We start from the raw sequence: 72,089 nt of genomic DNA, 5'->3' as shown, positions 1-72,089 counted from the left end.
CTGAATTTTCCCTCATGACCAAAGAATATTACTGCATTTCCAAACATCACATTATTACTGCATTTCCAAACATCACAAGTGAATTCAAAATTAAGAAAAAGAGCAGAGAGTTTACCCTTCTTTTGCTAAGCATGGTTAATTTTTCCCATGAGATTTTCCAGATTTTATTGGCTAGATATAGGTCACATGGCCACCACTAAACAAATCACTGGCAAAGGGGATGAAACAGTCATGATTGTCTCAAATTAATTATTAATCTCCTGCATCAAAGGAGGTAACTGTTTCCTTTAGGAACTTGGGGGCTATCAGAGAACAGAGAAAAATTAAGCTGAGCAAAACAGAAGAGCAGATTTTCAATCTTCATTATCTACAAAAGTAGGAAATCATTATGTCCCCTTAATCCCAAATCCCCTGGATCAGAGCCTTACTACATCTTTTTGACACTGACAACACCTCCCGATTCTAATCTTTGACTTTTTACAGCTCTGATTCTTTTAGATTCAATCCTTGCATTTATCATGGCCTCAGATCAAAGGAACTATCTCTAGTCTCCTCTTTGCCACCAATGACCTTGGGCATCACTAAGCTGCTCTGCCTCCATTTACTCATCACTAAATTGTAGCATTTTTTGTCATTATCATTGTGGTACATAGACAAGTTGCAGTATATAGAGGCATATTTTCACAATAAGACCAGAGATTTAGCTCAATAATTAATATTTTGGAAAATCATTATTAATGACAATGTGAAAATCTTTTCAAAATGAGTTAGAAAACCTTGTTCTAATCTTACTTCCTACTGACTTGCAGTGTGAACTTCATTCAGGAAGTTCCATGGCCACCTTTCTTGGCTGTTTCCCCATCTATTAGATGAGAATAATAGGTTAGAGTACCAACCTTAGGAGTCTATATCTCAGAATATCCATGAGCAGTTTATGATGTTTAGGGACATTCTAACATTTAATATCTATAAATCATAGTAGCTGACATTTGTTTAGTACTTTTCGGCTTACGAAATACTTTCAGAAAGATGAGGAGAGGCAGAATTGTCGACAATATCTGTTTACACCTTCCAAGATTGAACTCAACACATCTGCTTTGAGATTTTTCCCTTTTCTGCTTGGTGAATATTAATATACTAATATTGCATGCCCCAGTTTTATAATGCACAAGGTAACCTAGACAGATTAGGTTTACTTTCATATAATGAGCCAATCCCCTGACATCAGTGAGTTGCCAGCTTTGCAGGCAGACATCATGGTGCATACTGAAAGAGCAAGCGAGACTCCTGTCCTTAGAAAACCTTTCAGACATTGTTATTATTTCCCCACAACTACCCCCAAATCTGACAGTTTCATGGTCCTCAAATTTAAATCTTTAATTTAATGACAATGTCACCTTAACATTTTCATGTTGGAGGAAAGTAGCCTTAGAACAGTTTAAATAATTGACTTATATAGGTACATTTTGGATTTTAAAAGCTTACACAAGCTCAAAATGTTCCCAATTACTTGTTCCTAAGATTTCCTGAGTAAATACACTTCATTTGCAGACCATATAATACTTTTAAGTTCTTAAGTGACCAGGACCATGTAACGGTGCAAGAGAAATATTTCCTCTTTAGAACGGTCCTTCGGGTGATGAAAGAACACTCAATCCCCTTGCTGAAATGACAAGTCATCCCTTATTTTTGCCTGAAACATTCTAAGTTTAAAGAAGCAGATGTGTCTTTGCAGTATTTTCTCATCAAGAGTCTACATTATAAACAAAGATAAAGATAGCTTTAAACATTATTTGATATTTACTGTAGAGAGCTGAGGCTCTATCATTTTTCTCAATAAGCACAGCAATATATGTACTGCATCAGTGGAACATACGATGAATAGAATTTTACAAGGCCAGGGAATCTATTTATTACATATGTTCGGGAAACCTTAGAAATAAGTATTAAATAGTGTTGCCTATATAATCTTGAACTGATCAACTTTTAAAATACTAAAGTATGTTAATGTTTTTACCCTGAGTTTTGACATATTTAAAATCTCTGTATAGTCAAAATTTGCTTGATACTGGTATGATTAGGATTTGTGCTTCAGAAATATTCCTAAAACCTAGCCTTAACCAAATCTCCTCCCATCATTAGGGCTATTTAGAACATAGAATATTCATTTGCCATTATTTGGGTTCTATTTACTCACTGAGATTGTTCTTTTCAACTATTTTACAAAATTCGAAAGAAGGATGAGCCCCTTGTTTGGGGAGGGGACTAAGACATGCCTTGCCCAAGGAACATAGCCACATTTCCTGATAGATTATCTCACTGATCTCATTCCAAGGTCACCAGCACTGTTCTTGGAAGGTGTCATCAAATACAGTTAGAATTCCGTCTCCTGACTCTCGTTTCAGAACACCTTTCACATTATTACTAACAAAAAGTAAACTCTATCCCCACCTGGAATTGTGCACATTTTGATACCTCTTTCCTCTCCTTCTTTTTCTGCAATCATAACTGGCTCTATCAACTCAGGAAGGTCTACTATAGAAGAACCCTCCTATTATGTTTGTTTTTTTTAATTATTAAAATATCACACACAAACATACATAAACAATAAGTGTATAGTAATAGTTATGAACTTACAAAATAAACATACATAACATCATACAGGACTCTAATAACTCACCCTACCACCAACGCCTTATATTGTTGTTAAAACTTTTTTACTAATGATTAAAGAGCATTGTCAAAATATTGCTACTAACCAAAGTATTTTCCCCCAACCCTCCCTATTATTATTATCTTTATGTCATTTATATATGAGCATACATAAACAATGAAGTGTATAGTAAAACTTGTGAACTTACAAAGGAAACACGCATAACATCATATAGGAGTCCCATACATCAACCCACCACCAACAGCCTGCATTGTCTTGAGATGTTTGTTACGAAGAAAGAATATTGTCAAAATCTCATTACTAATGATAATCCTTATCTTACATTTGGTGTGTTTTTCCCCAACATACCTTATTATTATTTTTTAAATATATTTTTTATAACAGAAGTTGTAAACTTATAAAACAATCATGCACATAGCAGAATTCCCAAGCAACATCCCTCTATCAACACACTACTCTGTGGTAGAACATTTGTTACAGATAAGATAATGTCATCTGATTGTTACCATGTCCATAGTATACATTTGGCTCGCATTGTCCATACTGCCCCATTATCAAACCAGTACATCTTTGGCATAGATGCAAGAATATGAAGGTTCACTTTTCCTTTCATGATATTTCTGGCTATTCAGGAACACTTACCCTTCCAAATAAATAAATTTGGTGAGGGAAGTAATTTATACCTTATGGCCTGGTATCTGTAAGCTCTTACCCCATTTAAATACCTTTTATAAAAACCAACCAATTTCTGGTATTTTGCATCAGTATCCCTTTGGCTGAGTAATACACTATTCATGATTTTTTCTCTTAAAGAAAAGTGGCTCTTGGTCTAGCCCAGGAAATGCAAATCTCAGTGATTGTTCTTAAATTTCCCAGGCCAATTGCTAGGTCTTGGTGATTTACCTTTAGCAAGCACCTTCTGGAAATGTCTAAAAGAATGGGGTCTTTTCTCCTGAGTACTGGCTCATGCTGATGCAAGCCAAAGTGAGATAGTCCTTTTGCTCTTTGGCTGACTGGGGAGGGTACAAAGGAGGAAACAATGGAGGAATGACAAAAACTATAAATTTAGACTAGACAGTATTGTGCTCTTCCTAAAAATTCTTGAAGTTAAAATCATCCTTCCACTGAAAGGGTTGGTTGTTCTAAAGACCCCTACAATGCCAACATAAACAATTTTTACCCTTCAGCTATTCCAACTGATTTTATTTATTGCAAACTAGCGCACTCTTCTACTGATTCTAAAACATTCCTACTCCTTAACCTGATCAACATTACATCTTCCTCCTTCACCTCCTTCACTAAGCACCTTTGATTTTATCTAACAAATATCTCACAAATTCATCTAGATCTCCATTTTCTACAACACATCTTCCTCCAGGACTATTGCATTTCTTCTTAATTTGTTCATCTTCATCCATACATGACTCTTTCTAATTGATTCTATTCTTTATACCCTGCAGCCTTAGTGATGTTTCAACTTCCTACAATCCTTCATGATATCCTATTGCTCTTAGAAAAAAATATCCTACATAGTTTCACTCCTTCCTATTTCCCCACACTTATTTTGAACCATGGTCCTGCTTCACTTTTTCCACTACAATATTACTGTCCTCTAATTCCTTCACTGCAGAACCTTTGCAAGGACTGATTTCTCAGCACAGACTTCTCTAGCTTCATTTCTTTGCCAGTTAATAACTACTTAGTAATATCTTTCATTTCTTAGCACTTAGTCAAGGTTGTAGTCTTTTGATTATTTAATTAACTGTTGTCACCCCACAAGATCCTTAGCTGAATGAGGTAGAGATCTTGTTTACTTTTGCTGCTCATTATATTCCAACACTTAGCACAATTTCAAGTACATAATGAATGTGAATTAGTAAATGTTTACTATAACTGATGGTGAAGGGCATTATGCACAAATCAATATACCCCAATCCCTAAGAAGGTGGTTTTGTGAATAGACTCATTCTTCCATCACACCATCAGCACATAGTTGCAGAGGACTTAAGTGCAAAGCCCTGTGTAACTCTAATTCATGGTATACAAAATACTGCCAATGGGGGAAGATAGTTGGTGCCACTATGCTATGAAGCTAGAAGTAACAAATAAGGAAAAAAATAACCATTATGAATGTTTGATATCAATCTCTCACTATTTCATATAATAATGGCTACAAACAGAAATTTTATTTGAATACCTAGAAATGAAATAGCATTACTAACTTTTAACTCTATTTTGAGTTTGTTTTCTGTTTGAGACCACAGAGACAGTAAGGCACAAGTTGACGACAAAACTACCAACAAAATCCACATGAGATTTAGGTAATGAGTCATGCTGATCATAATGTTCTCTCATTATTTGTTTGCATACACCCTAGTGTGTCATCTCAGAACACACGTGCAGAAATAGAGAGACAAGTGCTCGGTTGTGCATTAGCTTTTTTCTTTCCAACACAGATGTTTGGCGACACTCAGGAGACAGAGCACTGCACTAATACTGTGTCACGTTTATGTTTGTGTTTATCTTCAAATATATCTAACTGGTCTGAAGCCATGAATTTCTCTCCATAATTATAATTACAGCTCTGGGTGATATTGTAGATGGCTTGCTATGTTTCTAAAAAGATAGGAAAGTTTGCTTTGGGGAATGAGTGCACAAACATAATGATTCTAGAAGCAACAATATGTATCATAAAGAATTCAAATCAATATTTGTATTGTATGGTGAAAGTTGATATGTTTGTCACTACTTTATTTTCTAAATTAAAAATACATGTATTAGAATTATTTATATGAAAGCTGGAAATTCTAAACGTACAAATACTCTGTAATATAAAAGAAAATACGGAATTTGAGAAATTATACAGTGAAATCATCTGATAGGAAATGACTTGGCTTTCCAGGCCTGCAAACACCCTGAAACACAACTTCTACTTGAACTCCCTGCTTTACCTTTCACAGTGACTTGAAGCCGAAGCCCCTCACAAGGAAGAAATAAAAAAATGAGGAGGGACCAAAAGAGTAAAATTTAGCTGTCCAAAACTTTGGGAGTAAACTGAGTTTAGGTAGGTGCATTTTCAGAATGGCTGAAGTTTATACCTTTACTTCTGAATAACAATCATTTGTATCCATGCTTATTTTGTACCATGCCCTGGAAAGATGCTTAAAAATATCATCCTATTTCCTTATTTTGTAGAGAAGTAAACTGAGTTTCAGCATTGTTGACTAACTTGTCCAAGGTGCTAAAGCTAGTAATAAGTGGAAATGTAAATTACCAGAAGGTCTGTTCTAGCCTCCATATGTCGCAATCTACCTGAATTATATGTATGGAAACTTCCGTGTATAACAGAATATTTTTAACTTCAGTGCCCAGCACTGTGCTTGTACAAACAATATTTATTCAATCAATAAAGAAATAAAAGGAAGAAATGGAAAGAAAATAAAATAGAAATGAAGAATAGATGGATGGATGGAAGGAAGGAAGGGAGGGAGGGAGGGAAAACATAAGCTTCTGCTGATGACTTAGGGTCCTCACTAAAACATCTCTAAGATCTGAATCCCATCTGCTCCTTCCCTTCTAATTTTCTATACCTAATTCATATGGGCTTGGAAATTTTTAAGGGAATTCATGGAAATATACATTAGGTTAAGGCAAGCAGTTCTGAATAAAAAGGAAGATAGTGAAGATGAATGTTTGCCTTTTGACTTGAACTTTTATGACATTACTTAGACAATTCACTGCCTTTTTGTTAATTTTATGACTTGGAATTATATTAGAGGAATTGAAATTTCTGGACATCTTAGATTTTTCAGTGATATTAATATTATATGTTATTGTTTAAGGACATTGTGTACCCTGTATTGCTCTTCTAAATAAAGAGGTCATCCAAAGGTGGAAAAAATGTATTTACAATTGCATGTTAATTAAATATTATTGTTTTTTACTTGTATTTTTCCTTTATGGTTATATGGTTATATTCAACTGTAAATATGGATCACTTTGTTTCTCTGCCTCTCTCGCTCTTCCTCCCTCCTTTTTTGTTTTTCCATATAGCAAAATTAAGGTGACCACAATTTCTTAACAGAAAAAAAACAAAATAAAACAAAACAGCATCCTCTGCACCAGAGCATCATGGCTTACTTTTCTCACCCTTTCTATATCTCACCCAGTAAAATTTCCTTGCCTTTGGCCCTATTTCAGGAGGAAATTCCCAGCTGACTCATAGGTCAAATAAATCTATATTAAGTTGTAAATTAAGGATACTATTTGTAATTTAAATTAGTTCATGGATGTCTTAACCTTTGCCATTTAATTTAGTTCCCTGATGTCTTAACCCAAAGAAGTGGCTAATGTGACATCCATAAGATTAAAGTCTAAAAGAAAAAGTCAGAGTATAGAATAACAAATCAGAAAGGAGAGATAGATGATCCCAATTTTAACCAAAAAATAAAATAAAATCTACCTTTCCACATTAAAAAAAAGTTTTCCAAGAGAATGACATTAGTCAAAAACTTCTGAGACTGAGCAATGTGTACTTAGTGGTAATCCTAGTCTCAGCTTTTGTAATTTTCCACTCAAGTTCATCTATTTTTCCGTTCCTGGAGCCTATAATGAATTATGTTATAGATGGAAGAAGAAAGAGGAAACTATGAGCAATTTGTCAAATATACTAGAAAGTATAGAAATTCTCAAGATATGCATCAGTCTAAAGAGTCTAGGAAATCACTTCTCAAAAGTAAGAACTTAAAAGTGAACATTTACCTTCCTAAATCACTAAGAATCACCCTTATCAAATCAGTTGAAGCAGCTCATCATTTTTTTCATGTTGATCAGAATTTCATTAAGTTATACTTTGAACGCTCCATGACTTTGTTTGCTCCAGATTTACATTACTCAACTATATCCCTTAAGCTTAATTAAGTTTGTTTGTTCATGCTTCGAGCACTTTTCTCTGTTCTGCAGTAAAAATAGGTAAAGATCAAGGGACATCCATTCATCCGTGAAGCTGTCAGTCTGTCATAAGTTGAATATTGATTTTGGGGGAGGTTGTGACATTCCCTAGGTGAGGATGTCAAGTTTATTGACAAAGAGTTCTCTACTTAATTGAATATGTTGTCTGTATGGGAAGTGATGAAGTACGTCAGTGATGTGTAAGTGTCTCTCCCACTGCGTGTGCAGCAGAGGGTAATGAAATTCCATTGCGTGCTGACCAAATTCCATGTGCCTTGTCTTATTACTTCAGTATTTTTCCTCTTAAAGACCTGGGAGCAATACAATTATTCATCCAAGAGATGATTATGCATTAAAAAAACTTGAAGCATGAAATATCAGATGGGGATAGTCATAAATGATTTGCCACATGAGTAATAATTTTAATTTGGTCGCTAAAGTTGCAGTGTAGTTTTACTCATCTGTAATATGGGAGTAATGATCATCCTGCTTGTCATTAAGTACTTCTCAGCAGTGTTGTAAAGATTAATTTATGTACTTAAATGGCTTTCCAAATGAAAAGTGCAGTGTAAATGTTAGTTTCTAAAGCACAGCCCATCCTGGCCAGAGCTGGCTTGTCTCTGATTAATATCTATAATGTTATATGAGGAATCAAGTTCACCTGGACAGTAGCAGAGTAATATTTGGGATTACTTTAACAAAAATAAAACAATAAGTTTAGTTATATCAGTTTAACAAATATATGATCTAAATCGTTACTTTGTCATTTATAGATTTCTGATGGGAAAAATAATGCACTGGCTTCTCAACCTAACAAATTGCCTTGTATTGCACCAATAAGTTACACAAATTGGTCTAAAATCAATTCTTCTGATAATGTATGCAAAATTATTCCAATATAATATTTTGTAGAGTCTGGATTTCTCAGGGTTTCATTTGGTTCAAATACACATTTAAGTGATGGGTCATAAGGCCTCTGGTTATTTCATATCTGGCAAAATTATGAAGTGCACATTCACACATAAATATGACTAAAACAGGGGAAGTAATTTCTCAGTGCATTGGACTCTCTGAATAAACATTAACATTGCTATGCAGCTAAGTCAGCAACCTGCCATTAAGACCCTGCAAAATCAAAAACGCCTGGTCTATAGATCCTTTTCTAAGTGAAGGAGTATCAATTAAGCTCTCGGCCCCCTCTAGATTTTGCTTCTGTGTAAAAGTGCTCTACTGATTTTCCTTCTACTCCTCTGTCTATCCATTCACTGTTTTTCTGTCTTTTCTTATCTATAGCCTAGTCTACCTTAATGTTGAGGTTCTACTGTATACCAAGCATTGGATTAGACACTGAGGAGAATATCAACAGTCCCTGATTTCAGGTAGTTCGTGGTGTAGTGAGGGAGATATTTAAATGAAATAAGCAGGATAGTGGTTAGTCCTGGAAAGGAAAGCAATGGGATTTTGTGACAGCATTTAAGGCTTTGTCTTCTGGAAAGGCTTTCCTAAGAAATTGATGACTGAGCTTAGAGAACAGAGTATAAGGAAGAGGGAAAAGGGTTGAATGGGGGAGCATTTTTGCAACATCTAATCAGACCCCAAATCATGGTCTTTATGGTTAGTTCTCTCTCCTAAATGTCTCACATCTTTCCATTCTTAATATCCACTGTCATTGTATCATACTCTAATATCTAGCCCACCAACAATTCTGTATTCTCAAAATTTCTTTCTTCCTCCTCCCAAATGTCTTAAAATTTTTTACCAAAATCCAGGTGAGTCCTCATAGACTATTAACTCCCTTACTCCCTCCACTTCTCTATAAATTTTGTAATCGTATGCCCTAAACTCTCCTCTCCATTCTAGTGGAAAACCTGGTAGCCTCTCAATCTTTCAGTCTTTTCCAGGTTTACTTTTTTGTTGTTCTCAGAGATGTGCAGAAGTTCCCATGAGGATGATAGAGAAAGAAAGAGGAGGAGAGATTTCAAAGACCTCTCATTTATTTTTTTCCTCCTCAAAGTAGAAAGGATATGGTTATATATTCAGTAGTTTCATTTCCAATGATGGTCCAAATTTAGGGTTATAACTTTTTCCTATATGTCATGAAGCTGGAAAAGTATTAATTTTAATTTAGAATAAATTTACTAAATTTGTGTTATGAAAAAAGGGGAAAATATTTTTTACATAAGGTATTTTTGACATTGGCTTGAATATATTAGTGGAATGGTGGATCTGAAGAGAAAATCCAAACTTCATAAATGCATATCAAGACAAAAATCATGTCCAAACTGGGGTGTACAATTTAACCCTTCACAGCTAGGAATTACCATCCCCCAACAGGCTTGACGTAGATACGGTCATATGATTAGATCGCCCTAACAGAATATGAGTGGATGTTATGTGTACTATTACCAGAAGACTTCTAAAAATTAGAAAACCCTTTTCTAAGCTTTCTTTCCCCTTCTGTTAGTTGGATAAAAAAGGCCAGGGACTTAGGGAAGAACAAAGACATAAAAGGGAAGACAATGGTTACATGAATTACCTCATGAAGAAGACATACCTACAATCTTTCTATGTGTTTGAAGAACAAATTTACCTTCTTTTGAAATATTGCATTGGTGTTCTGTTTTTACAGAAATTTAGAGTAACCTAACAAATATAAGTCTCAACTACAAGCTCATCTCTCTCTCAATCATACTGATTTGACTGGATCAATCCAGTTTTCTGCTCACATCTTACTGAAACTCAGCAATTGTGCACATCTAGAGAGAAAAAAAATGACAAGCAACACCATGTTGAGCAAACTCTCCTTACCTCAAATACCAAATGAGTCCTCACTGGTCACCCAAAATATTACTGTATTACCCTGATCAGTGCATTACTTAGTGAAGTGACTGTTTCATACATTCTCTATTCTCAACTTCCAACACCCCTTCCTTCTTTCTAAGTTTCACCTGATAATCTTGCTTCTCATTTTACTGTGAAAATGAAGCCACGAGAAGAGAACTGCCACAGTCTCCCACCATCAAAGCATCAGCCTACCTGTCCCTGTGTTCAAATTCTCCAAATTGAATTCCCTACTGGGTGGAACTTTTATTCTCCTATCTAAAGGAACACTTACTCATTCCTCTTCTAATCAAAGTTACCCAGGGATCATACTTTTCCTACTCTACTGAATATTATGAATATTATGAGTTATTTCACATATTAAGAATGAATCTCCTTTATCTTTCATTTCCCTTCACTTATCTCTCTAATTCTTTGTTCATTTTTATACTAAAACTCTTCCAGTTCCATTCTTCCTATTCTTTTTGAACCTCCATCAATTAATATTTGAATCTCTAACTTCTAAAACTGCTGTTGTCAAGGTCACCAGTGAATTCCATCTTGGCTAAATCCAGTGGTCAATTTTTAATTCACTTTAACTTTTATCTATCAGCTCTATTTAAATTGCATTGCTCCAATATTCTTAAATTGTTTTTAGTTTACTTTTTCCATGATTTCTTGAATGCCATAATCCTTTTTGTTTGTTTTTCTTTATCTTATTGGCTACTGCTTCCGATTTTCCTTCCCTGTAATCCCATCATCATCCTAATGTCTAACATTAGCATACCCTAAAGATTAGTCTTTAGATATCTTTTTTATCTGCATTTGAGCCATAGGTTATCTTATCCAGTCCATGACTTTATCAACAATTAGATACTTAGAAGCAGTCAAATTTATATTTTCAACCAAGATATATCTCCCAAACTCCTGACTTATCTATCATGCTACCTATTCAATATTTTCTCTTTAATATATAATATTCAAGACGACAAATTTCAAATTTAGCATATGACCAATATAATTCAATCTTTGCTCTATGTCGCAGTGTGGGCTCGCCCGGAGGGCAGCTGCAGGGGCGGTGTGGGCTCGGGCGGAGGGCTGCAACACACGGAGGGGCCTTCCAAGAAGGCGCTCCGGGCCGGCAAGGTGCGGAGGACGCGCGGTAGGAAGAAGACTACCGAGGAGACCAGGATCTGTGTGCAAGTCTAATTTATTCAGGAAGTACAGCGGTTAATATAGGGCAAAGACGGGGGAGGGGCAGGGGGCGTGGCCGGGGGGCGGCAGACGGCTGATAGGTTCGTGCAGGGGTGCATCACTGGTTGCGGGCAGAAGACCGGGTAGCCAGGGTTCTCGGCTGCAGCGAGGCGAGGCTGTCATGGCGCGGCGGTGGCCCTCGGGGGAGAGGTGGGGTTAGGCCACCGAGGGGGAAGCGGGTGCAGCTGGGCAGAGGGGCGGGCAGTATGGCCGAACCCCAAGCAGAGGGCCTTAACGCCCGTTCCCGCCACCCGGGTCCGACTCGCACCGGCGCCTGGAGACGAGCCTACCCTTGCTGTCGCCGCGCTCTCACACGGTGCCACCCTACAGCTCTAGTTTTCCACATTCCAGAAAATAGCAACTATATGGACCTAATTGATCTGGCAAAATTCCTCTCCTTTTCCATAACCTATATCCACTATATCAGCAATTCCTGTTAGCTCTACCTTTGAAATAAATGCAGAAATGAAACACTTCCTAGTGGCCTAAGAAAACATTGTTCCTCACCTGGTTTGTTGCAGTAGCCTTCTCATTGTTCTCACTGGTTCTGTCCTTTCTTCCTTTAGGCCACAAGTAACAGCATTAAAACATAAATCAGACCATATCCAGCTAAAGCTTAAAACTCTCCAAGGTTTCCCATTTCACTCATAGTGAAAGCTAAAGTATTCAAAAGCTCTACATGATGTAGTCCCCTCTTACCAATGTGACTTCATCTCTTACATTACTCGTCTTCCACAATTTAACTCTAGTCATTCTGGCATTATTGCCATTCTTCAAACATGCTTAGGCATTATTGACATTCTTCAAACATGTGTAGGCACATTACCATGTCTGGACTTTTGTTCTTCCTGTTTCTTCCATCTACGATATCTTCTCCCAGATATTTATGTGGCTTCGTCCCTGATTTCCTTCAAAAATCGGCTAAAGAGTCACCTTCTCAAAGATAGTTTTTCTGACCAACTTACAGAGAACCCTCTACCACTTACTTTCACCTTTCACTCTTTATCCTACTTTATAACACTTTGTTTTAGTTTCCTACAAGTGGCCAGGAGCAATTTACCAGAAATGGTTGGCTTTTATAATGGGAATTTAATAGGTTAAAATCTCACAGATTTGAGGCTGTGAAAATGTCCAAATCAAGGCATCAGCAGAGATACTGTCTCACTGAAACTCAGCTGCTGACAATCCTGGACTCCAGTCAAATGATGAGGCACAATGGTGGCTCTGCCAGCTCTGCCAAGACCTCTGTCTTCCCCTCCAGACTCACTTTCTCCCCAAGCTCTGCCATGGGCCATCAGGGTTAGGGTTTGCTCATTTTTCTTCTCTCCTCTGGGCTTGATTGCCTCAGCTTCTTGCTCTCCGTGGGCCTTCTCTCTTAGCCTCTTGAGGTTTCTCTGTCTCTGCCCCTTTTCTCTGTGTGTCTCTGTTTTCAGTCCTCCATTTATAAAGGACTCCACCAAGAAGACCAAGGCCCACCCTAGGTAATGCCTCACTGAAGCAATCCAATCAAAGGTCCCCAACTGAATCCAATCCAATCAAAGGGCTCCACACCCACAAGAATGGATTAGCTTCAAGAACATGATCTTTTCTGGAATCCACAAAGAGCTTAAACCTGTCAAAAGTTTGTGACATTTATTTCTTTCATTTTTTTCTTTCCAAAGTAATTTATAAACCTAAAGAGAACAAGAGGTTTGTCTACTCTCTTCAGTCATATGTTTTCAATCCCTATTAATGTGTTTTATACAGAGGAGGTACAAAATTGAATGAATTAACAATCTTCCAAAATATATTATTAATACATTAGGAATAATGTTAATAAACATGATTTAAGAGAATTGAATTTATCATGAAAGCCTTGTCAATATGCATTGAAACTGCTACCTTTCTCCTACTAAATTTAAATATTATATCAGATCTTGTGGTGGAGGAAACTCTGGCAAAGCATCCTTGGTGATTCTTGTATGTGTATCACTCCCCAAGTTTTGTGAAACTTTTGTGCTTCTACTAGCTCTAGTTGGTATAACTGCCTTCAAGGAGAGCTTCACAGTCATACAAGTACTATTTTTTACATCAATTAGTAAGACAGGATGAGTTATGACATGGCAGTTAATGTGAAGGTTCAGAATCAACACTTGATGCATTATAGTTCATCTAGAAGGATAAAGGTAAATGATGGATAGACTCCAAATGTCTATGAAACTTGCTCATTCCACAGCAAATTATTGCAAAGAGAGAACACATTAAATCCTAATCATGCCTAAGCTCAAATGCAAACAATGAAGTATGGTTCAAAAAGGTGGATACTTATTATATACTTATTACAACAATTACATGTATGTACAAAACTCAGGTGGACCATAATTATAATGTCATTTTTATGTCTGAAATTACTTTCTAATATGAAGACTCATTTCACCATTGGACATGAACTTTATCTCATTCTTTTTGATGTTCATCATCTTCCTTGAAGCTGATTCTAAAATCTGGAGTTTTATATAAATACAAGGTATGGAATAGAGATAGAAGGTAGTCCCAACTAATCTTCAATATAATCTGTCCATAAGGGCATTCACTAAGAGTTAAATATGCCTTTGTGACCACGTTCCAGTTTTCTTTCAAATGCTTTCATAAGACCCCTTTAGTTCTTGAAACTCATTTATCAATCTGGTAAACATGCATCATTTTGTGCTTTAGTGAAAACTCTACAGTGTTTTACAGAGTTCCATACCACTCCCACTTCCCTGCTCTTCTTAAGCAAAGAGTTTACTTTGCCACCTTCAGAACATCCTATACAGCTTTCTACCTAGACACACTGTGTTCCAAAACATTCATACCACTCTTGTGTACATGAGACTTAGACTGTTGTTTCTGTACTTTTCTGGGAATGTCTTGAAGTTGCCTAAAATCCTCTTATCCCTAACTGTATCAAAAAGAATATGTTCTCTGAGTTTGTATCACCTCCCAATGACCCTGTTCTTCTATGCTCATATACTCCAAATTCTGACAGGAGTTACAAAGTTCTCATTGCTTTACCTCCAACTCTTTCCTGCCTCTTATATCAGGACCCTTTATAAATCTCAAGACAGGAATTCTTGTTCTAAAATCACCAATTTTTGTTTTCCTCCAAATATATTGTCCTCAACTGGAGTCTTTCTGTTTCTCCACATTCTTTCTGCTCTTATCCTCTTTAAAAATCTATATATCCCTCCTTGAGACAAAAAGCACTATGTTAAAAAGGTTGAGAAAGGTAGATTGGGGAAGGTGCCAAAGAATAAAAGAAAATACTAGGAACAGCCACAAATAACACAAATAATATTACAAACACACATTATCTTGCCACATAGAGGAGAAAGCAACTTATTCAATGATACTCGGCTTCATGATCCCTTAAAATCTCCCTAATATTGTTTCCTCATATAATCAATGCTTCTTGCCCCTTTTGGAAACTGTGGCACCTAGATACTGAATTCATAAAGAAATGTCTTACTAATATGAAAATGAATATTAACAGTCTACTTTTCTTCAGGATAGAAATAAATAATTTAAATAATAATATAATCATATGAAGAGGATTTAGGGATGAGTGTTATGGAATAGCAGTAGGTAGGCCTTTTTAGGAGGTATTTTGGCATAGGCAGGAATTCTGCTACAACAGATTATAATACACAGGCCTAAACACCAGGCTGAATCTCGTTACCATGTGAACACAAATTGAACAAGTTTGTTTAGTCAGCTTGAGTAACTCCAAGTGTTGTAACAAAAATCAAAGTTGTCCAAATTGTAATGACTTAATGCAATTAAAGTCATTTCCTACTCACTCAAATTCAAATGTGGATGTCCTTGGCGAGGCAATTCTCCTAGTGACTTGCCTCCCAGTGATCACACAGCCTCACTGGCAGGTACAGGCCACCTCCATCTTTACATGTATGTACCATTCTCAAAACTTAGACTACAACGCTGCAGAAGATAAGGAGGTTTTTTCTGGGCCAGTTCTGCAAGCAGTGTATATAACATCCATCTCCCACTTCATTGGACAGAATTAATTATATGAAGAAATTATATAAGGGGCTAAAACATGTAGTTTTCCTGTTACGTAATTCTTTGTTGAATGCATAGCATTATCTCTGCCCCAGAACTTTTATGACTTTGTAAGACAGAAAGGGAGGGTAGCTCCTTTAATAAAACTAAGCTCTCTAATAGCAACTTTAACATCAAACTAAAGACTAGTTTGCCAGTGATTGAAGCATTAAAAAATAGCTGATGGCTATTTTTTCCCACCTCTCACTGGTAATAATATCACGCTGGAACATGAAATTATGATGGACAGTAGTATGTCCATAACTATTAAGTGTCAAAGGCAGAGAAGTAGATTAAAAACGAAATATTCTGAACAGTAGCCTAGGTTTAAATTCTAAACCCCAAAACAAACTTGTCAGAAGGGACTGGGTCTTTAATTACTAGTTAAACATATGTTCAAGTGAAAGAATCTCCCGTCTTTTATGTAAACTGTCCCAATATGTTCTACTACCACCATCACCACCACTGCTGCACATGCACAAAAACACACACAGAGCGACACACATACACTAAGTAATAACAATGGAAGATATAGGTTGATGTTTGTGAAAAGTTGAAAAGTACAATGAAATTTTGAAAATGAAAGAGATAGGAATTTGGAGCTCTGACTGATCTCTAATATTACCGAATATTGGGGGAAATGTTTAAGCTCAAAAAAAAGCAAGGTGTGGGAGACTTTTCAAGTAACTTTTTGAAATGGAAAGAAAAGTAGCCATGGGGGAAAAAAAATCCAAGATATGATTGTTCTGATTTTCATGCTAGGATTTAAATTTAGCTTTTATATTTTCCTGCTCTAACAGTTTTGACATTTAAAAAAATAAGGAACTTTTACAAAGTTAGATATTTGCCGTTGCATTTGAAGCACTCTGTGTGTTCAGTAAATGTCATAATGCCATTAAGTCCCCTTCACAGACATGCAATTTTATCCTCTTACTGTGGGCTCTTAGTGCAGTAAGTGCTTCAGAGAGTACAGGGGAGAACCTGGGGACCTGGCAAGGAGTTTTCAAATCCTTACAATTTTTATGTTGTGTCATTAAGAAAATGACTCTCAATTAGTGTGGTATTTACCCTCTTTTATTTTGTGTTTTTATGAACCATCTCTCAAAAATTTCCTCACAAAAAATATATTCTTTAAGTTGGAAATGTGTTTAAAAATTAATACCTGAAAAATAGCATTTTGTCATATTGCTTTCATTATATGACATAACCAAGTGTGTTGCTAGGCAACTAGCTATGGCTTTTGGAAAACTGCATACTTTATAATAGATTACTTTAGAGGCACTTTTTCAAAAACAAATAAAATAGAGTTATCTAAAAACATCTTCTGAAATTCTATATAGAAAATAGTTTTTACAAAGTTAACATTTCCAGAAGTGAAGAAAAGATGCTCCTGCCATATAAGCTAGACTTTATATTTAGCAGAAAGAGCAAAAGGGGGTGGGGGAGAGGGGATGGAAAGGGAGTTCTTAAATTTTTGCCTACAGGTTTTTATACCACTAAAAATTGCTCATTGTAAATTATTCACTATATTCAATTTTCATTCATCTATTTCCCTAGTGAGGAAAAGCATAATCTTGTGCAGGATCTGAACCTAAAAAGAATAAACTTAAAATAATTAAAAAATAAGTTAATTGCTAGTACACTGGCTCTGGCTCTCTCAAATGGTTTCCTATATACTGTCTCACATGAAAAATGAATGTAAAACTTGAACAAAACCATTTTTAGTGACTATTATTAATCAGTAGCCATTTAATTTGGTGGGGGAGGAATTACTACATTGGTTAGAGACTTAGAATATATAATATCTAAAGACTATTCCAAATTTACAGTTCTGTGGCTCTGCAAAAAGTTATATTTTAAAGAATATTAAAGATGATAAAAGGGATATATATTTGGTGTACAAATTCTGGGAAATATAGAAATACATAAAGGAGAAAAAAATTTATCACCCATGATCTTAAAACACAGAAAAGAAAAGCTTCTATTAAATTGCATCAGGCATTTTTCTTCTATCTATATTATATTATTTGGATTTCTGTTTTTATTTTTAATTTTCTATCAATTTAATTGCTATTTTATCATATGATATGATATATATGCATATCATTTTGTAGCTTTTTTCAGTTTATTTTATATTGTGAACACTTTCATATATGTATAAAATTTATTTATTTTAAAGAAACTTTAGATAACATAAATGTTACATTAAAGATATATGGGATTTCCCATTCACTCCCCCTCCCACACTTTCCCACATTAACGACATCTTTCATTAGTGTGGTATATTTGTTACAATTGATGAACACGTACTAAAGCATTGCCAGTAACCATGGATTATACTTTACTTTATAGTTCACAGTGTCCCACGCAATTTTGTAAGGTATGACAAAATATATAATGGCCTGTGTATTAGTCAGGGTTCTCTAGGGAAATAGAATCAACAAGAGATATTTGTCAATAGTATGTGATTTTATAAGAGTCACTTGACCTTGGAGATGCACAAGTCCAGTTCCGCAGGCAGGCAGGCTGCAACCAGGGGCTCCAATAAAAGTCCAGTGAAAGTTCTTGATGAGTTCTGGGAGACTTTGGCTGTCCAAAGACAAACTGGAAAATTCTCACTCAGTGCTGGAATCTCTTCCCCTTTTAAGACATTCAACTGATTGAATAAAGTGTCACTCATTGCTGATGGCAATTGCCCTGATTGATGTAATTGTAATTGGCTATCTATGATTTACCACTACAGTAAAGTCAATGGTAACTAAAGTCCGTAAATGCCCTTGTATTACAGTTAGCCCAGTGCTTGCTTGACCAAACAACTGGGCACAATTACCTAGCCAAGTTCACACATTAGCCTAACCATCAGAGCCTGTATCTATCATTGCAATGTCACACAGAACAATTTCAATGTCCTAAAAACGCCCCAAATTGCACCTATTTTTTGCTCTCCCTCTCCTCAAGCCTCTTGTGTCCACTGTCTTTACATCAATGGTACAAGTTCTTCCATTGCAAGAATAGCAATAATTCTATAGTAGAATAATAATAAGTCTACTTTAGTTCATTCCCCAATCCTGAGGATTATGGTATAGTGATGCCCATTTTGCCTTTAATTAAGAGGAGGCTTATCGAATAACTGAACAGCAGCAACCCACCATATAGCTGTACCATAAGGTATTTGGCTGGAATGTCCCCTCAATTTTTCATTATTATAAATAACACCGAATGAATGTCCTTATTCCACATCTCTCTTGATTACCATTGGGGAGGTGCTTGTAAATGAATTTAATAAGTCAGACCACACACACATTATTTTAATTCTATAAACACATATTTCAAACTTATTTTTTGGGAAACAACAGTCAAAAAAACCCTACAAAATCTACTGTCTTAAAGAAAATCCACCAGCAATAGATAGGAATAGATAGTGCAAACTCATTGACTTTAAACATTACTGAAATAAACATTTTGTCAATTTGGGTAGGTGAAATCAATCACATTTTGTGACTTTAGTGAAATTAAATGTAAATTTCTTAAGTTTATTGTTCAATTTCATTTCTTCTTTTGTGAATTTGGATCCCTGTCTATTTTTCAGTTGAAGCATTCATCCATTCCTTTTTCCTATTAATTTCATAATTCCATTAACAACATTTATTGAGGTGATACCCTTCAAGTCTTTATAGGCTTAGGATCAGCTTGGACTCCTTTTGATGCAAAGAGATGGAAGTTTTAGGATGTTGAAAAAAAACAGAGACCCAGTCTAAGCTTTTCATATTTTATACTAGTGTTGCCTATCTATTAAAGACTGTCCTGTCAAGAATTTTATTTTGAAGTATTCCTTAATTCTTTTATAAAAATGTTTTGTTTAATTGCCTTTTTTTAAAGATACATAGATCACAAAAAATGTTATCTTAAAAAGTATAAGAGGTTCCCATACATATCACACCCTACCCCACCCCACTCCTCCCACATCAACAACCTTTTTCATCATTGTGGCACATTCATTGCATTTGGTGAAAACATTTTGGAGCACTGCTGCACCACATGGATTATAGTTACATTGTAGCTTACACTCTCTCCCAGTTCATTCAGTGGGTTATGGCAGAATATATGATGTCCAGCATCTGTCCTTGCAATATTATTTAGGACACCTCTGAGTCCCGAAAATGCCCCACATCACATCACTTCTTCTCTCTCCCTACCCTCAGTAACTACTGTAGCCACTTTCTCCACATCAATCCTGGTTTCTTCCATTACTAGTCACAACAGTTCTTCAGGAAATATAAGATGAACATGTAAAAGGATCATTGCTGGGAAAAGAGGAACAATGTTTGATGTTGGATATATGGGAGTCCCCTATATTGTGTATGTGACTTTACTGTGATCTAAAACTTTTTTGAAGATAAAATTAAAAATAAGAAGGAATAAAAGAAATTGCCTTGCCACTGTACATACAGGGCAACACCTATTACAGTGATGAAAGGCAAAATGTCATAAAGTTTTAGTATATTTTTCATTTTTTAATACCCCAAATTATTTTTTACCTTATTTTAGTTTTTCTAAATTAGTATGTACTCTATTGCTAATTTTTAAATGTGTCATTACTATTTCATTTTCCTACTAATTGAATTTGGCAATATATTAGGCTTCATTTTTGAAGAAGTTTGGGCCACAGAGGGGTTCAACTATTGCAAGGGAGGAACGCTGGTGCAGGGTGTTATTGATGGGGGACACATGGTTGGCAGGGAGTTCTCCAGGGCAGGAATATGGTGTATATAAAAATGTTCATATATTCGTTGGGTATTTTCATAATAGTTACAGTTACAAATGACAACTGAGGGAGTGCTGAGTTCCTAGCCGGTAGAAATCTGTCATATTCCCCAATGGAACAGCAACAATTCCCCAAATGCAAGGGCAAAGACCAGTGAAGAAGGATGGTTCAATGATGAGCCCTTGTTACTGATGACTATTATGAGCCTGGGTGCCTGAAATTTCAACTAGGCCTAGAGCTGCAGGGTACCTAAGAGTTCCCTCCTGAGAGCCTCCATGTTGCTCCAATGTGGCCACTCTCTAAGCCTTAATTCTAATTGTTGTCTTTTCTTTCATTTTCCTGATGGAACTTTTCTTGTTCCCCATTTGCCCTGCCAAAGGGCACCTATAATGAGCCTCTAGGGTATAGCAGAGCTCTAAGATAATAAAAATTCACATTTTATGACAACATGGATGAATCTTGAGGACAAAATGTCTAGTTAAATAAGCCAGACACAAAGGACAAATATTGTATCGTCTCACTAATATGAACTAAATGCAATGAGTAAACTCAAGGAGTTAAACTATAGAGCATAAATTGCTAGAAGATAGAATGTGTTGAGAAGTGGGAGCTGATGCTGACTGTATGTAGTGTTTAATAAAATTGATTGTAAGTGTGTGGAAATGGAAAGAGTTGATGGTAACACATTATAGTGGGTATAACCAGCACAGCTGGTTTATGTGATTGTGACTGTAAGAGGTAATCTAGGATGGTTTGTAGGTAAAATACACCAAGTAAAAGCTATGAACTATAGATAGCAGTAATATAAAGTATTTTTTCATCATTTGTAAAAACTGCATCAAAATAATGTAAGGTGCTGTTGGTGGAATGATGTATGGGAATCCTGTATTGTATACATGATTGTCTTTTAAACTTATAATGTATCTAATTAAAATATATATATATACACTAATTTTAAAAAGGAGCTTATGTTCTTGAATCATACGTGAAAGAGTGTCACCCACTAAAAGAAGCATCCTCCTTGAAACTGTTTGTGTGAAAAATATGCTTCTACAGTTTTTGAGTCTTTACAAAATTTTAGCTCTGTTACATAAGTCCTCCTCACCCCCTGTTTATTGAATGCACTGCTTATTTTTGTTCCCTAAGCAACAATCAACTCCCTCTCTTCAGCTTTCTGCAGAGTTAAGTCCCAGTGTTCTTAAGGCAAACCCAAAATCAGTTACCCACAACCCACAGCCAAGCTCTGAGGTCACAACAGGTGGTAGCCTCATTAAGGGAAGTTGTTCTGTCACCTTGTAATATCTCCTTTGGGGCAGAAGTTATTGGCCTCCAACACAAATCACAATATTCTTACCTCATTTCATATGGGATCAATGTTGACATCCATTTGTAAGTTGTTTGCTTTTTACCTCATTCGAGGACTTATAGGGCAGTCTTTTCTTTTTGTAAAACTTTTAATAGGAAGCAGAAAACATCAAGAGGATTTTCATTGAATTTTTAAAGATATTACATGTCCTTGCCCATGTTGTACTGTCATCTTCAGGAAACTTAAACACGATATATAACAGTCACAATTTTCTCCTCCCACTGATATCTTACCAATTGTCCAAGGACAATAAAAGGGGAAAAAAATTAATAACCTAGTGGGGAAGGGATCTTCAGTTCCATTAAGGGGGATTTGACTGAGTGTCTTCCAGAACAACTGGAAGCTGTGTTAAGCTGTATTTATATGAAAAATTATGTCAAGAGTCCCTAACAATTTGAATTCTGAGGCCTATCCCACAACTAAGTTCTGTTTCAGTAGATCTGAGATGAGTCATGGCAAAGCATAGGTTTAATATCTTGCCCAGATGACGCTGATGTGCACTGAGTCTTGGAAACACATACTTTATATTTTTTAAAGTCACTATCAAGTCATCAGTTATAAATCATTGATTTTCATCATTAATTGAAATTTGCCAACTTTACTGCTTCCCACTTTATTGAAATAATTAAATTTTTTACATATTAATAATAGTATTTTTCCTTAAAATCTCCTTTTTCAAGATCAGTTTTCAAGTTTACTTTAAGATTTATTATGATAACAATCAGTTTTCTATGTTACATTTTTTCTGGTTTCATTGCTCATCACTTTCCTTTTCAAAATTTCATGTTGATGTGTGTTTCCAATAGTTAGATCTTAATTTTTTTTCAACATGACTACTTAGGTGGTATAATTTTTATGTCTTTGCATGTCAGAGAACATCTATCTCCTGTCCTTAGAAAAAATGATGACTTCTTTGAGTACAGAATACCTAGAATTCTTTCCTTTCTTTCAAAGCTGCTGGTGTTTCTCTATTGATTTCTTACTCGTAGTCCTTTATCTTTTAGTGTCAGGATAAAAAAATCTAACACCAACTTCTTTATACAATTTGAAGGTAACCCTTCTCTTAAGCTAGATATTCTGGTGTCTATTTTCACTAAATTTGCTAGGAGTTCTCTGACCACTTTTAATTTGATGTCTCATGTCCTTCAACAGATGAGGAAAATTTTATATATGTGTTTATTTGATAATTACTTCTCTATTATCTTTTTCTGTTTATTTTTATTCTACTTTCAAATGCAGGTATGTTGGTTCTTCTGAACGCTCAACCATTATCCCTCATATTTTAGTTTCCCAATGGATTCTTTTTTTATATAGAATCCAATGAAATGAATATAATCTTTATTTTAAAATTTTGTCAAAATGACCTTCATGTGAATATATTTTTAAAGGATATTTAATCTTCCTTTTTTATATTTTCAATATTTAGGAGATTCTACTGTGAATGAAAATTATATATTTTGTTTAGTTTCTCATATTCCTTTTAATAAAACCACTGCACAACTCCTTTGTTTCAATAGATTTACCTCTATTTTTTTATGCTGAGTAGTCGTTCTAAGATCATATCAAGTCTGATGTTTATTCTACTCAAGTATAAGGTCTATCTCTTGTTTGACTTTGGATTATAAAGATAACAAGAGTGTTTCCCTTTTTATAACTTACAAGTTTGTTGTTAATAAAAGCCAGATGTACACATGTATCTATTTATTGCCCTTGCCAAATTTGAGAGAATTCGGGGAAGTAACACTCCATTTTTACACATAAGGAAAGCATGTACTTGCCCTTTATTTATAGCCATTAGTTTAGTAAATTTTTCAATAATTATATAACAATACTTAGAAGTAAGCCTTGAGAAATTTCTTTCTTTTTTCCTTTTTCAGAAATTTCTTTTTGAATTCATGACAATAAAAGGTCAAGGCTCTGTGTGTAAATTTGATTGGCTGAGATGACCATCTCACCATTTAAGATTTTTTAATTCATAAGCTAAGAAGCTTTATTTTATTATTTAGTTATTTTTTTCTTGCGTCTTGCTTCTCTAATTTTTAAAGATTTTTTCTCTGTTAAAGCAATTGTAGGATTACAAAAAAATCAAAATGAAAGCATAGAGTTCCCATGTACACCCCACACATAGTTTACCCTATTATTAACAATTATCTCCAATTGAAGTATCATTTTTATAATTAAACTATTAACTATAGCTCATAATTAACAGTAGGTTGACTGTTTTGTACAGTTCTATGTGTTTTTTAATTTATATTCTAACATATATTAAACCTAAAATTTTCCATTTAAACCACTTTCAGATATATAATTCAGAAGTATAATTACATTTATGCTGTTCTGTTACCAACATCACCATCAGCTATGAAAACTTTTTCCTTCCCCTTGATATACACCTAGTACCAATAATGCATCAACTACCTCTTCTCCACCATAGCCTAGCCCATAGTAATTTCTATTCTAGTTTCTGGCTATGAATTATTTCTTATAAGTGAGATCATATAATATTTGTCCTTTCATGTCTAGCTTTTATAACTCAAAATAATGTTTTCAAGGTTTATCCATTTTGTCATATATATCAGAATTTCATTACTTTTCACAGCTGAATAATATTCCATTGTAGGTATATAGCACATTTTGTTTATCTATTCATTAATTGAGGGACACTTAGACTGCTTCCACCTTTTGGAAATTAAGAATGCCACAATGAATATTGGTTGTTCTAAGATATCTGCACACTGATATTCATAGCAGCACTATTCACAATTACCAAAATGTGGAAGCAAACCAGGTGTCCATCAGCAAATGAATGTATAAACAAAATGTGTATATACATATGATAGAATATTATTTAGCTGTAAGTAGAAATGAAGTCATGAGGCATATGAGGAGGACATTATGTATTGCAAGCCAGACATAAAAGGATAAATATTGTATGGTTTCACTAATATCAACTAAATATAATAAGCAAACTCATGGAGTCAATAACTAGAATAAAAGATACCAGAAGATAGAATGAGATAGAGAATGAAAAACAGGCTTAATTTGTGCAGCACTTGTGAAAAAGATTGTTGGAAAATGTTTGTAAATGGATAGAGGTGATGACAAGCACATTATAGTGTTTATAATTAGCAGTGCTCACATATATGGGTATGATAGTGCTTAAAAGGGAATGTTTAAGATCTTGAATATCACTAGAAAAAGAAAACTAAAAGATGAAACATGTGACAGTGTAGCACATCAAATCCTCTTCTGAACAATGAATATGGTTAATAGTGCATTTATAAGAATCTTTCTCTATAATAGAGCAAATGTATGTTAATGGTACAAATTGTTAATAAGGGGTGATATAGGAGCAAAAATATAGCTAAAGCAATCTTATGGACTGTGAGGAATAGTAATATATTAATATTCCTTCATCAATAATGAAAAAAAAAGGGAAATAGGCTAAGTAAAAGAAATCAGACACAAAGTGCTACATATTCTTCGACTTCATCTGTACAAAATATAAATACAAATAAATTTATAGAGATAGAAATACATTAACAGTTATGTGTGGCAGGGGAAATATAAAGGGATTGAGAGGGGAGTATTAAGGAATAGGGTTTTTTCTTTGTTAGTAAAGAAAACGCTATAATATTGATTACAGCAATGAGTGCACAACTCTGTGATACAAAAAGTCATTGGCTGTACACTTTAAATGGATTGTATGGTTTATGAATATGTTTCAAAAAGTTTATATTTTTAAAAAAATCAATTGGCCATAGATGTGAGGGTTTATTTCTGAACTCGCAATTCAGTTCCATTGGTCTTTATGTCTTCCTTGTGCCAGTATTGCACTGGTTTGATTACTGTAGTTTTGTAATAAGTTTTAAAGTTGGAAATGATGACTCCTCCACTTCATTATTCTCTTTCATGATGGTTTTGGTTATTCAGGGTCCCTTAACTCCCATATGAATTTAATGAATAGCTTTTCCATTTCTCCGAAGACAGGTGTTGAAATGTTGACTAGGATTGTGTTGAATTGATATATCACTTTGGGTAGAATTCACAACTTAATATTTTGTCTTCCAATCCATGTTTGTGGAACATCCTTCCATCTATGTATGTCTTCTATAATTTTTCATAATTGTTTCAGTTTTCTATGTTCAAATCCATTATGTCCCTGTTTAAATATATTCCTAAATATTTGATTGTTGTAGTTGCTACAGTAAATGGATTTTTTTCTTGAGCTCCTCCTCAGATTGTTAATTACTAGTTTATAAAACAGCACTGATTTTTCCATGTTGATCATGTACCTCACCATATTGCCAAACTCAATTATTAGCTCTACTAACTTTGCTGTGGATTCAGGCTATTTTACAAGATCATGTCATTTGCAAATATGGAATGTTTTGCTTCTTTCTTTCCAATTTGGATGCCTTTTATTTCTTTATTTTTCCTCATTGCATTGACTATAACTTACAGTATAATATTGAATATCAGTGGTAACAGTGGGCAGCCTTATTTGTTTTGCTCCCGATTTAGGAAGAAAACTCTCAGTTTTTCACCATTCTTTATGAACTTAGTTGTGGATGTTTCACATATGTCCTTTATCATTGTTTCCTTCTAGTTCTAGTTTTCTGATAGTTTTTATCAAGAAGGGGTGCTACATTTTATTAAATACTTTTTCAAAGTCCAAAGATATGATCGTGGGTTTTTTTTTTCCTATTAATATGGTGTATTTTATTAATTTATTTTCTTATTTCTGGGATAAATCTCACAGCCTCCTGATGTATAGCTCTTTAATGGGGCTGCTGGATTAGACTTGCTAGTATTTTGTTGAGGATGTTTGCATCAATACTCATGCAGGATATTGGTCAGTAATTTTCTTTGCTTTTTTCCCTTTCTTACTCCTTTAATAAGAAGTACTAGTAATTGAATTTTTAAAACTTTATACAAGACAAGAAAATCTGGACAATGTTATTTTCTTCTCAGGGGAAAATGGAAATAGAATAGGTGAAATACAAACAACTTCTTTAAGGGGAAGTAGCTCCCTACTAATCTTTAAACACTGGTAAACCTCATCTGAACACAAGCAAAACAAGGACTTTCAGTCCCAGAATGATGTCACATTTGTTTTTAATCAACCTTTCTTGCTGATTTGATTTCAGACAGAAAATAAATGAGAGAAAGGATACATTGAAAATAAGTACTTTTCATGCAAATCTTTAAATCCCTGTTAATAGTCCATGACAGTTCAAAATTCAGGTTATAATTGTTTGGGTTTACTGAATTATTTTTTATGCCTTAATCTCTACCTCCTTTTTGAAAGACTGACTCATCAAATATAAAATTGATTTCAGTGCTTTAAATATTTTGTACCATAAATGTCTTGTCTCCATAATTTCTAATGTAAAGTTGCCACTGAATCTCATAGTGACTCCCTTGTAGAAGACACATTGCCTTTCTCTGGCATTTTTCAGAATTCTCTTTGTCTTTAGCATTTGATAGTTTACTATAATATGTTTGGGTTTTTCTTCTCTTTGAGTTTCACTGCACTTCTTGAATGTGTATATTCACGCTTTCAATAAATTTGAGAAGTTTCCTGTCATTAATCTTTGTTTTTTATCCAATTACATTTATTCCTTTAATTTTCTTTTTTTAAAAGGATACATAGATCACAAAAACATGTTATATTAAAAAATATAACAGGTTTCCATACACCCCACATCCTACCCCCACACACACACACTCCACCTACATCAATAACCTCTTTCATCATAATGGCACATTCATTACATTTGCTGAATACATCTTGGAGCACTGCTGTACTGCATGTAGTATAGTTTACATTGTAGTTTACACTCCCCCCCAGTCCATTCAGTGGATTATGGCAGGATATATAATGTCCAGCATCTGTCTCTGCAATATCATTTAGGACAACTCCAAGTCCCAAAAATGCCCCATATCACATTTCTTCTTCCCTCTCCCTGCCCTCAGCAACTACCATGGCCACTGTCTCCACATCAGTGATACAGTTTCTTCAATTGCTAGAGTAACAATAGTTCTACAGTAGAACACCAGTAAGTCCACTCTAGTCCGTATTTTATTCCTCATTCCTGTGGACCCTGGGATGGTGATGTCCACTTCACCTCCAAATCAAGATGGGACTTAGATCCCACATGGTTGATTGATGTGATTCTCCTGCTTACAGTTGTAGGCATGCTTGGTTCCCTGGTGTAGTGGTTGACCATCTTCAGCTCCTTGTTAGCTGACCTGGGTAAGTCCTATGAACTGAAGAATTGGAGTTGCAACTCTGCTGAGGCTTAGGGCCCAGCTGACACATGGCCAGTCCAGAGATTCAAGTGTCCTGACCATACACCAACCCCAGTGCCAACCACATTTTCAGTAAAAGTGACAGAAGAAGCATGTGTAGAAAGGTCCCATCTGAATCCAACTCCATCACACTCAGGAGCAAAAATTCCAAAGTAGGGCCCATTGACAAGGCACTGAACTCCAGAGCTATCTGCCATGACTGTAGAACCTGTGTGTCTCCATAGCCCTCAGGAACACCAGTAACTAGGGTTGTATCTACTTTGACTCTATCTGGGTTCCTGCTGAGATCTGCATAAGCGTAACCCTTCTGATGACCTCCCAACTCTTTTTGAAGTCTTTAAGCTATATAAACTCATTTGTCTTTACCATTTCCCCCTTTTATTCAAGGTCTTTTTCTAGTTGCATTACCAGCTGGTGCTTCATAATAATCTCTCAGCACCAGGGAGGCACATCCCCAGGAGTCATGTCCCACTCTGGGGGGTGGGGGAGGTAATGCATTTACATGCTGAGTTTGGCTTAGAGAGTGGACACATTTGAGCAACATGAAGGCTCTCAGGAGGTCACTCTTAGGCATTCTGCCGCCCTAGGCCTAATTGAAACTTCAAGCATACAGGCTCATAAGCATAGTTGTCAATATCAAGGGCCCATCACTGGACCATCCTTCTTCATTGTTCTTTGCCCTTGCACTTGGGAAACTTTTCCTGTTCCATTGGGGAATGTGACAGAGCTCCCCTTCCTAGGAACTCAGCACTCCCTCAGTTTCCTTCTGCCCCTTTCTCTCTTGCTTTTCCACATGGGATTCCACAATGCTTATGTTGGTATGCTTGATGGTATCCCATAGATCTCTTCATCTCTACTCAAATTTCTTCATTCTTTTCTCTTTCTTCTCCTCAGCCTGAATCATTTCACTTATCTTCAAGCTCACTGATTCCTTCTTCTGACAGCTCCAATCTGTTTTCAAAACCCCCTAAGGTTTCATATCAGTTATTGTGACCTTTAATGCCAGCATTTCTGTTTGCTTCTTTATTGATATTCTCATTTTACTAATTTATTATTCCTTTTTTAATTTTTAATGTGTTTTTGATTAGCTCTTTCAGTATATTGAAGATCACTTTTTAGTCTTTTTCTGGCATTCCCAAAGTCTGGTTTTCTTTATTGAATGTTTCTGAAGTTTTATCTTGTTACTTTGGTAGGGCCATCATTTCCTCTTTCTTTCTTTGTCTGCAATCCTTTGCTGCATACTCTACATCAAAATATTTTAATATGATAACTATGGGATTTAGTCCTTTAGGTTTCTGTTCGTCAAGTTTGTATCCAGTTATTGATATATCAGAGATTTTTTCAGATGCCAGGAACTAACAAAAACAAAATCTTTGTAAATTGGCTCTGTGTTGTTTGGTGTTCTCCTTCAGAGTTTTTGCCCTCCTACAAAGAAGTTTAGCCTGAAGCAAAAATGCTGGGTTCTCTTTGTCTTTTGTGAGCATGCATCTTGTCTTCAGCAAGTGATAGTAGCTTTAGTAATTCCCTCACTACAGGCATATATACTTGTTTTCCCTATGAAATAGATTTTCTCCCTTCCAGGTGCTCTATGGTGTCTTGGAGCCAGCAATCCTTTGTTCCCTGCCACTTTGATTTGACTATTTCTTATACTGATTTAGGTTTCCACAGGCTGTTTCTGTGTGACAGCAAACCAGAGATTACTGTAGTAGATCAGCTTTTCAGGCTGCCCCCTGATAGAATGGCAACAACATACATGTGCCCCAGTATGTGCATAGGGGTTACTCTGCTCCCTCTGGAACAGGACCAGGGACCCACAATGGGACTGCAGGCCTAAACCACACTGTACCAGAGAAGGTTTGGTGAGGTGACAGCAAGCTTCTCTTACCATTTATAAGTAGAGTATTCTCAATTCAGAGTTTTCTCAATTCAGAACTCAAACATTTACTCAAACCCTTTAACTCTTTGATGACCTCTAAGGAAATGGTTCTGCCAGTTTTTTTGTAGCTACTCAAAGATTCTGTGGGAGTTCAGAGCCCTGCAGTGTCTTATACTGCCATGTTGGTTTGCTGGATGTTCTTTAAGGAATTTTTTCATACTCAGTTATCCAGCAACTTGCTCAAACCCCTCTTTAGTCAAAATTCAGTAATTCCTAGCTTTACTAAATAATGACTTGGAATTTGAATGGAAAACATGGTTTACATATAGTAATTTATTTGTATTGGTAACTTAATAATAATGACTTTACAAGTACTATTTTCCCTATATACTCATTATTATTATTATATTCTTTTTTGAACAGAAGACCTCATTTAGAAGAGTCATTTAAACTCTTGACTGGAAGTACCTAAGTGGGGTCGGTAATGAGAACATGGTTTATATTTGGTTAGACCTTGCTGCCTCTTGCAATTATGCATTCTTTAAACTCTGCCTAAAGGAAAAGTCATTACAAGGAGTCCGAAACCTAAGTTCGAGTTTGCTTCTGTGACTTACTATGTGATTGTAGCCAACTAGTGTGACAAATTTAAATTTCCATGTATTTCTCTATAAAATAAGAATAATAATGTATATTAATTTTCCATCCTTTAATTTTTAATATAATGTACAAATCACAAAATTATTTCAATTTCAAATTATGAGGGGAACATATTCAGATATGTTTGGATATGGGAAGTTGCCCTTACAAATACTGAGAAATTTCATGTAAAAGTTATTTTAGATAATCAAATAGTTTTTGCTACATCAGCCAACACATTAGTAGTAATTTGTTTAAAAAATGCAATCTTCCAGACTTCAAATTATTATAAAAGGATAATCAAGATACTACAGATATACTTTCTGAATTATCCAAATTCATTCCATTTTGAATGCTGGAGCTAAAGTTATATGTTAGAATATTTCATCAGACCACTTCTCCTTCGCACTTAAGTTCAAAAACTAAATCAATAATTTTCTAAAGATCTAGCTATAACTAGAATATATTAATATACTGCCAAAAGAGTAATAGAACTAAATTATCACCTGACAGTAACAGCTTTCACCACAACACATCCTTCCTAAAAAGAGAGACAAAAAATTGTGAATTTGGATTTCCCATAATGAACATAACATAATAAAATCTCATACGTACTGGCTTTAATAAACCTAAACTCTTTCCCCATTAGGAACTATCTGCACGGCATAGGGCTACATACAATTATTCCAGTGAGATGTATATTTAAATTCATGATATGTTCAACACAGAGTCATAGAAAGTTTTTCTGCAGCTACAAATGCTAAGAAAGGCCACAGTTGCAGATACCATGTAACAGTAAATTACAGGCACTACAGAGGCTCAGAGGAGACCACAAGTTTCAATTTTATTTTAGCAATGGAAAAACAAAAACATTTAGAGAAACCTAACAGTAGAAATATATAATTCCACTGTGAGTAATGTCATTTTTCGATACTATTTTCTTAAACGGCAAAATAGCTTACCTTAAAGTTAAAAAAAAAAAAAAAAAAAAACAAGCTCAGAACATGAAAGATTTTCCTTGTTTGCTCAAAGGAATGCACTAGGATTGGCAGAGGATCCTTCTGGTTCCTGTATCTGTAGGTCAGCCAAACGCCCAGAATCTCTGTAAAACTGAAAAAGCCGATGAGGCCAACAATTCTCAAAATCTCTCCAGCATATTCATCTATTATCGGAACATAGGGTAAGCATAGGAGATCACTTTTAATACAACTAGCCAGACAAGTGTCCTTTGGGTTAACTTTAGAACCCATGGCAGTTTAAAGTTCTCTGGATGTCATTTCGAGCAATTGCTGTATTTGTCCACCTGCCTTTAAGAAACTGACCCTGGTGCTCCTGGTTCAGGGCTAAACAAGCACAGGGTAGAGCAAATGGAGCAATCAGTACAATAAAAAATAATCAAGTTTAAAAAACATATAGCAACACCTCAAGGTGCTTTATGGCTCCAATCAGACCCCACTAATGCAATCAGTAACAAGAAGCTGCCCACTGCAATGACCACACCGACCACCTGGAGACTGGAAATCTGTGTGAAGCCGATGTCCCCTGCAGCAGTCCAATTAGCAATAGATTAACCAACGTATAGAGCACGTTGAGGGAGCACAGTTCTTGGAACACTTGAAGCCTCCCCAAACTATCTAGGAGCCTAGAGGCCCCTACAGCTGTAGGTAAATTCAGCTCCTGTGAAGCTTCCCAGGCAGTCTCTTTGTCATTGTCTTTAAGGTCTGGCCCAGAAGGAGCAGGAGCACAGCCTCGGGTCGGGGGTGCAAGCTGATGGCTGCTGCTGGGTTTGCATGCACCGCCAGCTCCTGGCGGCTCAGACCCAAAAACGTGTATTTTAATGGTTTTGAGAAAGAAATATATTACACATTGAAGCACAGAGAACATGGCAGATTTTGGGATAAAATCTGAAATTTTCTTTGATTTACAAAAAATTAAGATAAACAAGTTGATCACGGGCTTGTCATGTAAGTCTATGAAATAACAAATAATTGCAAATAAAAATAATTTTTCATGAATCTAGAAAGTCATGAAATCAAGTTAAGACTATACTTCATTTTATTTCATATAATTAACAAGATTTTGCATTTAACTTCCTTTAAATGTCAGTACGTGGTGTTAATTCATTTGTGTGTTTGTGGAAGAGGAAGAATAATTCTACATAAGATTAATAAATTATTGGAAGTCAAGTCCAATCATTTTAAATTACCAAAGTAACAAAGTAGAGACAAGTATTCTGGCATGCAAAATGAGCCTAAATCCACAATTAAAAGAAAAAAAAATGATTAACAAATTTATAGTAAGTAATGTTTATAAACCTTTTCAAAAAGTTTGGTTATGCAGAGAAAAAATGTAGAGCAGAAGAGAACTCTTATCTCTAGGAAACACATTTGTTAGGCTATAAACAAGATATAAATTATGTATAATATTGCTGCTATGACAAAATACAATGTTACTTAAAATATTGTTAAATTATAAATACACTATAGTTAACCCGTAAGTTGATTATTAATCTTAGGAATTTGTTATGGGGGGGATATGAGTGCCTCCTGGTGAATAGAATTAAGATAGTTAATGCTTTGACATTTTATCCAATTTTGAAGGTAACATAGCAGGTGGAAAACAGATCCCAAGCCAATACTACACAAAAAGAATTGAGTAGGAATTAGAGTAATGATTTTCATGCATTTTGAGCTTATAAATCAATCCACAAAGTGCTAAGCATAGTGATGCTTTGGTTTTAAATGTAAATAAATGTCATTTTGAAGACTGATTTTAAGAGACTTTAAATAGCATCAGAAATGAAGAGTTGCAATTATCTGGAATTTTATGTCAGTCTTCATTCCAATTCATGGCAGATTTCTGGCTATTTGAAATATCTGAAAGGGATTATATGTTTGTTCTTTAATTCTCTATGTGTTCATCTTATAAAACTCTGCTTACCAATTTTTTTCAATAATTAAAATCAGTATGATATACTGATGATCTCCTTATGCCCTGAAAATATAACCTTATCACTCCATTTTTTGCTATGCAAGCTTATGTATCTATAATATATGAGGCAGAATTTATTGACAGTTGTTAACCCTAATTGTCATTATCTCATGACTAGGACAGAGAGCTTGTTCCTCAAGGAAATAAAACACAAGCAGGAGAAGAAAAACCTATGGTCTAGCACAGAATATATTTGCTAGTGTAAAAGTGCAAGTAGATTAGCAATTAATCAGCAGGAGAGCTGTCTGCTCAATCAGAAAGTATATAAGTGTGTTGGCACAGTTGTTTTCTTCTTCTCAAGTGAGTAAAGTAGGTTCTGGGGTATCTAGAGTACAGGGATTTGAGCTAAGTTCAAGGAGGTCTCCAACTTGACAATGTGACTATAAATGAAGAATGCACTTGCCACTAGACTTAGATTCTGGAGCAAGGTTAGATCTCTGGGAGGCATGTTGCCAGAGGAAGATAAGGAATCAGAAAACAGAGAAGACTCCTAGAATGGGACAAGGAGAAACAGCAAGAGACAAAACTTAAAGAGAAGGAACAGTGATCTTCTTTATAATAATGAATGTTGGATTTTGGAAGATAGTTAATGGTATTTTCTTAGTAATTCTTCATTGAAGATATTGGCTATAGTCTGGAACTAAGATTATTAATTGGGAGTTGGCTATAGAGACCAAGAAACTGTAAAGAGCCACCAGAAAAGAGAGGTAAGGAATTGCATTAATAGTTCCCTTAGGTAATATTGTCTTTAGGTATTATTTTAGGAGGGACATAATCATTTAATTTTATCTTTATACATGTCATTTGAAAGCTGACATTCAGATTTTCTTGTTAAAAGTGAATTGTGTTTTGTTTTGACAGCTGTAACATTAATTTCTCAATGAATATTTTCAACTATTGATCTAGTTTCAGTGGAAGAAAATTTTGGTTTCCAAGAAATGCGTGTGTGTATGTGTGCGTGTATCTGTATTGCTATATACATTATATTTTCTATTTTGTATTATTAGTCATTTGTAGCTATTTATTTTGAAATCTTTGAACACAAAACAGATAATGTCTTTTTAAAGTCTCATCAAATACACTAGAGAATTTTAATAAAATATATTTCACTTTAAGTCTTGTATTTCACCGCAAAGAGATATTCCATACTTCAGAGCAAAGCATCAAGTAGTACAATATTTTGGTCGTTCTGACAAAATGTCAAGGTTGAAGATTTCATTATGGTAGAAAAAGCACAATAATTCAGCATCAAGAAATCTTGGTTTTTCTCCAGATGTATCATATTGGGCAAGATTCTTGACTCTTTTTTGTGTTTATTTCCTTTGTTAGATTAAAAAGTACTGATCCTCCTGGGAGAGAGTGCGAACAATAATGTAAACTACAATCCATGCTGTGTATCAATGTTCCAAAATATATTCATCATATGCAATGAATGTGCCACACTGATGAAAGAAGTTGTTAATGTGGTAAGAGTGGGGGAGGGGAGTGAGGGTATATGGGAACCTCATATTTTTTAATATAACATTTTGTGTGATCTATGTATCATTTTTTGAAAAGATAATAAAATAAAAAATAAGATAAAATAAAGTTTTTAAAAAGTACCTATCCTTGTCTGACATACTGACAGGACTGTGGTGAAATGCTTGTATAAGTAAATGCACATTAAAATGTAGACTTAAGATTACTGCTATTATCAGAACTTCACTTACCTAATGATGAATAATCCTAGAGAAGCTGCAGAAAAGACCAGCTCTTAGCAAAATGTATATTTGGAATTATACTTGCTGAATCCAAGAGATCCACATTTTGCCCTGCCATACCTCTAAGGCCTCAGTACTGGAACTGTGCTCTAAACAACCCAACTACACCAAAACTCTTTGCCCAATCACAACATATGAGTTCACCTTGGGACTTTTCTTGCCTATGGAAAAAGATTATAACAATAATAGCAAATTCTTCCCTTTTGTACCCATGAAAGATATTGGTAATTGACCCCCCGAACTCATCGCCTATAATGAATACTTCAAAACAAAACACACAATATAGAATAGTAAATAAGAATTTACATACCAGATGAAGACTATCTTTGAGTTGGGCTTCGGTTATTTCTGTCTCCCAGTCATTGTGTAATAATTTTAAGAGTGGCTTCTTAGAGGCAATGCCTTTGCTACACACTTCACTTTCTCAATTAAAACTGAGGTGTGCACTGATTCATTTGAATATTTGTAGGTAACGGTGGAGAATGTAAACAAAGAAAGATTAAAAGCATTTAGCATCAAAACATCAAAAAAGCCTCTTCTTGTTTTGACCATTGTAGGGAGACCCAACAGACATTATCTGCCAGTAAAAGGGAGCCAGAGAGATAAACAATGGCACTGAAGTTTAGAGTTTCTAATTATGTATCTTTTAACTTGAGAGCACACAGTGGTGGGACCCAAGGTAGATGTGCTGATAGGGGACAGGTGAGCTTTAAAGCTCTGAGTGAATCACTAAGTAAAGAGGGAACAAGGTTACACTGTGACATGGGGAATATATAAGTACATTATGTTCATTTCATGGAGAAATTTTTTCCTTTTATACATTCCATTAGAAGATTATATAGAAATATCTAAGAAAATTCTATAGTCTAGAAAGAGATCCAGTCAAGAAGCAGTGGAATTCCACTATCTATAACTGTATAATACATCACTATAAAAACTTTTGTCCTATAAATCAGGAATTGGGCAGGATTTGGCTGGATGATTCTTCTGTTTTACTAGACATGTGCTGGGGTCACTTGGTGGATTTCAGCTATTGCCTGCACAAGATAGGAAAGTCCAATATGCTGAGATGGATGGAAGGCTGAGCTCAACTGGATCCCACTCTTTCTCTCCCTGTTAGCTCATGGCCTCTGTACATTGTCTTGCTAGCAGGGTGGCTGGACAACTTAAATGATTGCTTCCATTTGCTTGAGGCCTGGGCCTGGAAAACAGCAGAACACTGCTTCCACTATACATTAATGGTCAAGCAGACATAGGGCCCACCCAGATTGAAAAGGAGGGGACATCGACTCCGTATCTCAACTGAGAAATCTCGAAGAATCTGTGGCCATGCAAGGAGGATGCTTGATAGTACCTCTATTTATTGCATTGTTAGAAAATCACAGCCCTCAGAAGAGTTGCTGTCTTGTTGATGTTTTTGCAGTCACTATTGTTGTTCTTAAGAATCCGTTAAGAATAATCCCTAAACATGGCTCTTCTGCCCCTTTTATTTGAACCTATAGTTAGTACCAGAGTTGATAGGTATATGTCTAAGAGACATATCTTTAGGCTGTCCGTGTACCAGTTGGGCCTTGAATTTCAACAGAGTTGCAACACCTACTCTTCAGTTCATTTGACTCAACCAGTACAACTAACAAGGAGATGATGATGGACAATGCCCATGCCAAGGAAAAGAAAGTCTGCAACTGCAAGCAACATAGTTCCATCCATCTACCCAATGGAATCTAAGCCCCCTCTCAATTAGAGGTGGAGTGGTCATCACCATCCTGAATCCTCAGAATTGGGGAATGAATGATAAGCTAGAATAGACTTATGGTTATTCTACTAAAAATTTATAGTTCAATGGAAGAACTTTTATCATTGATATGGAGGCAGTGACTTCCAGAGGTTCTGAGGGGAGGGAGAGGGAAAAAATGTGTAATTTGGGGGCATTTTCAGGACATTGGAATTGTCTGTGGCAATGATGGATACAGGCCATTATATATTTTGTCATAACCTACAAATTGTGCAAGACAGAGTGTAAGCTATAATGCAAACCATAATCCACATTTAATGACAATGTTCTAACATGTATTTACCAAATGTAGCGAATGAATCAGACTAATGAAGGATGTTGTTAATATGGGAACGTGGAGGAGGAGTAGGGAGTGAGGCATATGGAACCCTTATATTTTTTAGGTAATATATATGTAATCCATGTAATCTAAATAACAATTATTTAAAAAACAAATGTATTTATCCATTTAAAAAAAGAATGTCTAATTTAAAAATCAGCTCAAAATGGAAAATTTTAGACTCTATTATCTTATTTCAATCTTTCCCTCTTCTTTATTACCCCTAAATTCCCAAAACCAAAACCATTTGTTTTTTAAGGTACCAAGCTGACTTTCCAGCAAAGATTCAGGCTCATTTTTAGCAAAGATTCACTTTAAATAAGAATGATTTGCAGAAGAGTTCTTTAGAATAGGTGCAGGAAGATATGGTTTGTAATTTTTAGCTCCATTTTTCAGCTAGCTGTTAAATTAGAATCAGTCTTTTAAGCTTTCTGTTTCTTGTTTGGATAATAAGTTCTTCCCTATCTAAAACTTAGAATTGTGGCTGATTAATGAGTAATGTATATTAAAGTCTTTTGGCTTTTATGTATGAAGGAGTATTGTGATTAGACTCATTAAAATGCCAGTATCAAACATTACAAATTAATATAAGCAACTTCAAAGGATGTTTTAAAATGCCCAAGTGGAAAATACATGAGAAAAATGTTAACTATGATGTTGTTTTGGTGATTCTGACTCATTGTTTCCAGCTCAGAATTTTCTTTTGATTCATGATTTCCCTTTAGTTTGTCACATCCTGGTAGTTTCCCAGTATCTTATCTTCTCCCAGTTTATAACAAGAGACTCTCTTGCTTTCTTTTGCTTATTTTCTTTTTCAAAAAATTACTTTATACAGCAACTTCATTTTTACCTTGCCTTAATTATTTTCTTGCATGAAGATCACAATTAGTGATCTTTCATGGTCGTCTTTACTTATGCACATTACAGTTTTATTTAACAAGAACATTTTCTTTAATTAAATATGTCTGAGAAAGAAATGTCAGAAACTGATGGTCCAAGGCATGGCATCAGTAGGAATTCAATGTAAACAAATCCACTGGAATTATTATTTGGAAAGTGTTCTTAAATGATCCTCAAAAATTAGAGAAGTACCTGGATAATATGCAATTATTTTCACTCTTAGACATATTGGGACTTCTTTCTGTACTAACTATAGAATGCCAAAATCCTAGGGAGTCAAAATTAAAATTTTTCAACCTCTTACAATCGAGATTATAGGACATCTCCAGTGTGATGCCTCACTGATACCTGATTCCAAGGATGGAGGAAAGTTATTATTATTGTTAATTGGATATGTACTAATTCGTTGGCTATGTGGCAGCTGAATGTGACTGGAACAATCTTTCCAAGATATCAGCATGGCTAACTCCCCCCTTATCCACAAGTTTTGTCTCAAATGTCACTCAAAGGGGCTTATCCTGAGGACTTCTTAAATTGCACCTCATCATGCACATTCACACATTCCTGATCCATCTTAACCTGCTCTATTTTTTCTCTTTTTCCATGGTGCCTAGAAACTTATAACATTCTATGTAATTAACTTATTCATTAGTGGTTATTGTGTTTTGTCTGTCCTTTCTATAATGAAGCTCAGTGAGGGAAGAGCTTTTGTTTTATTCACTGATGTACCCCCAAGCAACTGGAAGAGTGCTTGGAACAGAATAGATGCTCAATAAAAATTACTTAATTATTGAAGAAATATTAACTATTAGCATTGATAATTTATGCTTTGCAAATTTATCATTTCAAATAAACATGAAAATCATCACAAGGATATTTTAATTTTCTTTTAGTTTGTTAATACTTTTAGTGGCTTTGGCATCAAAACACTATGTCTACACATAGTGTTTCTATTGCCAGAAAATAAGAAATCATTCAATACAAAGGGGGTTATCTAAATGAAACATGAACCAATATGAGGGAGGATCCCATGGGACTAAGATTAAATAATGTGAGTATTAACAAGAATACTGAATTTGACTTCTGATTTCTTATATGCAAGAACTTGGATTCTTACAACAAGAAAAAGCTCAATAAACTAGAAATAAATTATTTTTCTTGGACACATCAGAAAACTGTGGTTATAGGGCACAGAAGTATCCATAAATCTGCCATACAGTCACAACTAACATCTGATTTCCTGGGCAAAAGCTTCTGGAACCATGAATTGATAGGAAGACTTAAATGGTAATTTGAAAAATTGTTGGAGACTGAAAGTGGCCTAGCATGAGAATGAGACAGTCCTTAGGAAGCCCTACCCCCCCCCCCATACTTTCATAGATTTTACCTTCAGAAATACTACCAGAGTCTCATGATGGAGACCTGAAAACTTTGCACTCCTCATTCTGTCAGGAGGGGAAGAGTAATCATTATGGAACATTCCTAGGGCCTTTTCCATACAAAGGCCAACTCTTCAGGAGAAAAGTCTTTCCCAGAGTTTTATCCCAGCCAGGATAAGAACATTCCTCCCAGTCCAGCCCTCTCTAGCTTTCCTGTCTCACTTAATGGTAAAATTCATAATACACAAATGTCAAGGCTCCAAATAAATTGGCTGGGGATGCAAATAAATTGGTAGTGGATGAAGGGTGCATAGGGTGGGTGGTGGGAGAACTTTTTTATTATCACAGTCCAGAGATACAGATCCACTAAAAGACTAAGATTTAATCACAAGATTATAGAATGATCTCCCTTCCCAGCATCTTACCATTATACAAAGAGGGCTCCAGTATAATAAAAGTGGATTAATAGCTTATGAACTACATGGTGATTAGAAGCTGTATGTACTCCAGAAAAATAAGTTCTTAAATCTAATCCATTCTGTGTCTTTCAACCCATTGTAAGTAAGGCCTTTTGATGATGTGACTTCAATTGAAGAATGGCCCTCCTCAAACAGGAAGGGTCTTAATCTTATTACTGGAGGCCTTCATAAGAGAATGAAATTCAGACAGATGAGAGTGAAGTCACAAGAGGCAAGAAGCTGAACCCAAAAGAGAAGGGAGAGACCAAGAGATGTCACCATGTGCTTTTCAAGTCAAAAGCTTCAGGATTACCAGCAGCCAGCTCCAGAATGCCATTATCTTTGGGGGGAAAGCATCGTGTTCACGATGCCTTGATTTGGAATTTCTTTTAATCTCATTACCATAAGCAAATATATTCCCATTGTTTACGCCAAACCATTGCAATTTTTGATCATCCTAGGTAACTAAAACAAGCTCCAGGATGCAGATGCTTTTCTCAGGGGGAGTACATATGGAAGCTGAAAGTCAAGAGAGATAAAAAATATATTAGAACAAGAGAGGAATTTGAAACTATTAGCACCCATATCTATAACAAACATGAAACAAAGCCCAGCTTGTAGCCAGATTACCATAAACCCTTAATGTAGAAACCTACTTACCTCAGTTCCTCTCATATGTCCATCTTTCAACAAAATATTATACAGCACACCAAAAGAAACACAATCTGAAGAAACAAATCAAGCATCATAACCAGAATCAGCTATGAACCAGATATTGGAAATATCACATAAGGAATTTAAAATAACTGTGATTACTTTCATAATGGAAAAATTATATAGCAGGCAAGAACAAGTAGGTAAGCAAGCATTGGCACATTGAATCTGAGAATCAAAAGGAAATGCTAGAAATCCAAAGCATTGTGACAGAAATGAAGAATTTGATTGTCTTATCAGCAAATTCAACATGGCAAAGGAAAGGATAAGTGAATTTGAAGATATGTTAATAGAAACTTCCCAAACAGAATTACAAAGAGAAAAAGACTTAGAACAGAATATCCAAGAACTGTGATCCCATTGCACAAGGTGTAACATAGTCATAATTAGAATACCAGAAAGAGAAGAAATAAAGACCAGAACATAAGAAATATTTGAAGTAAAATATTAATGACAAAATTAATGACAAATATCAAATCAAAATCCAAGAATCTAGGAGAACACCAAACAAAATAATACCAAAAAAACTACAACTAAACATATCATATTCAACTGCAGGCAGCGGACTTGGCCTAGTGGTTAGGGTGTCTGTCTACCACATGGGAGGTCTGCAGTTCAAACCCCGGGCCTCCTTGACCCGTGTGGAGCTGGCCCATGCCCAGTGCTGATGCACCGCAAGGAGTGCCTGCCACGCAGGGGTGTCCCCCGCGTAGGGGAGCCCCACGCACAAGGAGTGCGCCCTGTAAGGAGAGCCGCCCAGCATGAAAAAAAGTGCAGCCTGCCCAGGAATGGCGCCGCATACACGGAAAGCTGACACAACAAGATGACGCAACGAAAAGAAACAAGATTCCCGTGCCACTGACGACAACAGAAGTGGACAAAAAAGACGCAGCAAATAGACACAGAGAACAGACAACCAGGTTGTGATGGGAGGGAAATAAATAAATAAATAAATCTTAAAAAAAAAATTTCAACTGCAGACAACCAACGAAGAAGAGAAAGTTTTGAAAAGAGCCGTGGGGCTAGGGAAACAACTTACTGGTAGAGGAAATCACGCAAGCAAGAAGAGTAGTGTAAAATATTTAAAGTGTTGAAAGAAAAACAAACAACCAGAACAACAAGAAAGGCCCACCACCTTAGAATTCTATGTATAACAAAATTATCCTTCAAAATTTCAGAAGAACTAAATACTTTCTCAGATAAAAGCAAACTGAGGTAATTCATAACCACCAGAATTGCCTTATAATAAATGCTAAGAGACTATTAAATATGGAAAATTGACACAAATTAAATATAAAATCCATGAATTCAAAATGCTATTATCATACACACGCACATGCACACACACATATTAGGCTCCTTTGGAAGTTGCTAGAGCATGAAGACATTCTTTTGAAAACTTAATGATTAAAAGAATGAACAAATCATTTATACTGCCTTTTCTGAACAAACTGTACTGCAAAATAAAAGTCATGTAAAATTTTATCTTTAAAGATACATTAGAGCAAATAAATACAAAAGTCCTGATGAAATTGAAAATAACATTTTGCATGACCAGAAGAAATATTCGAGCCCAAAACTGATGATCTACTAAAACCATTGAGTGAAATTTGCCAAGGAATTTTATTAAGAAGGAAATACATTAGCATTATCTAAATCCACGAATAAGCTGAAGCGTCACCAAAAGTGGGACAACCATTTATCATGTGACTCTTGATATGATGTTATAGGAAACATTCTAGGCCATCTACAAATTGAACCCAAATCTAATTAAATTGTTAAATCTAATTAACAGGATATATGGGAGGTATGAGATAAATGGCATGATTGGAAACAAAAAGACAAATTTAGGATATTGTATAAGTACAAGTGATCTGGTATCTCCAACAAATAAATTACATTAAAAAAAAACAAAATTAATGATTTTAGCAAACTGACTTTCAAAGGACTGCTTGTGGCAATCAAATAAATATGAATGTGGACTCTTTATTAGAATTTGAAAATTAGCATTTACTTTACTTGAGTAATGCATCATGGGATTTTAAAAATAAAAATATCTTTATTAGTTAGATATGCATGTGAAACACCTAATGGGAGAAATTAAATGATAAATATTAGGATTTTTGTTTCAAATATTTTAGCTAAAGAAAAGAAAGTGAGGGGATACATGTGGTCAATGAAATGAGAGTTCAAGTGATAATAATTGTTAAAGCTAAGTGATAGGTATAAGGAGATTTGTTTCACTATTCTTTTTTAGATATTTTGAAAATTCCCAAAATAAATTATTTTTAAATTATTTCTAATCAGCAGAAGAAACTTGTGGTAGTAAAAGCTTAAGCATCAATGTACAACTCACATGTGTGGGCAAGAGGCTGCCTTAGAGCACTGAGGGGCTTGAAAACAAAGTGAAAGATTCCTCACTTCTATAATACAATAAAGTGAATCAAAGTTTCTTTTCATTGAGAAAAATGTAGTCACGGTAATTGGGAGGTCTGAACAGCCATACATATTTTTTTATTTTTTTACCATGAAAACGGTTTAGCTGAAAGTTATATGTGAAATTCACCAAAAGAAAAAAATCATGCTCCACTAGCACCCTTCTTGAAAAAATAAGTTTAACTGAAGGATGTGATACCTCCTTTGAGCATCTCTAAAAGTGCTAAGAACACCTGGCGTATAACCGACGAGATACGGCTTGGGGACCTAAAACAGCTGGGGAAAACAAAAGAAGGTATATAGCAACTGATTCAAAGAAGAAATTGTGAAGTTGTAGGAAATCATAAACTCCAAAATTTTCTTTTTTATTTAAAAATCAATTTTAATTTAAAATATGACCTCACTTTCTATAACATTCATCAAGAAGGACGTAATGAGTCGAGTGGAAAAAAAAAAATTCTAAAATCAACTATGTGGCTTTCTTCTCCAGGAAATGAAGAAGCCCACAACAGAGTTATTGGGATATCTGGCCATCCTTAAGCGCTCAGTATGGCCAGAGAATGAAGCTGGAAATTCCCATGATGACTTCAAGCAAAAAGTCAAGAAAATATGGTCCAGAGGAATGAGAAATGAAAGAAAAAGCATAAAGGCAATTACCTCTGAGAATTTCAGGGAGGGAGATGAGAGAGGTGGGAGAGACCATTGGAGAAAGTGGGTCTCTGAAGAAACTGATTTAAATATATAATAAACGTAAAGATTAAAATACATAATAAAAGTAGAGGAATTTTTAGAAGAATTTTTGTAGGTTATAGATTAGATTTATTTTAATATTCTTTGGCAAACCAGTATCAAAGTCTACATTTGACTTCAGGGCTTCTGTTACTGGATTTGTGTTTCCTTTTAATTGTGGTTTGGGGAACCAAGCTTTATTTTGATTATATTATTAATTTTCATAATGTTTTACAAAGTCTCATTTGTTTAGAGAAATAAAGAATAAGAGCACGCTAGTACTGAATGATCATTGATAATTTTTCAATCATCAGTCTATGGAAAGTGTAACTTCATACAATGTATACCTAATACCATCATCTAGTTCTGGCTACCTCAAATTGTCTTGCAAGGATTTATATAATTTCAGTTGGAAAAAAGCCTGACCTATAATGATTCCTACACTTAAAAACTTTCAACATTCCCCTATAACAGTAAATATTGTGATGATATCTATGATATCCTCACATTTTATTCTTGTCTTTTATAAAACAGCTCAATTAAATACTGGTCATTAGCATTAAACAGAACTGTGACACATTATATAAGATACCTAACTTCATGCTAGGTATGTTCTTATTGGTAAAATGAAACTAATGAATTTATATTAAAATACATGTAAATCACTCACCAAAATGCCCAGTATATACTTTGTGCTCAATTTCTGTAATATAATAGTAGTGTATTTCAAATGTTTAATCAAATTATGAGCCTCTAGAGCCATCTTTAGTACTGATTGTCAATTTATTGTTGTTTTCCACTTCCACGATCCCCAAACCAGGTCAATCATTTGCTATTTCATGTCTAAATTGGTGGAGTATCATTCTATTATAAACATATTCTGGGAAATTATTTCTGTAATAATATTTTCAAATACTAGTTTTTAGAATACAAAGCACCTGCTTTAAAACCCAGAGCTAGTCTGTGTTTTTGTTGTTGTTGTTGTTGGGCCAGTAAAAAGAATTTATTTGTGAAATGAGGGAAAAGAACAGAGCTTGCTGAGAAATGGTAGCAAAAGATGGAAATAGCAAGATTTGATGTGGGCTTCTCTAGGCTGTGCTCTTATTTTTTAAAAAGTGATTCTACTTTGTCAAATAAGTTGGTCCATTCCATATTTGAATCTAAAATATTGTCATTATAAGAGAAAGGTCTATTGGCAATTTTTTTTCAGAAACACTAGTTATACTTAATTTAAAAATAACCTATCTGATAAAAGTCCTAATACCCCATATAACGCAGGCCCAAGTTAAAAATGAAAAAAAAAATGCTGTTATGGTTAGGCTATTGTGTCAATTTGGTCAGGTAATCATGCCCAGTTGTTTGCTGAAGCAAGCACTGGGCTAACTGTAATACAAGGACATTTATGGACTTTTGTCACAAGTGACTTTACTGCATAGATAGCTGATTACATTTACTTCAATCAGGATGATTGCTGTCAGCAATAAGTGACAATTTATCTAATCAGTTGAATGTCTTACAGGGGGAAGTGATTTCAGCATTCAGAGAATTTCCCAGCTCATCATTGGACAGCCAACACCTCCCAGAAATTGATTAAGGACCTTCATTGGATTTTCATCGGAGCGACTGGTTTGCAGCCTGCCTGTGGACCCTGGACATGTGCATCCTCACGGTCAGGTGAGAGACTCTTATAAAGTCTCTTACTATCGATAGATATCTCCTGTTGATTCTGTTTCCCTAGATTATGCTGACTAGTACAGCTTGGTACTGGGAGTGGTTCTTGAGGAACAGAGTCTTAAACATGGGATGTCTGAGGTGGTTCTGGAAGTTTTGCAATTGGTTCTCTACTCTAATTGCACTCAAGAGTTCTAATAACTCCCTTTCCAGTAATGAAGAGGTCAATAACAGTACATGGCATGAGTTGGCAATAGATACACATAAAATATCATCACTAGATTCCCCTACTTCCATGCTTACAAGAAGTAAGGATCAGGGTGAGAGTATTTTCAACACCTTAACAGAGTTTTTTGGAGTCAAAAGGTATAGTGATGTTGGCTGGCTCCTCCTAGAAACTCTGGATACTGTTAAAAAAGAAAGATATGAGTTAAAGACTTCTAATCTGAAACTTAAACACTGCATGAATGATGCAAAAGTTTCTATGTGTATCCTGAAAGAAAATTTTGTACCTTATAGCCATAGGCTTGGAATATCTGAGGACCAAGCTCAGACTCTCATTGTATGAACAGCAAAGTTACAAAGGAAACTAAGATCTCAACCCCACAGGGTTTCTGTAGTTAAAGTGAAGGCACTGATTGGAAAGGAGGGGAACCCAGAGGATTGGGATGAAGACATATGGGATGATGATAATATTGGTGGGGACATTGGAACCCTAAATTCTGCTGAGACTTTAGCAGATAAGCCTACGATGTCCTGCCCTGTGGAGCCCACACCTTGTCAACCTTGTATCACCCAGCCTCCAGCCTGACCCAGGGAATCCAGACCTCCTCCCATCCCTGAGGTGGGTACTATCCAAACTGAAGTGTGCTGTTTCCCTGAGAACTCTGACTAATCCAAATGCCTTTTAATATGTTCTCTCTTTTACTGTGATAGAGTCAGAAATTCTAATTGTATTAGTCAGCCAAAGGGCTGCTACAGCAAAGTATCAGAAATCTGTTGGCTTTTATAAAGGGTATTTATTAGAGGTAAAAGCTTACAATTACAAGGCCCCAAAGAGTCCAACTCAAGGTTACTTCCTTACCAAACTCTGTTGCCATGTGTTGAAGTAAGATGGCAGGCAATATCTGCAATGATTCAGCCTTCCTCTCTCTTAGGCAATGTGGACCTGGCTTCTTCCAATCTCAACTGTAAGCTGTAAGGCTCATTTCTTTCTGAGCTCAGCTGCTCTTTTCATGAGGTCAGCTGTCAATTATCAGGTGAATGTCTCATCTCTCTCTGTAGCCCAAAGATCAAGATCTCTCCTCTACTATGTCTACAGAGCTCTCTCTATTCCTGTGTTTCTGTTCCTGTCTTCTTGATTGATTGTCCATTTATATAGCCCACCAAGGGCACAGGGACTCATCTCTGCAGGCCCTAATCATGATTTAATCAAGTAAATGTAAAGCCTTTGGATTTAAATCAATCAAAGGGTATCATGCCCAGAGGAACAGACCAGTTTACAAATATAATCTAGATCTCTTTTTGGAATTCATAAATAATATCAAACTGCCACACTACTATAATCAGAATCTAAGATTATAACACATAAGATATAGATGTTGATATAGATTTTTATAGAAATGTAGATCTAGATATAGAAATAGACATAACTGAAGTTGAGAGACACATATCTAACCCCTTATGTAAAGGAAAAAGTAAGGCTGACCTTCTAAAATAAGTAGCATGATTACTGGGTAATTTAATATTTTATTGTTCTTGTTCCTATGGTATTAACCATCAGGTAAGATTGTGCCCAATACAAACTTTACCTTTAAATATTTATTTTTAAATAAATGTGAAATGTCTCTACATGTTTATACTTTCAACAGTGGGATGAAAAATCAATCTATTTCTGGATGTGTATTTGTATACATTAAAATGATCACTCAGCAAATTTAGAAACAACTACCAAAAAAATTTCAAGTAACATTTTAATTGGGTCCATAAAGGAGAGGCAAAAAATAAAATAGAAAAGAATTATTAACATTTCCCCTTGGTGTTTCTCACACACTCATCCTGATCCTCCCTTATTAGGAGTGGGTAATCATAAAGTTGTCATCCTGATGAATCCTCCTTGGAATTCTTAGGGTAAGGAGGAGAATTTAATCAGAGAAGAGAAATTTTATCTCATGGATTAGAAACAGAACAAAGCATTCTTTCTTCTTCTTACATCCATAATACTTTTATTCCAGGTGGAAACATTAGGTTTTATTATTTAATAATTCATATTCTGTTTCATTCTAAAAACTATTTGTGGCAGTATATTTTATATTTCCTCTATGAAAAAATCTGGGAAAAAACAGCTCCATATTAAAGAGCAAAGAGCTGAAAGACAGAGAGAACTTTCACAAGGTCAGAAGCAAAATCAGAGATGAGCTGAATAATATTCAAAGATGTTCAACCTTTTATTTTTTGCTTTTAATTCGCAATTTTTCATGGTTATACCCAAAAGTGGTTCATTGTTATTTTCACTTTTTAAAAAAATATTTTCTGATTTAGAATCTGAGCACTACCTGATTTCTTATAACAGTTGAGATTTTCACATTTTAAAGTACCTGAATCAATTAAATATATATTCATAGAATAAGACATAAATCATGATTTTCAAATATCATTTTTAGATTATAAAATTGAATGATAATTTGAGGATCTAAATAAATGAAAAACAAGATTAACTTCTCACTTTAAAAAAAGGCTGGTTTACCAATATCTGTAGGTGTGATCGTTAGTCTTACATGTCAGTTGGCTAGGTGCTAGAACTGATAGCTAATCAGACCTAAAACTACGTTTACCTGTGAGGGTATTTTGTACCTATGCTTAACATCTACAATCAGGTGGATTTAAGTAAAAGAGATTACCCTGTAAAATGTGTGTGTGCCTCATCTAATTACTTAAAGACTTTAGCAAAAACTGAGTTTCCCTGGGAAAGAAAACAATTCTTTAGCCCCTGCAATGACTAGAGCCAATTCCTTAAAATAAATCTATTTATCTATCTATATACATAAATATATGTTATTGGTTCTCTTTCTTTGGAGAATTCTGATAGATGAAATAAGTAAAATGTGCGTTAGACTCTACATTTTGTATAGTTTTACTTCTATCTATACACACACATTCATCAATTCCTTCTGTAGCAGTTTGATATTATTGATGAATTCCAAAGGGAAATATTGGATTATGTTTGTAAACTGATCTTTTCCTCTGGGCATATTAGATTATATTGGATTCAATAAAGAAACCTATGACTCAAGTAAACCTCTTGTGTTTACATTGAGTACCTGCCCCTTGATGGGTGGGGTCTCACAGATAAAAGGCATGGAAGAGGACAGAGTTGAGGGTTTTTAATGTTGGAGTTTTGATGTTGGAGTTTGATGTTGAAGCTGGAGCCCCAGGGAGAGAGAAACAGAACCATTCACCTGATAGTCTACAGCTGACCTTGTTGAGAGAGTCAAATCCTAGAGAGTCTCATAGTCACCAGCTGACTTCGTAGAGAAAACAGAGGAGCTGAGCCCAGAGGAATCCAGGAAGCCTGAAACCTCACAGACATTGGCAGTTATCTTGCTCCAACACGTGAAAATAGACTTTGATGAGGAAAGTAACTTGTGCTTTATGGCCTGGTATCTGTAAGCTACTACCCCAAATAAATACCCTTTATAAAAACCAGCCAATTTCTGGTATTTTATGTCAGCACCCCTTTGGCTGACTAATGCACTACACTTCCTTCCTTCTTTTCTTTTCCTTTCCTTCTACCAAATATTGATCTTAATCAACACATATTTTAAATAAGTATTGAACAGAAATGAACAGTACTGGGGAATGGTAGCATAGGCAAAATCAGTACAGTCAATTCCCAATCACCTCATTATATAGAGCCTTATTTGCAATCCCCACCTGGCCATCGAACTCCAAGCCCCTTATTACCATCTCCAACAAATAAAGGACAGTAGCACACACTCTGTTTTTCAATTTTTCTTCTCATTTTTGGCCTCACTGTGTATCCCTTACTTCTTAGTAGCTCAGCTCTGAATTTTAAATTATTTTTCTAAATTACAATCAGAATTCCTTGTTTATCATAGCTTATTCAACATATTGACATGTTTTGTATTTTGGGGTATTTCTGGTTACCTAGGCTAGCACTGTTTACATGACACCTTGATAAAACACTATGAGGTATTCACTTCATCAGCACATATACTAAAACTGGAGTGATACAGAGAAGATTAGCATGGCCCCTGAGCAAGGATGACATGCAAATTCATGAAGTGTTCCATATTTTTGGAGTGGACATGACCATCCCAGAGTCCACAGGATGGAGGAATAAAATATGGATTAGAGTGGACTTACTGGTATTCTACTATAGAACTATTGTGACTAGTAATGGAAGAAACTGTAACATTGATATGGAGAAAGTGGCCATGGTAGTTGCTGAGGGCAGGAAGAAGGAAGAAGAGAGGAGATGTGGGGGCATTTTCAGGACCTGGAGTTGTCTTAAATGATATTGCAGGGACAGATGCTGGACATTATATATCCTGCCATAACCCATAGAATGGATTGGGGGAGAGTGTAGACTCCAATGTAAACTATATTCCATGCAGTGTAGCAGTGCTCCAAAGTGTATTCACCAAATGCAATGAATGTGCCACAATGATGAAAGAAGTTGATATAGGAGGTGTGTGGGGGGTATGGTGTGGGGTGTTTGGGAACTTCTTATTTTTTTTAAGATTTATTTATTTATCCCTCCTTGCTGCTTGCTTGCGGTCTGCTGTCTGTGCCCATTCACTGTGTGTTCTTCTGCATCTCCTTGTCTCCCGTTTGTTTCATCATCTTGCTGCACCAGCTCTCCGCAGGCATGGGCCCTCAGCTCTCCATGGGCACAGGCTGTCAGCTCTCTGCAGCCGCCAGCCAGCTTGCCTTCACAAGGAGACCCTGGGAAGCAAACTCAGGGCCTCCCATATTGTAGACAGGAGCCCAATTGGTTGAGCCACATCTGCTTCCCACCTCTTATATTTTTTAATGTGACCATTTTTGTGATCTATGTAGCTTCCAAAAAAAAAAAAAACTGAAAAAGAAAAAAAATCTAAAAAAGAAAAAGCAACACTATGAGGAAAATACATGCTTTTTACAGTTTAGGTGTAATTTTTCCAGCATGAATGCCAAATTTACTGTACTTTGGACACACAGCTTGATCTATAAATTTGAAGATTGACCTGAAGGATGAGTTTATGTTAAATATCAATCATCTAAAGAAGTGATTACCCTTCATATCATAAAATTAGTGTGGGATGACAGCCTTTGGAAAAAAACAGAGAAGTTAGTCTCTGATCTCCTCCTTATTCTCAAAGTATAGTTAAGGAGGCACTTATATAAGCAAGACCATAAGATAACATTGGCCAGGATCATGAAAGTAAAAGATGCAGGTGAACAGGCAAGAGCTGACTATTTCTTTGGATTCCCTGTCTAAAATGAGGGAGCCAATAAGTTTGGGAGTGCAACCCTCTCCCTTGTAAAAATAATTGTTCACGTTTCTAACCATCTCTGCATTTCTTGCTCATATTAGCATATAATTAGTTAAACTTGTTTGGAAATACCAGCCTCTCTTGACTTTGCTGAAAGGATGATGAAAGTGATCTTGCTAAAGGTGGAGCAATTCTAGAAAACTCAAAAAGGAGGTGGCACCCAGAAGAAAAGTACTGGGACCTCTTGGTCAATTGTACTGTTCCCTCCTTCTAAGAGTTGCTTGGGAGGCTCTGGATTTAACACCACTTAAAGGAAGTGGTGTTTTCTTAAGCTCCTTATCACATTTCCCACAGAAATTTTTCAAAGGTTCTGCCTCTTTTCTTAAGGGTCTTCACCCCCACCTCACCTAATCATCAAATGCCTTACTGAAAAGATTTTGTGAATATTACTTAAACACAACTACTTTTTTAATTATATAGCTTCAAAATTTCTCTGCATCACCATCATTTCCCTTTGTCCCAGACTCAAGAAGAAGTTGTCAGGCCTAGCAATTCCAATTATACTCTCTACTACAACTGTTGCACCAATTATGTCTTGCTGCTCTCAAGATTAGAAAGAACAATGTTTACATAAATGCAATAGACATTCTCACATGTAAGTGTGGGACAGACTGTGAGGTTAAGAGGCAAGGCCTCATATTCTGTAACCCATAGATAAGTATAAGAGTTCACTACTCATAGACTTGGTTGTGGAAGGGCTGTGTGGGGCAGTCACATGAAATTGCTTTGATGCAAAGGGGGCTAATTTCATATGTCACTAGAATTTGGACATAAATTTTCCCTCTCAAAGTTAAACTGGCAACACTAAGCATGTAATGTATATAGGCAGTAGTCTACAAAGTCCATCTTAAAGAAGAGGATGTCTCCAAGACCCAATACTGGAAGGTAAGTTCTGGAAATCTAATAAAGACCATATGACACATAAAATCAAATTCTAACATACAGTGTGCTATCATCCAATAAATAACGTTAGAAGGGTAGTCTGTCTGAAGTCCAAATAATTTTTTTTTAAAAAGCCAAAGAAGTTGGTGCATCTCTACCTTCATCCTGGTGATGATGCTCAAAGAGGCACTGGGGCATTCCAGATGGATTTGGATATATCCTCTACCTCCGGTCAGCATCCTTGGTCTGCATAATGCTCACTGACCAAACTCTGGAGCCTAACTTGGTTTTCTTTATAGACTCTCCAACAAGGGACTTGAATGCTGCACTGATGAGCAGGTATAAATACCAGGACATCTCGTCAGCTATTTTTCATGAAAAATGACTACATCAGTGTAGTCTTTCATGAGTTTCATTTTAATGAATCATATCATTAAACAAGTTGAGACGTGGTAGCTGGCAAGATTTGATTTCACATGAAGGTCCTGCCTGAGGGCCCAGCAGTTCCCCTCTTTGATGCCTCATCTCTCTTTGACTTTGGCAGTGGATGTCATAGCCACACTTCTGTACATGAATATTCATATTCTGAGCAGAATCATAGTTAATATAGAGAATAATGTAAATGACATAAATTATCATCTATTATGAGAAATAGTCACAGTTATAAACTCGTTATTTGAGGAATGGAATATTTAACCAGAATAGAGGGAGAGGCTGGGAAAGAATCTTCAATGGAATGACATTTCTGAGGAAATAATTGGAGGCATACCCTGAACATATGTCAACAATATCAAATATAAGATATACAGGAAGTCTAATATATTAGTGCTACTTGACAATTCTATGCTGACATGAAATTTCTTGCTACATGGAAATATCACTTCTATTATGCTCACTCCCTCATAGGGCTCAGATACATGATACAAAGGATAGGCAGCATTCATCAGCAGTGTTTTGACTAGGTGATAACAGATATTAGGTGAATATTTCCCTGAAATGAAATATAAGAATGTGTCTAGACATTACTTTCTCAGAGTTCCTCCTAATTTCATGTGCAATCAAGTTGCCCTTGGCAACTCATCTTATCTCCCCAAGTTCAGCATAAGGAATCTAGTCAAGTCTTAGCAAGAAATATGTCTTGCTGAAAGAGCAGAAATCCACATTTTGTTCTCCTGCATCAGATCCAGGAGCCAAGCTAATAATTCACAAGGATGACAGAAAAGAGATGAGTTTTTTTTAAGTTTTATGTATTTAAATATAATTATATGAGACTGATTTTTTCTTTTGATATACCATTTTATATTCTTTTCAAACTAAGTGTAACAACTGATGGTGACAATGGAACAGGATACCCCAGGAACAGATGAGAGTTTTAATCAGCAGAATAGATTCTACATTCCAGAGAAAGGCAAATGTAAGTTATGTCTTTATTAGAAAGATATGGAAGAAATGAATGAGAGGCCTCACCAGCTCAACTGTGAAAGTCCACAACATGCATTGCAAATTGAAAGAAATCAGTGGTTTCAGAGAGTGCAAGTTAAAAGATTTGGCTCCTATTATAGTTTTCTTCTGATCATATTTAGTTCTATTTAAGTACACAACTGAAAAAAGGAAAAATCTTTGAGATTTGAAACTAGAATCAGAAAGGTAAAATTTTAGTCACAAACACATCTGCTTTAAGGACTTTGCATTCCTTTGAACTTTTGTTTAATTTTAGCATCATTATTCTTTAAATAAATTTGGATTAAAGAGGTACGTTTCATTTATTCAATTTTTTTGCAAATGAGGTGCCCTAGAATATGAGTTCTATAAATGAGACCATAAATTAGTAGTCAAAGAAAGCTGTCCCTAAGCCTGGATGTACATTAGAATTACCTGGGAAAACTTGAAAAAATATAGCTTCTTGGGTCTCACTACAAACATACTAAATAACAATTACGTATAGTAAAGACCCAAGAATCTATATTTTTCAAAAGCTCCCTTGGTGAATTTAATGCAGTTAGCTCTTCTTTGCTGACTTTGTTTGAGATCCAATGTTTGTCATACCTACAAGAAAAGAAGAAAAAATATTATTTACTGAGCATATACTACCAGGCTCTGAATAGTTATCGCAATGTATCTCCTTAATACAGGAAAACTGAGGCTCAAAGAGGTTTAGCAGTCTGCCTGAGTGATTTTGGTCAAAAACGACCAAGCAGGGTCCCAATCTGTTTTTTTAAATTCCAAAGCAAATGGATATCTAGGACAACACTGGCAGAAATTTCCATAGTCCAAGACTAGAGCAGCATTTGGTGAAAATGGGGTTCTAGATGACCTACAATAGAATCGCCTGGGCGGGGGAGGGATATTGAAAACGCAGATAACCTGATTCCCCCTGGAGTTAATGAATTAAAAATCTTTGCAAGTTGGTCCTAAGAACCAGCTGTTAATAAGAAACTCAGAAAATTGTCATTCACCTTAAGGTTTGAGGCCAGTAGCTTACAGAGTTAAAGAGATTTCTAACATGACATCTATTTGCTTTTCTTTCAAATATATTCTGTTCATGTAACAATTTGACTATGATATCACTATAGAATTTAACTTCATGAAGTTGATATAGACCTTATTTCAAAAAATTTTCAACATAAAGCTGAGATTCTAAGGATGATAACATAACACATTTGTGCCCCAGTATAAAGCACTTTATACTTTGCTTGTATAATTTGATTCTTACCCTACCCCTGAGAAAGGATGAGCAGGCGTTATTATTATCTCTTTTCTATAGAAATGAAAACTAAGACTAGAGACTGCAAATCTCCCTCCTATGGTTCATCACTAACATTTTTGTGGCAATGGCTAGGGTATGAAATATATTCTATCCTGACATTGCCAAAATCTTTGTGGAGAATTAGGCTAAAAAGAAGATGAGTGGGAGAAGTGTGGTCTCATCCGTTTTTACAGGAATGCAGAGAGATATCTATCCAAAGAAAAAAAACAGTATGTGTTATCTAAAAAAAAAAACATGGAAAGTTCAGTTGGAAAGAAGTATGTGGGAAGGTAGGGAGGCGAGCTTTATGCTGAAGAGCACTTCAGCAAGCCCTGAACTACATAGGAAGCTAAACTATCAAATTTCCATTACGGCATATTCAAAGCTACTCATTAATTTCCAAACACTCAAATCTTTTGGACCTTGATTATCTTGGAGATTTTAAATCTCTGTTAACAGCATTAACGTGATCGAGGGAGATAATCAAACACCAGACTCATTCTCAACTGGACAGCGAAGAAAAGAGAAAGCAACTCTTTTTTTCTGTACCTGCCTGTGCTTGAAACTTTTCTCTCACAAAACTATTACTTCTATTTATTGACCTTGCAAGCAAAAGTCAAAATACTTTCACTTGATTCAAAATGCTTCACTAATGGCATATTCATTAAATTTAGTTTATTTGGGGAGCTTGTCTTTAAGTTCATCTTAGCCTTTTAAATATATGTGTGTATTTTGGTTTGCCCATAGCTGTCAGAGTGTGGAAAACAGAATCAATATCCAAAGGAAAGATACCAGAAAATATATTAACTAAAATTAAAAGTTTTTAAAAATTGAAGGAAAAGAAAAAAAAAATCAAATGATAGCTTATGAAATGCATCAAAGCACAAATAGTTTGGCAAGGATCTATTTTAATGTGGATTGGAAATGTATTTGGGTTATTTATTCTGTATGATCCAATAGCAATAAAATTTAAATCAAAGACAAATGAGAGCGGGAAAATCCTAAATAAGGAGTAAGGACAAAGCTTTACCAGAAAAATTGATGATTTACAAAGTATTTAGGAATCACTATTGAAGGTAAGTTAAAATCTAAAGCAATTGCTTATTATGGAGCTCAGTATTCTTAATGATATACTGGGTATACTACATTCAAATTTAAAACTCATAGCCATGAAGAGCTCTGGTTTTAACATATATCAGATTAAGTGGGTAATTCCTGTCCTCATTAAAAACTCTGAGCAGGATTTGATATGCTTGAACATTCAACTGGGGTTCCAGGATACCTCAATCTAACTACCCTGCATCCTTCCTCATAGGATCTACCTTTTAGTTCCCTTTTACTGGTTCTTCATCTTAAAGCATTACAATAAGAGAGTGGGACATAACTTGATTCCAGACTTTTTTTTTCTTTCTATCTACACGCTTTCCCTGGGGAAACTTATCTGTTTTGTTATTTCAGAAGCCTGACAACCCTGAGCTTATGTCTCCAGTTCAGATGGCTCCTCTGAGTTCTTAGCTGCTATATCCACCTGCCAATGTGGCATTTCTACTTGGATACGTTGAATGTAGTATGCCTGAGACATCAACATTGACTATCACCTAGACTTCTCCAGAAAATGGAAAGTGTTCCACCACCAGCTCTCCAATTACACAGACCTAAACTCTGGCAGACGTTCTTGATTCTTACCTTTTCATCACATCCCATGCATTCTCCATCTGAAAGACCTGTTAGTTTCTCCATAATATAGCCCTACTCCAATCACTATTCCCACTACTCACTTACCAGTGACCTCCTTTCTCCTTATTTCCTAAAATAAATTTGTAACTCATATAACAGCCCTCATTACCACCCACCACATCCCAAATTCCATCCTTCACACAGAAATGGGAGTGAACCACCTAAATTTATGGGCGGGGGGGTCGGGGAGAAGAGGGGTGTATGCTTTACTTTAAAACAATAACAACAACAACAATACAACTCTATTCTTGGTCTTAAAAGTCTTAATAATCTGGCTCCTGGCTTCATCTCCAATATGATCTGCCTCTGCTCTCCCCTTAAAAATAACCATCCAATTCATTTTTAAATTTTTTGATTCTGTAAACAAGTCAAACTTATTTCTATCCCCTAGTATTTACATTGTCTTTTATTTTCTCTTGGAACAGTCCTTCCTCTGATCTCTTCATTCATTCTTCCTTTTACCTATCATGTCTCAACTCAAAATATCACCTCTTTACAAAAATCTTAACCAATCAACCTAAATAAAGCCATATATTTCAGTTATTCTCTTCCATAACAGACATTATTATATTTTATATGATATTTATCAAAGTCTGATATTACCCGTGTATTTGTCTACTTGTTAACTTTTGTCTTCTGGTATAAGTTCCCTGAGACCAAGGACCCTGCCTTGTTATAGCTACTTCCCAGTATCTAGTACAGTAGTTGGCACATAATAGGTTCTCAATAAATATTTATTGATCAATTCCAAATGAAGTTCACAACATTTTAACAATGTGGAACTAATACAGAGATATAAACACAGGTACTGTAAAATGTTTGTTGAAATTGCAGTAAATGTGTAAATGTGCTTAAGAAAAAAAGTCATTTCTAGTATTTACTTCTATTCTTCCTTTTCAGGTGTTAAAATTCTTTCCACGTTTATTCTAGTGCCCTCAGTTTTGCCATCAATTGTTGGACTTCTATGGGTGGGAGCCTTGTACATTCTATGTTGTTGGGTAATTTTATTGTTGTAAATGGAGATTTGTTTTTGCTGCACTTTTTACCTGTCTTTTATAAGCTAATAAGAATATTTTCTTCTGATCCAGCAATTACACTGCACTCTCTAATTTCTTTTAAAGGAGAAGAGTAGATCTTATATTAGAGAATAGTATTGATTACTGCTTTTGCTTTTGTTTAGTTTTGAGAACCAAAAGAGATGTTGTTGTAGGTAAAGCTGTTTTATGAACTATAAAGTGTTATATAAGTGATTTTTATTATTTAAATTGTGCCACTTGTAAGTGGTGACATCTTTGTCTCATTTTTTAAATGTGTCCTTTTTTGTACCTTATTTTGACTATACCATGCTAATTGATAATGACAGTAAAGGAGAAAAACGTTTTCCCAACTAAACTGTGCTCATTCAGTTCTCTTAGCCTGGAATCCTTTGACATCTTTTCTACACTATCAATTCTCCTCAAAGAGCAGCTCTGCGAAACTGTCCCCAGTTCTGTTTACTGTTCTGTTGGCCTTGTATGTGCCACTCTTCACATTGCTTTTGTCACATTTAGCTGCATATGAGCCATTATTTGCTGCCATGGCAACTAATAACAACACATCCAGCACTTCTATAATATCTACGATATAGCATACAATTATCTAGGTATTTTACATGTCTTAATTTAATCTTTTTATTTTATTTTATTTTATTTCACTCTCATGATAGCTTATGAGATAGCAACTATTTATTTGTCATTTATTTGTCATTTTATAAACAAGAGTCAGGCACAGAGAATGATGACTTCCCCAAAACTAGTCAGACATCTAATAAGTGTGACAGAGACAGGATCTGAGTCTGTTTTCTTTCCTTGCCCACCTCCACGGATATAGCTCAATACTGTAATGAAATTTCATAAAATACAAATGTCAGGTCACATTACTAGAAGTATAACAATAGAATGGTGGCAGTGATGATCATCTTACTGCAATCTGTACTGTTCATTAATTCTTTCAGGAAATGTTTATGAGAACACACCCAGGCTCAACAATGTGTTTGGCACCCACGATTCTGATTCAAGGACATGAAAGAATACATCAAAAACTTAGCTAATTCAGTCATGATAAAGGTACTTGAGATGAAGAGTCAGATTATATCTAAAATGTTGAACTTTTTCCACATACTTGAGGACTGTATTTTAAAATAAAACCAACATGCCGGCACATACCTAAAGAACAACAGGAAGAAAATTCAGAACGAACACATAGAAGAAACAGCTGAAAAAACTTAGCCTGGAAAAGAAAGATTGATGAGTTTTGATGTGGAAAGTGATCATAAATATGTGGAAATCTTTGGAAGGCAGAACTATTTCCACTGAGTGACAGATATAGAGTAAAAGAATTAGGCTCAGCACACAGAAAAACTTTTAACAGTGCTATTCTAAATTGCAATAAGCTCTACTTCATGTGTAGTGAATTCTTTATCACTAGAAGTGGTAAACCAGAGAAATCGCAACTTACTACTTGGAGAAGCTGTAGAAAGTCTTCTTGTATTAGATTAGAAAGCTCATTACTACTATGTGACTTCTTAGGTCAATCCCAATTTAAAATCTATTCTGCTGTGTGGAAGTTGGGGAACAACAGAATATGCTGTCAGAAATTGTTCAGGGTCTGGAACCTAGTGTTTCATGGATGCTGACAAAAAAAAAAAAAAAAACCCTGAAACTCTGGATCAGAAACAAATGACTTCATTACTCATAGCTGAAGTCAGAGCTTCATGTTTGGTGATGCAAAAGACCCATGATGGATGCCTGCATTATAGGAGAGGAACACGGAGTTTTGAGGAATCACCACTTTTATAGTATATAAAAGTAAGCATGCTCTCTTTCAGAAGGAAACCTTACTTCATCCCTCGAGCTTGCTAACGTAAACACAGCCCTGAGAGATGGCCTAGGTGGTCAAGCCCTGGCATTCTTAGTATACCCAGTAAGAACTTGCGGAGGTTCTCAGAGCCAATAGATTGCCTCTCAACCTAGTCTGTCAAAACCATTGGAAAAATTGGATTCTTTGGGAATACCCAAGCCTCTGATTACTAAAGAAAGCAGATGACAAGGAGAAAAAGGTATTTCATTGACATAAGTCCTATTAAAAACAATCCAATAATGATAAGAGACTGAAGAGGTAAAACAGTTTGTATCTAAACCTACTGAATCCAGATGGAAGTTACATATGTCATCAACTCTCGTTTGTATGCCAAAAGGACTAACCTGTTTGGTAGAGACTTATTTATAAGGTTTCTAATGCCAAGAAGCACCCATTTTTCAAGTCCAGAATTGCCCAAATCAGCTCTTTGCTATGCAGGAATTTTCATTAGGTTGGAGAAAAAAAAGGAAAAAAACTCACAAACATTCTTTTACTACTTTCAAGAAGATAAAATGTCTACAGCCAAAAAAAAAAAACACCCTATAGATGAATCGACAGTGCCACCTAGTGAAATCTTTCATTTCTCCAAAGACACACAATTTTATTCTCTACAGCTCTAGTCACTTTTCCTTCATGATTTTGCCAGGAAAAATGAGCTCTTTTAAAAGCCTGGTTTGAATAATCTATTTTTAAAAATTAAATCTTAAGCCATTATAATTAGAGAGTGGTCCATAACCTTTTTTCCTTCTTATAAATTTACTATTATCCATCAATTATGCACAGTTTACAAACAGAATAGTTTCTAAAATAGTAGAATTTTTAAAGAATGTTTTAATGAATACAGCTAAGGAGTGACAGCTCTGGAAAATTTTGTGAGGGAAGCAAAAATTCACAAGAGCAGAATCTGAAAACAAAATTATTTAGTTAAAATTTTCAAATCCACATCATCCTGGAAATGGCAATTCATAGTGCCTCTATAAATTACTATAATTATGAGACACTAACTGATTCCCAGAGTCTTCCTGACTTTTTAAAGTTATTCAAATTGAAGTGATTTAAGAATAGATGGGAAGCAGGGAAACTCACCGCTTTCATAACCATTTACAAATGGAAAGAATTGCACATAATTTCAGGTTTTTCACATAAAATATAGGAAATATAGACAAATTACTGGCATCTTGTAGAAAACCATCACAGAGACCACTGGAACAAAGAGCTCCTTGTAGTTTATATTTCCAGTCCTTTCCTTAATCTCCTGGGTCAAATTCCTCAGGAGAAATGAGAAAAGAGAAAAACGGAAGTGTCTGAAAGAGTAAAACAAATTTGAGACACTTTCCAATGATTATGACAACATTGTTTTTTCCTTTGAGTGAAGCAATATAATGCTGAGATTAATATCATGAACTGTAGAGTAATATTTATTATATGAAATGGCATCGTTTTTCCCGAAAATCAAAAGAAGTCAAATATTGGCAGTTTGACATGGCTCTTTTTTTTTTTTAAGATTTATTTACTTATCTCTCTCTCCTCCCCACCCCCCAGTTGTCTGTTCTCCATGTTTATTTGCTGTGTGTTCCTCTTTGTCCACTTCTCTTGTTGTCAGTGGCACGGGAATCTGTGTCTCTTTTTGTTGCATCATCTTCCTGCGTCAGTTCTCCGTGTGTGCGGCGCCATTCCTGGGCAGGCTGCACTTTCTTTTGCGCTGGGCAGCTCTCCTTAGGGGTGCACTCCTTGTGTGTGGGGCTCCCCTATGCGAGGACACCCCTGTGTGGCAGGGCACTCCTTGCGCACATTAGCACTGCATGTGGGCCAGCTCCACACAGGTCAAGGAGGCCTGGGGTTTGAACCACGGACTTCCCATGTGGTACAGACACCCTAACCACTGGGCCAAGTCCGCTTCCCATGGCATGGCTCTTTCTACACATTGAAATCCTACCTCTATATGTGGCTGTGTAATCCTCACTGGGGAAATTGCCTTACCTCAATAAAAATTCTCCTCATCTTTCATTGAGGATGATGATATATTTCCCAATGGGTGCTTATTAGACATCAATGGAGGAAATATCAGATAGTGCTTAGAAGCTCTTTGATATATAGAGAGCACATAAAGAATGATTGGTTTTTGAAATATATTTTTCAAATATAATTTTTCTGCTTTTCAAATATATTTTTGGCTCCTAGAAAAGGGGAGGTTATTAGTTAACTGTCAACTATCAAAATATCTGAACAGCACATTGGGAAACAGCTCTTTCTGATTGCCTCATTGTCAGCTGCTTTCTATCTCTTAGAATTTCAGTCTAGACTTTCTTCATAAACACATCTTCATTATTTAAATAATTGCCCTTTTAAAATTCATTTTTCCAGCTAATGAAATGAGACACAATACTTTTATTTCATGAGAGCCCTCATAGATGAGCTGCTTTTGGTCATTGCTTCCTTCTGGTCTATTCTTCCTAGACTTAAGCCTGGACAAGTAATGCATTATACTAAAACTAATTTTCTTGCTCCTCACTTCAGTGTGCTTATTTCATCTCCTATTACCTCAAGATCTACTTGTGTTGGTGAGTCCTTTATAAAGTCCTTTCTGAAGACAGGTGGTGCAGTTTAGTGATTAAAGGTACAATCTTAAAGCCAGACTACCTAGGACAAAAAAACACACCTTGGAAAAAGCTTAGCTGATCAAAGATAAGTTGTGTCACACCTCTAATATGTTTATCTGTGAAATGGCAGTAAGATTAGCACTTGACTTACAGGGCTGTTTTCAGGAACTGTTGTAGAATTTGAGAGAGGTTCAATTACTTGAGTATAGAGAGGCCAGGACTCAAGAATGATTTTGAGAAGGAAAAATGGTTTATTGATGGCCGGCCGGACTTGGGAGCTTTCTGTTTCAATCCCGAGCCCAGAACAAGAGTTTTGAGTCCCTTTTATACAGAGAGGAAAGGCCAAATGGTCCTTTTGTTTCAGTTCTCAATAGGCTTGAATTAGCATATATATCTTCCACATCTTAGGTAAGCTTTTAGCATGGACCTCAGGCATTCTAGATAAGCTTTTAGCATATTTTGTTTGCATTTCCCCTAAATACTTAAAGTTTATAGACCTTGCATTGTTAAACTGTTTCCTGGGACTGGAGTCCTTGCCATGGTCACCAAGGGCAGGACTGCCGCCTTTTATCACCCCACACCCACAAGTCACAGATAGTTTAGGTTATCTCTGAAGAGACAAAGAGCCTCCCACCCATAGCCCACATCAGAACAAGACATTGTTTACCTAACAGGACCAGAGAGAGTAATCAGAAATTGTTAGCTATTATTAACCAAAGAGGATTGTTATGAGTTTCAGACATTGAGAAATCCAAAGAGAAAGCAATTCAAAGTATTCATTCATTTACTGCAAAAATGATTGGTATCGGCTATCTACCAGGGCCTGGTGACATGAAAGGTGAAAGGTAGACAGGGTCTCTCTCCACAGAATTTGCAATCAGGGTGGCACCTGGGAAACATCAATAGACATCCTAGGCCTGTTCAGCACCATGGACAAGAAAGCACAGCCCAACAACCGCCGCTAGGCTAGTCCCATGGTTTATGACAGGGTACTTAGGGTTATAATTTCAACATTTTAAGACTAGTCCTTAAAGTTGGTACATTTACTTCCATAATCTACAGATAAGGGAATTAAAGTTTAGAAAGACTAGGTGATACAGACAAGACCAGGCAACCAATAAGTTTTGTTCTTAGGATTTGAACTCAGTTCTGTCTGGCTCCTAAACATGTGTGCCTGACAATTTTGGGGGTTTGTTGGGTTTCATCTGAGGTTAATGATAAATATTCCTGTAGATACTGAGAAAAAGTCACTGGAGTCACTGGAGTACAGAGGAGAAAAGCTCGCAAAGTAAAAGTTAGAGGTAGAAAGTTCTATTAGGAACAAAGCAATCTGTAGAATAAGTAAGTACAAAATATGCTCCCAGGAAATCCAATGGGTCTTTGTGAAGCCCAGAGGTCCAGGATGCAAGAAATATGGGCCAAGTCTGTTCTTCAGTCTCCATGTCCTGCCTGCCCTTTTCCATGCCTTTTCCATCCCTAGTACTTAAGATTCAGGTGGATGATGTGCAAACACAATCTCTGAGAAGGCTTCAAAGAGTTGTGGTTGGATCATCTTGTTCAGAGAAGTAATTTTGCAGAAAGCCATGCCAATGTTGGGATCTCAATTCTGCCACTGGATGTCCTCAGGTTGTATCTCAGTTTATTCATTTCTAAAAAGATATGATAATAGCTACCTTACCAGGTCCTGGAAAATTCAGGGAAGTAGCATGGGTGAAATGATTTACAACCAGGATTTTTTAATGGAATGGAATGAATCAGAGAATGTCATCCTCAATAATGATTTATTTTTTCATTGAAGTTCTTTCACATACACACATATGCATGCATATGGGTCCTTGATTCAAATATAAAATATATATAATACTATGAATCACAACTTTAAAATTTGTAAGCCACTGAATTATTTCCATTTCACTTAATTCATTTAAAATTAGTATAATCCATATTAAGAGATTTGCTAAATTCAAATTAATTCTATTCAGAACTTTACAGCATGTTTCTAATTTTTTTTTTTTTTTATTATTTCATGTGTTGGTCTCATTCTGCCCCCCACCCAAAAAAAAACATTGCAATTGCCTTAATTACATATCATTTATCTAATTCAATTATCATTATTTGTTTACATGCTTGTTCTCTAACTTTTCAAGGGTGAGGACAGTACCTTATGATTCCTCTCCCCCTTTCCCAGGTTACCAATGCTCAAATGAATATTTTTATTAATAGGAAAAAATATAAATTGAAAATCTATAATTTCACCAAAGTAATATGATATTGTTCTACTGTTCTTAGTAAAACTTTTAATTTCCCTTCATATTTGAAAATTACGGAACAATTGAGAAACAATGAGAGAAAAATTTTCTCCTGGGCTTAAGAAATATGGATTCCAGACGTGATTCTGCCATTCCTAAGAGTGTAAACTTAAGAAAGTCATTTAATTTTTCTTGCCTTACATTGCCACATCTTTAATATTGGATGGGCTGTATGATTTCTCAAAGTCTTTTAGATTTAAGGCTCTTGAATTTTGTTGGTAATCCTAAAAGGCAGAAGACAATATTAATATGAATGAGAGTAGGCAAAAGATAGATTTAGAATTGAGATCCTAATTATATAGGCAATATTTTTAATCCTTCAAACCATAGTATAATATAGATTGTCAGTTTCGGAAAAAGAATTTAAAAGTTTCAAACAGCACTGCTTTGAGGAATCAAGGAGAAATTCTGAAGCCCAGTTTTAACAAAATAGAAAACCTATGTGCAGAAATGACAAAGGAATTCTACTTGCTTTTTACCTTTCAGAGTTGATTAATTGCTAGAGTGAATCATATGTGTAATTATAAATGAACATGAGAAATATTATCCTTTTCTTCTTTTAACATATTTGGTAAAAAGTGGCCTTCATATAATGAAGAGGTAGTTTTCAGATAATAAGATAATTGATATATTTTTACCTCCACAATACCCAGAAAGTGGTAGGTGCTTAATAAACATTGGTTGAATACAACTGTTAGGTTTATAGACATTGGAGTCCTTAGTTTTACATTTTCTAGCTTCATCTTCACAACAACCCAATGAGAAAACAGAGACCGTGATTCCCACTGTAAATATGAGGAAACTGAGTTCAGATGTAATTAACTTGAAATTTTGAATCTTCTAGAGATCTGCAAATATTATAAGCTATGAGCAGGACTAATGGAAAACATTACAATCCTAAATAAATATCAGACAACCCAAGCATGAGCTCTCAAATCAGAAATGGATTAATTAAGGCATAGAACAAATCTTAAGATTTCAGTTGAAATTTTACAAAGAGCTCAGGTTTTTTGTTTGTTTTTCTTATTTTGTTTTGCTTTAGGTTAGTTTATTTACATAGAAATAGGGCCTTTGATATGTTAATGGAGAAAGGGATATAGCATTTATCTTTTAACTACATAAGGTTTTTTATGTAGCTAACATATAAATAAAATATGAAATAATAACAAGGAATTAAGAAAATCTTTGAGATTCTTATATCCTCTGCTAAGAACACAGATAGATAGCAGTGTTCAGTTTTCATGGACAACCTTTAAATCATTATCATTTGCAGGTTTCATGGATAAAAGCTGCTGCAGAGATGAAAATAACATTAGCTAGTATTGGTCTTATGTGTGATCAGACACAAGAAACTTGCACCACTGTTGTGTGTCTAACACTGAGGCATACACAAGCTCAGTGGCAGCAAACCACTGCCAAGAAAAGGTAACTCTAAATCACCACTGACTGGCCATGGGTAGTACTGTAATTTATAAGGCAAACAGCCTTGTTTTACTTAAAGTATCTCCCACTCAACCTCAACTATTTGAACTTACATAATTGGAAAACAAACTATTGACTACAATATCAAGAAGGTTTTTTAATATTAAAAAAAGAATGGTCTTTTTCTTTGATCACCTAAATAAATAATGACTTCAGTTCATTGTCAATGTCGATGGATTTCACATTTAACTTTCTAGTTTAGGATCTCTGCAAAACACTACATTTCAAAGCATCAATAGAATATTGATTACAAATTCAGATATCATATGAAATACTCATCCTCACAACCAGATGAAAGTTGCAATTATTTCTATGCTATTTCACACCAAATAAGCAATTGACAACAAGAATCCATTAAGCACTAATAGCCTACAAAATGTCTTGCTCTAAATTACAAGGTTAAAAAAATCTATAAACAGATATAAAATTCTCTGAAATAGAGTCTATATACTATGATTCTGGTGATCATGGAATTCTTAAGGTTAGAAAGAATATTTAATCTTGATATATAAATTTTTAAGGAAACTTGTTATAAATGATGGACTATAATTAGTACAATCCAAAATTGTCCTGTCATGAAATGTGGCAAATATACCACTCTAATGCAGGCTGTCAATAATAGGATAGTATATGAGAACTCTGTAGTTTATACATGATTTTTCTATAAGCCTACAACTTTGCTAAGAAAAAATGTAAAAAATAAAATAAAAAGTATTATCAGTTATATAAGGAAACCTTATTTAAAAATAAATTATTTTGAGATGATGATGCCTACTCTGCCCCTAATTAAGAGGAGTCTTAGGTCCCATGGGGAAAATGGATGAGACTATCTTGCTTGCAGCTGTACACTCTCTGTTCCTTGGGATGGTTGTTGCCCATCATCATCTCCTCGTTAGTTGTTATGGGTGAGTCCGATGGACTGAAGAATAAATGTTGCAATCCTGTGAGACTGTATCTTTTAAAAAAGTTTTTTTTAAGTATATGTAAGAAAAAATAATTCTGTAAAGGAGTAAAGGGAATCAGATGCATTTGCATGACTTGAATTGGGTTTTAAATATTCTTTGCTGAATTATATGTATTGTGAATGAAAAAAATTATTTTAAAAATTTAGGGAAGCAGCAATTATAAAATGGGAATCATTTCACAAGCTTTTAAATTTTTTGAATATTTAGTTTCTGGTTCTGGCAATAAATGTAGGCTTTTCGTTTATTCAAATGGAGAGGAGAGGAGAGGCAAAAGGCAGAGCAAGCAAAGACAAGGTAGGATTGCCTTTGAACTAGAACAAAAAATGGGGGAAAGAGGAACTAAGACACATTTGAATAGTATGAACTATTTTTGTTCAAATTCAGAGTTCAACTGTTCTAGTTTCTGGGCATAAATAAGAACAGAGGTAAACAGAAGCAAAAGTGAGTATGAAAATCAATAGTCAGGTATAACTTTATCTTGGAGATCAGTCACAGGAAAACAGGTGGCGAAACTTGTGGTCTTTTAAAAATATGTAATCAAGATATAAGTTGATTTTTTTAAGTATTAGATTTATGTTTTAATGAGTAAAATCCATATGCCAGGTTGACTGTTAATTTCAAGCATTTCAAATAAGAGAAAAATCCGAGAAACTGTGGTGAGAATGGTCAACAAATCAAAAAATAGGAAAAAAAGAGCAAAGTTCTAAAGTCAGTGATTCTAATTCAAAGTCACCCAGGCTCATTTCTTGTTCATTTACACTACTCTCACTTTTTCTCTTTACTTATTGTTTTTGCCTGTTCCAGCTGGGTTACATTTCTCACCTCAGTAGCACTTATGGTTTCCATCAGAAGACCAATTTGCAGAAGACAAAGCAAATATGTCCTATGCATAACTTTTCCTTTTTCCCAGTTGGACTGGACAACATAAAAAATATGGTTTCATGGGAACCAAATTGAGCCTTTGATGCAACATTTTGAAAAGTGTCCAAGTCTTGTCACTATCACCACTTACTTGACACGGTTTAATTACCATCCCACCCCCCAATGGCAGGAAAGCACTCAGAGCTAACATAAATATCAGTTAACATTCTCAGCAGTAAAACTTTTTAAACATATTAGCTTTGTAGATGGAAAGAAGAAAATTTTCTCGAAATTGTAGGGTTAACTAGAAAGTGTCTTTCAGGAGCAATTGCTTCATTTTCAGAGTTGAAGGTTGACAGATTTGCATGGGGGGGTGGAGTGGGAGACAGGGGCAGGAGACAGGTTTAATAGAATTCCTGACAAAGTGGCAAGATTCAAGAAAGCAGGATACCCAAATAATGATTCTTCATGTAATAACTACCCTTTCACTTTCTTTCCAATATAATTAGTTTCTCAATATGAGATCTAAATAAAAGGACATAGGCAGTTGTTTTTTTCTTTTTTTTTAATTATAGTTACATATATATAACTGAAAATTCCCCATTTTAACCCTTTTTGTGTGTACAATTCATTGGTATTAATTACAGTCACAATTCTGTGCTACAATCACCACTATCCATTATTCCAACTTTTCCATCACCTCAAAATAGAAACTCTGCACCCGTTAACAATTGTTTTTGCAGAGTGTTTTCCTGAATCATACTATTATCACAACTCGTTTTCCTGGTCCAACTTCTTTATTGTATAGATGAGGACACTGTGGGACAGAGTTTTGGTGTTTTTTAATGGTTTAATCAATGCTACTCAATAAGTAACAAAATAAGAAAAATTTTCTTATTCCAAACCTATTCATCAGAGTAACATGCCAGTAATGGTAACACTATCCTCCTAATCTGTTCCCTCTAAAGTGGTTGACATGAATTGTTGAAGTTGTTGATGAGTGCAGTACGGGTTTCTTTCCTTGCAAATCTGAAAAGAATGTACAATGCTTCTCGAGTTCTGGCATTATACAAAAGATCATTGTGTGGGTCACAGATTCACTGTTACCTAGTCACCTGAACCTTTACCTATGGCCTCTGTACCATAAGCTACAGAGGAGCAAGATAAGATAAGGTATTTTCAATTATCTTCTCATTAGGGAAATAATAAAAGCCATTTGCCATGGATGGCTGAAAATAAGACTAGTCTTACGATGTGCTCAGTGGTAAGTAGTGACAATGGTAGAATCTAATGCAGATGGAGCCAGGATAGACAGGAGTTTGGTTGATCAAATTTAAGGTCAACCACAACTTGTGCAGTAAAAGAGAAGGAGAAATCAAGGAGAACTATAGAGTGACTTGCAATCTTTTAGTGACAAGTATAAGAAGAGCCAAAAATATGGGAAAAAAATTGAGTTAGAGTGAGTTATACTGAAAGTTCTGGGTCAAATCTGCCCTGCTGTTGATGACTTTCAGATGCCAGAGACTGGGAAAAAACACAAGTGAGGAGCACATTGTCCCCATCAAAACTGTCAGAATGGTATAGGTTATAAGTCAAAATTGTATCCACAACTTTCAGTAGACTGCTGTTCACTGTTCGTACTTTAAACAACAGCATATTTATCTCATTCTGCTCTTTACTTGCCACTGTGGGAATGATGCTTCTCTTTGACTGTCAGTCCCTGGACCCTGCAAGGGAAGTGGTCTCTCTCTGCTCCGAGCATATTGGTAAGCTTCTCAGGGGTAAGGTTATTAGCATTGTTTGATCAATGTTGTAGCCACATTTTTGTAAAGGTCATGCAGTTTGCATGAGGAGGTGGTTTCCATTGTCTCTGCAGGAGAAATGACTTCCCAATCAGGATCCAAGCTGAAAACATCTTTCCCATTGGGAATACTTCCTATGACACACAATTAAAAATCCAATACCAGCCACCTCACCTGTTGCTTTTACTCTTTAAAATTCCACTTGGTTTTCAGAGAAAAAATTATAAGAATTCCAACAAAAATGAAAAAAGTTAAACTAAATATTAGATCATGTGCCCACCAGATCTGATAGTCTAAAATGTATTCATCACTTCTGTGATGTATAGCCAGGAATGTATACCAGAATCTAATCATGAGTCAACATCAGACAAACCCAAAATGAGAAATAGTCTATAAAATAACTAACCTTAACTTTTCAAAATGTTTGTCTTTTTTATTATTATTATAATAGTGAAAATGTGCATTGAAGTGATGAATGCACAACTATGTGATTATACTAAATAATACCACTGATTATACACTTTGGATGGATTGTATGCTTTGTTAATATATATCAATAAAATTATTTTTAAAAAGAATAATGTAATGAAAGGCAAAGAAAGACTGAGGAACTTTTCTAGATCGAAGGAAACATGGCAACTAAATGCAATATATGATCTTGAATCCAGTACTGGGGGGATAAGGAACAAAAATGTTATGAAGGAGATTATTGAGACAAATCATATGGTTAGTTTACTAAAGTATCAAGATTAAATTTCTGAATTCAGTAACTGTACAGTGGTTACATAAGTCAATATCCTTGTTCCTAAGAAACACACAATGAAATGTTTAAGGTGAAAGGACATGATGTAGTCAAATGTATCCTCTCTCGAATGTATCTATTTAAAGAGTTAAGTTGTTTTGAAACTGGAATTCAGGATCATTTAAATGGGACTTGTGAGACTAAGTGCCTTCTCCTGGCACACAACTGAAATACACAATTTTAACATTTTATTTTAAATAATTTCAATATTTCAGAAAAGTTGCAAGAATAGTACAGAGCTCTTCTACATATGCTTTATAAACATATATTAATATTTTGACACATTTGTTTTGTCATCTTCTCTCTCATTCGTAGATGAGAAAGGATCTTCTTTAAAGACGATGTTCAACTTCCCTCTTTTAAACCTGTTAAAATATATAACAAAACATACAAAAGTTGAAAGACATAATCCCAATAATTAACAATCTGTTTGCTATGCAATCTGTATTCAACATTAAAATTAGAAGGATAAATTGAGTGTACTGCTCTATTTACAGTAGAGATTATGGCCAATTATAATTGATTTATTGAAGTATCACTGACCTTGTGAGTATCACTTGATCTTGTTAAGAAGAAAGAAACAAATTCAGAGCTATAATAATAAAGCTGTTCATGACTCCTTCTGGATAGGTAAAATATTCATTGTTAGACAGGCGCTGCAGGTGTCCTTTCTTTGGGAAATAAAAAGCAAAACTGATAGAAGGATTGTCCATACTCAGCAGTGCCCAATGTTCATGATCATGTTATTTCTAACTAAATCTTCATTTTTTTCTGTTTTCCATATCCTCTTTTGATTCATTTCACTGGAACCCAGCTGAGCTCAGTCAGGCTGGCTTGCAAGGTTGAATGTGCCTGCCAGAAAAGCTTAACTATTTCATATATGTCTTAGTAGATGCTGCAAAGGTTGCTATTTTTATACTGTTGCTATATATGAATTAAGACCTTCCTTCCTGAGATGCAATCTAACATATGATATTTCTGAGGATGAGATGATCTGATAATAATAAATACTAAAGCTCTCATTCATCCAACTTGGCTATCAATTACATTGCCAGAATGATTTACTTCATGGACTTTACCAATGAATACTTTAACTAGCATGCAGCTTAAACAGTGATTTGTTTCCCAGCTAATAAAAATACATAAGACAAAGGTAGGCCTGTTTTTTTACTACTAAAATCCAAGTTATTACTTTTTACTAACTATTAAATCAATATCTCAATCCTAATAGAATTTAAATCAAATCTTACCATCTATGGTTACTTGCTAAAATCTAATATTGCAATCCCATTCTCAACCCCCTTTCTAAAAAGTTTGTGACTGTACTTATCAAACAACAGCACTCTTACTCCTAAAAGGAATAGTGTTATGTCTGGGGCAGAAAGAATGATGGGAGGAATATGTCATTTCTCTGTAGTTTCAGTGGCAAGACATTCAAAACAATATTTTTAAAAAATTGATACATTAAGGAGTGAAATGTAAAATATATTGTGGGGACCCAGCCCCCACCACAAGTCCTCAGTGTGTAGCCATCTGTGTGACCTAGACATAAATTAAAGGTA

The 72,089-nt window shown here is 35.3% G+C and overlaps 1 non-coding gene and 1 pseudogene across 1 annotated transcript; one reads left to right on the top strand and one right to left on the bottom strand.

Annotated features, from left to right (window-relative positions):
• Window positions 1-31,759: 31,759 nt before the first annotated feature.
• Window positions 31,760-52,682, bottom strand: LOC131279814 (tetraspanin-13-like; annotated as a pseudogene).
• LOC111764522 (U6 spliceosomal RNA) lies at window positions 50,098-50,204 on the top strand. The gene has a single exon (XR_002797113.1). It is a non-coding gene; the product is annotated as a U6 spliceosomal RNA (small nuclear RNA).
• Window positions 52,683-72,089: the final 19,407 nt, after the last annotated feature.

Source organism: Dasypus novemcinctus, chromosome 1 (genome assembly GCF_030445035.2).
Source record: "Dasypus novemcinctus isolate mDasNov1 chromosome 1, mDasNov1.1.hap2, whole genome shotgun sequence".
Lineage (NCBI taxonomy): Eukaryota > Metazoa > Chordata > Mammalia > Cingulata > Dasypodidae > Dasypus > Dasypus novemcinctus.
Note: the sequence above shows the minus strand (reverse complement) of the source record. Positions and strands in the feature narration are given on the sequence as shown.